Source organism: Trichosurus vulpecula, chromosome 1, assembly GCF_011100635.1.
Source record: "Trichosurus vulpecula isolate mTriVul1 chromosome 1, mTriVul1.pri, whole genome shotgun sequence".
Classification (NCBI taxonomy): Eukaryota; Metazoa; Chordata; class Mammalia; order Diprotodontia; family Phalangeridae; genus Trichosurus; species Trichosurus vulpecula.
The window spans coordinates 311,932,450-312,004,538 of record NC_050573.1 but is presented as its reverse complement, the minus strand read 5'-3'; the positions used below and the strand labels follow the sequence as shown (position 1 = coordinate 312,004,538).

The 72,089-nt window shown below is 35.0% G+C and overlaps 1 protein-coding gene across 1 annotated transcript; it reads left to right on the top strand.

The window, feature by feature from the left end:
* Positions 1-13,308: 13,308 nt before the first annotated feature.
* Positions 13,309-62,616, top strand: LOC118829274 (glutamate decarboxylase 1-like). Its single transcript, XM_036736281.1, has 16 exons — positions 13,309-13,345; positions 13,918-14,004; positions 21,003-21,131; positions 22,090-22,332; positions 24,391-24,481; positions 37,212-37,324; positions 38,780-38,895; positions 41,380-41,459; positions 45,227-45,281; positions 45,724-45,840; positions 46,648-46,712; positions 47,744-47,822; positions 51,348-51,497; positions 56,964-57,071; positions 58,107-58,196; positions 62,443-62,616. The coding sequence occupies exons 1-16, from the start codon at positions 13,309-13,311 to the stop codon at positions 62,614-62,616; spliced, it is 1,734 nt and encodes a 577-aa protein (XP_036592176.1).
* Positions 62,617-72,089: the final 9,473 nt, after the last annotated feature.

Here is a 72,089-nt window from a genome sequence, read left to right as displayed (position 1 = left end):
AAGGTCTAGAATCTCAGGTAAAGTATATGAAAAAAATATGAATGAAAGGAACATGAATTCATCAGGCATCAAACTATTTTACAAAGCATTTGTGATTTTTTCTGGTCACAAAAACAGATTCAGAGAAAGGACTAGATAAGCAATAAACTAAAGCGATTTCTAAAAAAATAGTAGCTGGTTTTTATAAACACAGTCGTAAAATTACTGGGAAGCTGAGGAGGAGGTTAGATTCCTATTGTAATTAAACCTCATGGGAAATCTAAAAATCAGAGTGACAGACAGTAGGATTAGAAAAAAATTTTTTATGCCATAAACTACCATAAGCTCAATATGGATATATATGAATAATATTAATTCTGAATATGAAGTCAAATTATTAAAAGAAAATAAAAAGTGACAAAAAACACAAGGAGTAAATAAGATCAGGTATTTTTTGAAACTAGGTTAAATAGAGAAGTCTTAATTAAACAATGAATAGAATTGATTTTAAGAAAACAAAAGACAAATACTATTACATAGAATGAAAATACTTAGCATCAAAAATCAATCATGTCAAAACAAGAATTTCTAGCATGGGGAAATATTTGTATCATTAACAAGATATCCAAGATAACTAAGACAAAACACTGAGATTCATTTCCTAGTAGATGAAATATACTTTCAAAAGAAGATTTACCAGCTATAATTTATAATATGTATGTATGTTCCAAATCACCAGTATTAAGAGAAAGGAAAATTAAAATTGTTCTTAAGTCTTGCCTATGGAAATTCGCAAAGATGACAAAAGATGAGACTTCTCATTCTTGGAAGGGCTATATAAAGACAGATAAACTGATGAACTGCTGGTTAAGTTGTAAGGTAGTCTATTCATTCTTAATATCAATTTCAAGTTTTGCAAGAATAGTTACTATCATACACTTTGACCCAGGGATTCAACTACTGGGCTTTTATCTCAAGGAAGTAAAAGACAGAAACAAAGGTCTAAAATATGGCAATATGTTAATAGCAACACTTTTTCTGCCAGCAAAGAACTAGAAATGAAGTGGGCGTCCATTGATAGAGGAATTGCTGAAAACATATGTGAGTGTAAAGGAATTTTATTCTGTTGTAATAAATCATGAATATGAGAAATTCACAGAAGCATAGACAAGGTGGATGAACTGAAACAGAACAAAATAAGTAGAAGCAAAAGAAAATTATATTTTGATTCACAGCCATAAAATATAACCTTTATTACCAATATTTGGTAATACCAAATATTAGTATTAAAAAGGGCATTTTTTATTTGGTTTAGATTAGTTTAAGAAAAAGATTGAGGTTTTTGAAAGCATCGCAAAATTTCCCTAATGCCGTGTAGCCTGGGTCCAGTTATTTGCCCATCTGTGGAATCTATCAGAGATACCAATGGACTAACTATGTGGAATATCCATTCAGAGGCACCTCATAATTTAGGCAATAAGAATTCTTCATCTATTTAATTTTTCCTATGTAGTTAATTAGATTCAACACTCCTGAGTGATTTTTTTTGTACTTATAGATCTCTTCAAGAAAGGACTGTGATGTTCTGGTCTCTTATATAATTGGTAGAACATCAGCTGCTAATATCTGGAGAACCTTACAGTATCTAAGGAATTCTTCTTCACTTTGGCTTCTGTACTGGACTTTATCATTGTTAGTGATAAATGTCTTTGGCAATTAACATCCCTATCTTATGTTTCACTTTATACTCATAATCATAATGTCATTAAACAAAGTTATTTCTATTATATGATACAAGGAATTTTATATAAGTTTAATATTTCATTTTTGAATTTGCAACCCCAGTACTTAACAGCTTATTACATAGTAAGTGCTTAATAAATGTTATTCCCTTTCTTTTCCCTCTCTCATCTTTTCTTTTTTCCTTCCTTCTTTCTTCCTTTCCTTCCTTTAGAATAGGGAGTCTGTATGCTCTATTTTCTAGATATTGGGGATTGCAAAAGATTGATTGCCATCTATACCAAACCCTGTACTTGCAGGTGAAGAAAAGAGTGGTCAAGAATAACATTGATCCTCATGAAACATATTCATGAAGTGAAAGCAGAATGACTTGCCAAAAGCTCCTGGCTGACCAGGATGAGGTTCATAGGCCCTCAGAGGGCATGAACATAGAATAAGAAAAGTTATCAACAACGATCTGTCCAAGGAGGAGACTGAGAAATGATTCTCCCCCATCATCACCTTTACATACAGTTCTCTTCTACAAACCTCATTCAATAAAACTTGCATACACACCCACCCACACCCACACACCCACACCAACACCCACACCCACACACCCACATATATATATATACATATACATATACATATATATATATATATATACATATACAAATTTAGCACAGCACTTTTTGACCTATTTGATCTTTCCTGCTTTTGTTTGGTACCTGCTTAATCCTCCCTTTCTTTACAGACCTCCCAAATTACAGACTCCGTTTTCCATATCCTTAATCTTAGCTCATTCGATGTCTACATCTGTGCTAACTGCTAGATCTATGTTATTTATACTTGTAAATAATTGGTCTTCTCTTTCACACTGTTTCTCTCACTTCAGTGTAACGGGGAGGGATTTCTTTTTCTTATACTTTAACTAAAGAGTGGAAACTTGGTTAGCTCAGTGTTACTAGAGTTCTTTAGAAGCAGAAGTAGTAGGTTCCCTGTAATCAGAAAGCTTCAGTTAGAGACTGGGTGATCATGTCTCCTGGAGGATGTTAAAGGGATTGCTGATCTCATATGGGTGGTCAGTTTAGTTATGATTGGATTGATTTATTCAGTGGAAGTGTTCAGGCCTTGTTCATACATAGTAGATAATCAAAATATATATTTATCTTATCTGGTTAAGGTATCAGGGTGTAGCATCTTGTCACCTTCTCCAGGTTGGTGGGATAATTGTCTAAGGTGACACTCCACACCCACACCCAGACACTCATATTCTGTGAGTTTCTTCAGGTACTCTTTTGACCTTCCTATATCTATCCTCCCCTCCATGACAGACATAGCCACAATGTCCTGAATCCTACCCTAAATATTAGAACAGGATTCTAGATCCTAGTTTTCTGAATAATTCCATACCCTAATGGGATCAATAAAAACATTTTCTTAGGCTCCATTATGGAATTATTCAATCAATTAACAAACATTTATTAAACAGCTACTATGAGCCAGTCCTTAGGATTGTGAAGAATGGAAGTATATCTACTCTAAAAGCAATCACATGTGGGAAGAGAAAGACATTAAATAGTTCTTAAATAAATTATTGTATTGTTTCAAATATAAGCCACAAACAAATATAGGCCATACTTTTAAACTGAGGTATCTTGTATGGGGAATATATGTGTGTTAGGGGGTATGTGCGTATGTGTGTATATAATAGATGTATATATTACATATTAAATATATACATATGCATATATGTATGCGTGCATATGTATGTATATATACATACATATACAAATATGTTACATACACAAGTGGTATGGCTGTCTCTATGTGACTTGCAGGGAGGCAAGAATAGCCATCTCTAGCATTTTCTCCTTTTACCCTTCTTCAAGGGAAACATTAATACCTGCTAGAAGGGGAAGCAGGTGGCTGGGACCTGAAATTTGGTTAGTCTGTTGCAGAGAGAAAGAATACCAGGCTAGAATTACATGTCTACCTCTGAAAATATTGTACGGCTAGGAGATGTAGTTTTTAGGTTCAATATTAAATTCTGATTTATCTTTCTTACAAAAGGAAGGCTTCAAGGTTAATATTGAAAGTTTGGTGCCTCCCCTCCCCTGCCATCCCACCAAGTTGATAGAGATCAGAAAATCAGAGAAAGTATACCTACAAAAATATACATTGGGAAATACAGAGTGAAGGAGCTTCTTTGGGAGCTAAGTAATGAACTCAACCAAGAGTCCTAGATGTAACAACATTGCTACTTGCTGCTACTGTGGCTGTGTAAGAACAACAACACCAGCACACAGGAGGGCTACTAGCACAGGTTCTTTGATCTGCTTTTCTAAGGAAAGCAACTTGAAGGGGTTTAATTAAACATACATATATCATTCACTTAGTCCAGGGGGAAAAGTCAGCACCCTGAACTTCAGAGCAAATGCAAACAGAAATTACAAGCAGAAATGATATAAACAGAGTAAATAACACAAATCAAAACACAGGTTTCTATCTGTCTCACCACAGCATTACATACACAGTAACCAAAAAGACAAGCACCAACATCCGGGTTCTCAAAACTGGGGGGCTCCTTAACAGCTATCTGGAGTCTCCACACCAACACTTTTCCAATGAGTGTGCCACAAACAAAATGCTAACCTCAGAATGTATACACATTGCGCACACACACACACATATATGTACATATTTATATATATATATATATATATATATATACACATACACACACATGAAAATACACACACACACACACACACACACATGTATATATATTAACAAAAGGGTGTGGGCCTTCCTACAGACAAAGCCAAGGCTCAATCAAAGGCACTCTGTTGCCTTAGTGCTAAGAAACACTCCAAAAGAAAAAAAGAACAGTAAAAAGTCCTACTTTGCTTACCCTTACATTAGATCTCACCCAAAGGAATAATTCCTCAGATTCTCTAGTGTAGCAAGCTATGCACAAGGCCATGTTATAGATTGCGAGCTCCTTTCATGTTGTTCCTTTTTTTTTTTCCCTCAGAGTCACTTCAGTGACTTGAGGGGTTGGCATCACATTTCTTTCTTGAGTCTGGAAACTAGAAGATCCCAGAGGATACTAGAGAGATTAGCTCTCTTTTCTCTCTTACTCTTGCCAACTCTATTTCTCACCTATATATGAAGCTTTCATCCTCACCAATGAAGAAAGAGTTCTGTACAATTGGGTTTTAAGACTCAAGTTACATACATACATGCAAACACACATACAAATGCATATACACACATATTTAAGGCTATCACAATTTTCTTAGGGGTTAGGAGGTATTTACAAAGAACCAGCAACACCACTGATATATAAATGATAATTTTGTTATGGCACACTTTAACTAGAATAATGAAATATGAAGGTATAAAATGGAACACTAGGGAGCAGAGCAACAACAGTAGAGGATTCAATAGAGCAATACCAAAGGAAGAGGATTTTGAGGCCAAGAATGCCACAAGTGTCAGTCACCAGAATTTTGGATGAAATATTCTGCTTATGGTAGAAAAAAAGATAAGGTCAGCTATTTTCCATTGGAGGAACTAGCCTTGGATTTTTGATATCCAGGTTCTAGCATGTTCTCCATATCTCTTACTCTTAAATAAGTTAAAGGTGTATGAGTCCTTTGTCTCTCCCACAAGAGGCAGCTACTCCCTCTCTAGTGGTCAGGCCTTTTGGTAGAAATAGAAAACCAACTCTATTTCCTCAGATAACACAAGCAGGGGATCTAACCAGTGGTGAAAAAGTATTCCATTCTCATTTCCAGCTTCAAAAACAGAGAACAGTTTCTAATAGGTTAGTATAAATTTTTAGAAGAAATTATTTCCAAACAGTGTGGCGAGCAAGGCATTTAATGCAAATTAACAAATGTTACAAAAGTGAACAAAGAAAAAGAATATATATATATATATATATATATATATACACATATATATGTATATATGTGTGTGTGTATGTGTGTGTGTGTGTGTGTGTGTGTGTGTGTGTATATATATATATAGATACATATACATATATATGAAGATGGCATTCCATCCCTGGAGAGCACAATCTAATTAAAAGGTATACAAATATTCAGAAGTGACACCAATGATAGACTATTCCAATTCCATTTGAAGTTGTTTATTCTTATATTTGTCCCATCATAGTAGTCTGTTAGTTCATTACAGATTTCATTTTTTATGAGTACCATGAGAAAAATAAGGTAATGTTGTTTTTCTCAGAAAAATCATTTGTGAAATAAGGTTTTAGTGAAGGGATTTGAGAAAGGAATAAGGTAGATTTTTTAAAAAAAATAAGAAACTGCATCATGAGTCACTTAATTGAAAGTACAGAGAATAGGATATTTTGCTCTGTTTATTGTCTGTTGAGTACCAAAAAAACCCATATTTGAATTGCTAGAGCAAAACATAAATTTACTGGCTCCCTTCTCAAAATGATTCTCCCATCACAGAATCCAATGCTTGGGTTAAGACCTCAACTCTATTCAGCCACCGTCTGGCTACACAGATCAAAGCATAAAACAACATATATCATTATCAAAGTGTTTGTCACTATCATGCAGGATGTGCTAGACAAGACCCAGATGGAAAAAATAACAAAATCATAGATTTATATTTGAAGAGGCCTAAGAGTTCATCTAATCCAGCCCCTTTATTTTATAGATGAATTAATTTTGTTAGAAAATGGAAAAAGGTGAATTGATAGTAAGTAGGCCATAACATATTTGCAATCATGATCAATATTAAATATGTACTGTAAGTGCCTCCCACTTCCACAAAAGAATATCCATATGTTTAATTTGTTTCTGTATTTGTATCTACCTATAAGTATACACACTATTTCTTCCAATGTAATATAAGTGACAGAACAGAAATCATTTCAGTTTTATGCTTGTTTCCAAGGATTTGGCACACAAATAAAATGCCTGATAAATGCTTATTGATTTATTGAGAGATTTCACAGAAGAAATCTATGAAAACAAAAGGAAGCAGCTTAGTTTGTGACAAGTGACTGATAATAAATGAATAGGCCAAGTTTTGCCCTGGTACCCTGGAAATATACAGCAACACAGAGGAAAGATTCCAACATGTTCAGTAGATTACCTATGAAGGAAATATAGAAAAACATGGAAAAGAATTGGCCAGAGTGAAAAGATACGGACAGATTTGCAGACTTCACTGATGTAGGTAATACCCAGACTGATCAATTAATAGATCGATAGAAACATCAACATGTAACTCTTTGTTTAGCATTCATTCCACAAATGGAATATTTATTTTTCTATATAGTTGAAACATTTCTTCAAAAATAAAATTCCCTGTGTTGCTAATAACTGATATTTTTAGATATGAAGCAAATTGACTTTTTAGATATGATCCAAAAAACTCAGATAGTTAAAGATGAGAAGCAAAGAATCTCTACACCTAATAGTCTTTCAGCTTTGTGTTAAATCACAGTATTTTTGCCTGGGAAGAGTTTGAAAATAAGCATTTGGCAAGTGTCTATAATATTGAGAAGAAGGAATAGAAGCAAAGGCCAAAGCTGCTTTAAAATGAGACAAAACGTTTTAGATTGAAAAACCTTCAGAGAATCATATTATAAGCTAGAAATGTAATCAGTGAGATATCCTCATATTTTATAATGAGAATTATTGAGGCTATTACTAAACACAAGGAGATGGACAGTCAATAAGAAGTTTAAATTGACATTATCTGTATTGTTTGGAAGACAAAAATGGGGTTGCAGAATGGCTTATTTATTGACAGCAAACCAAAGAAAAATTAAGATCCACAAATTCAAGGATTGTCTGGAACATGCTTCTAACAAAAATGGATCTTTGTCTCCAGCTGGAGTTTTTGTCCCTGAATGACATAATAATAGCAGCAGTAAATAGCAATGACAACAAACAAAAATGGATATCTTTTGAGGTGCCTCCAACTTTCTCATGGAAAAATTAATCAAAAAGCAAATACTTTTTTGTTGTTGTTTTAAAGACAAGTCTTTTCTACAGAATATGAGAAGCTTTCATAAGTACTATAGAAAATATCATATTACATGACATTCAAAGTAACATACAGAAAGATGAAAGGAGAAGTACACAAAAGAGAGTGTTCTGTAAGGAAAAGCACTGAAGCCACACCCTGAACTTTCAAAACATTTTTCAAAATAATGTAAATCTCAAAGAACTTGTGGTCATCTCTTGTGTATAATACTTAGAAGTACATGTTTTATATTTATACTTCATTCAGCTCTATGTTAAATCACAGTATTTTTCCCTGAGAAGAGTTTGAAAATAAGCATTTGGCAAGTGTCTATAATATTGAGAAGGAATAGAAGCAAAGGCAAAAGCTGCTTTAAAATCAGACAAAAACTTCTTAAATTGAAAAGCCTTCAGAGAATCATATTATAAGCTGTTCTTCTGTTCTCTGGGATAAGTTATGAGCCTTTGTAGGAACTGTGCAGCTCACAAGGTTACTATGGATGAGTTAAATCAGAACTAACCTGATTATATCTTTGGGTTTAAAGGGTGTGGAAAATAAAGTTTCCTTGATTATCTTTAGGAGCTTTTACACGGTCCAGGACCATGTATAGAGGAATGGAGGATGGGGGAAGAAGAAATGATACAAGTGTTACCATTCATCGGTACTATAATTACCACAATCTGGTCACCTGTAAAATATGGCAGCTAGGTAGCACAGTGGATAGAATGCCAGACCTCAGTTCAGGAAGACTCATGTTTATGAGTTCAAATACGGTCTCAAACTCTTACTAGTTGTGTGACCATAAATAAATCACTTAACCCTGTCTGCCTCAATTTCTTCATCTGTAGAATTAGCTGGAGAAGGAAATGGAAAACTACTCCAATACCTTTGCCCGAGAAAATCCCAAATGGGGTCACAAAGAGTCAGACTCTACTCAAATCACTGAACAATAAAAATAGGGATAATAATACTTAACAACATTTAACCCAGGGGTTGCTGTGAAGCTCAAATCAGAAAATGTTTGAAAAGCACCCTTAGGAAAAATCTCAGAATCATTTATAGTACCATCACCACCAGCATCATCATTCTTGTCTGGGCATATGAAAGCCTGACATTCCCAAATCAAATTTAAAAAGGCATGGGGGTATCAAACACTGCCAGGTTTAGGAAAAAAAAATCTGTAAGTATAGTACACTTGTTTTAGTACCCTGTGCCCCTACTGGTTCTCATTTCTCTCAAACACCCATTATCTGTCTGCAATGGAAAGTCCTCTAAAATTTTCCTTCATATTTTAAAATTGTTGCTACCTATTCAGATTCTACCACAATGCAATTCCCACCACCATTTCCATTCGATTAAAATTCTCATTTCCTTAGTTCCTTAGTTCTTTGATTTGGGTTAGCTGTTTAGTAGAAATCAATCTATTTATGTACTTATATCTCTCCATGAGATAGAGTCATATTTTATATAGTATATTTGGAAAAGAATCATCTCAACCCAAAGGAGTGAATTTTTAATAATAAAACTTAAGAAATTGTATTAGACAAGTGATGGTGGTGGTGGTGATGATGGCATTTGGGAAGGGTACAGTACAGTGCTTCATAAATTATACTCTATGGGCTTAATCCACTTAAATAATCTCCTGATTAATTTTCCAACCTTCAAACTTTATACAATACTCAAACATCCTCCTCACCCTAAAATAATGCATCCTGATAGATTAAGCTTTTTAAAACACTGATTTAATTTATTTCACTTCCATAATCAAGTTCTATAAGTCCTCTGCCTATATGACAAGTTTCTTATAGTCATATTTAAAGTCATTCATAGACTTGTCTTAATCTGCCTTTCTGACTTTATCTTTTTATTCCACCCTCATGAACTGTCAAATCTACGCAAACTGCTTTATTGGATCTGTCCTGACCACACTCATCTTTTCCCATGCATTTTCTCTTGTTATATTCCACCTATCTTTCTTCTTTCTCTCTACCTTTGGAAGTCATAGACAAAACTGAATTTCTATTTTTTTTCATCATACCACCTTCCCTTTACCCCTGAGTTGAACGTGATTTTTTGATCCTCTAAATTCCTAACTCAGTTGTTATCTTTTCAGTTTACGCTACTATCATGTAACAACTATTATTTCATTGAATAGTTATTTAAGTCATTTGGTATTCAGGTTGCCATTTGCTTTTCTTTCTATCATCTAGTTTCTGCTACCAGGTAGTGAGTTTTCTAGGGACTGGGACTATGTTGCAACATTTGTATCCTCATCATCTAGCCTTTAGTATATTTCGCACCAGTGAGCACTTAATGATTTTATTTGATTTGAAATACATTATGTAGTTGTCTTAGGTGTGTCCAACATAACTAAAATGCATGAACAATAAATATGTCATTGTGACTTATGGATACGTCTCATTAAGCTATAGTCAAGTCTTGTCTATATTTTAATATTGGCATTTCAAAATAAAGGAAGGAAGAAAACTGGAGAATGATATGGGGGTCTAATAGCAACATAACCCCTTGGCTCCCAAGCTTCTCCCTGAATAACATTGCCAAAGGGGTATTAGACTCCAGAATAGATGGTCCCAGTGTTCATCCATTTAGGGACAGCTTTCTGAAGTTGCCTGTGGGAACATGTGGGCAGAAGAGATTTACTATCTTGTGTGTGTGTGGAAAAAGGGCTCAAGACAAGGTTTAAGAATGTGTATCTGAGGTCTGAAAGCCTAATCTTTAGCTTCTTTTCTTCCAGGACTCTGGTAGACTTCTGTTGCAAGATGGCAACAATGGGAACTAATGGGACTCTTGCTATTGGCTCCAGTTACCTGAAGGAGAGACAGGAAGAGACACCAAGAGACTTTCTTGTCTTCTAGCCAAAAGTGATCAGTCCTTCACTTATATTGCTTACTTCCCAGCTATATTTATGCACTCTGTCTCTCTCTGTCTCTGTCTTTCTGTCTGTCTCTGTCTCTCTCCAAGAATACACACACACAAACACATAACACACACACACACATGTGTGTGTGTATGACAAAAAAATCCACCAAAATAAAACAATGGGGTGCTAAGTTTTTCTAAGTGAATTTAAGACTTGGTGTGGATAGATTTTTTGGGGGAAATCCTTTGATTCTATAAACTTTAAATTTCAAAGGAAGGGATACATAGGTGGAACAGTGGATACAGCACCAGCCCTGGAGTCAAAAGGACCTAAGTTTAAATCTGGCATCAGACACTTAATAACTGTGTGAACCTGAGCAAGTCACTTATCCCCATTGCCTTCCCCCAGAATAAAATATCAATGGAATAGAACATACTAAACCTCCTTTAACATGAGCTGAGGCTTGAAGAAGAGCCTTCTGTTGGATATCCCACAACCTATCTGACAAGCAATCATATAGCTAATGCCTGACGACCTTCTGTGAGATGCCCCACTACGTACTCTACAATGAGGAAACCCATTCCACTTTAAGAGAGCTCCAGTTATTAGAAAGCTTATCCTTATAATGAACTAAAATTTGTATTTTGCTTCTCCCACCCTTTGCTTCTAGTTTTGAGCTCTGAGACAAAGCAGACTGTTCCTAAACCCTCTTTCATGGTAACCTTCAAATACTTGAAGATAGGCATAATCTCTTCTAATTTTTTCTCTTTTCCAGACCAAATGCTCTGTTACCTTCATTAGATATCCATATGCAAAAAGGCAATTTCCTCCTTATCAACAGCCTTCCTAAAATGCAGCTCCCATGACTGAACATTATGTTTCATGCATGGTCTACCTGGAACAAATAAGGCATTAATCTCAGCTCCCTAGTCTGGGACACAATGCCACCATTGATGTACCCTGAAATCCCTCACTTCCTTGGCTGCCACAGAGCACTATTTCTTATGCATAGGGAAAGACTTCCATGGGAAAGGAGAGGATGAAGTCTCAGGTGATGCAGAGGGGACCCTGGGCTGTGGGAATCTCTGCCAACTGTATGGAAATTAAGGCAATTCCAACCAAGTAAGGTGAAAAGGCTTTAGCTATATGCTTAGAAATATCAAAATGTTAAATAGAAAGACTATTTTGTTCAGAGCATTGCCACATTCCATAACTGGAGACAGACACTCTGTATTTGAATATCATTTATGATTCATGCCAACTGGGTGACCTTGGACATGTTAGTTAATTTATGTCTTGAGCTGTAATAACTTTCTAATCCATCTACTAAGATGAAGATGTTAGAAATCAGTGCAGGGGCTGTCCATACAGGTGAAAGTGTATATATACACATGAAAGCCTTCTGCAGTATTGAAGACATGGGACGATCTTTCATAAGAGACAAGAGAACTAGTAACGAAAGAGGTTTCAGAATCAGAGATAACAGAGCTAGGAAGTAATCCCCCCCATAACCCCAGGCCTGGACATCATGTTGCCATTAATGCAAAGCAAGATCATATTAACTTTTTTTGGAAAGTCATTTTGGTTATCTTCAAAAAAACTGCCAACTCTTTTGGTCTTTTTTTTTTCCTGGATATTGCTATACATTTGACTGTCTTCAGCTTACTGCGAATCTCCCCTGTTGGAGACCATGAGGGAAACTAAAAGTGATGGAATTAGAATTATTGCTTATTTTTCCTTGTTAAAAATTGTGATCAAACCTTTGTTTGGAAGAGGTGGTTGAAATTATTGACATAAATAACATTTGGGATTTGTTTTGGGATTTTGATTATCCATGAGATCTCTTTCTCCCATTACTATTATATAATTCACAGTAACAAAATCTGCATACAAATAGTTTTCTGGTGATCTGGGAGAGAGTCTAATTTACTCCCAGAAACTATCTTAAAAATTGAAAGAATCCATTTCATTATATGAATTTATAATGACTAGACCATGCTTTCTTTTAGTAACAGAGTTGAGGAGCCAGTCTTTGCATGCTCTCAAGTTGACCCAGTTTAAGAATCAGCATATATTATTTCAACATATTCAATAAACAATATACTTCCAAATTGCCAAATAGTGTCTAAATCCCGAAAGATGAGGTGACAACAGTACTATGAGGAATTGTATTGCTGGTCAAGAGGTTGAGAAGTGTGGCATCAACAACAATACAGAAATGCATAGTGCAACATTCAATATTTAAATGTAAGGGGTATTGCTTCACCAGCAAAAAGGGTCTTTCTCAGGCTTCTTTTGTTACTATTGCCATTAGAGTGTACAATGAATTTTCTTACTTGTCTTCCTTATACTTTTCAAATATTTGATGGTGTCACTTATATCGGAGATAATTAAGAGCTGTGAAAGAAGTAGCAGCTAATATGTGTGATTAAAATATAAGCTTATTTTTGAAAGTATTTACACAAGTAGAATTGTTTTAAATTATTTGATCATTTCCCATAGAAAATTTTCCATCTCCACCCATTTGATTCAGCAAATAGAAACGCCCTAAAGCCTCTTTATGCCTCAAATAAAGAGGTTTAAAATTGCCTGCTATATAAATCATACCCATTGAAATGTAGAGAACCATAATTATTTTGTATTTGTAAGAGTGAATTCTGGATCTTCAGGTGTGTCATTTTTATTTTAGATTCTTTTCAGAGGACATGGATTTCAGAGGGCATGGATTTGTTAGTCCTCCTAGTAAGTAAAAGTCATACAGAAAAATTGTGCTTATTCATTTTTATTTACAGGTTGTCTTTAAAACGGTGGGGTTAGTGTTGGTGTGATAGAGTAAGACAACAAAGTGTTTTTATACAATGTACTACAATTTTCAACTTCATTCAGATGCAGAGGTAGAGAAAAATAATCACTTTCTACTTTGTACAATTTGTTATTAATTGAAACCTGACAAAGAAAGTAGATTTTTAATTATGATCAAGAGTTATTGCTTAACTATTAATGTGTGTGTGAGAATTTTTCTGTTCATGTGCATATACACATACATGTATACATATATGTGATGTAGAATTTTCTTCAAATATGTGTGACTATATATATATATATATGTATATACATGTATGTTGGAGAAAAGTTTTGGCTGCAAATATTTCCTGAATAATTTGTCATTCATTCTTTTTTCCTTGTCTAGCAAAATAGTAGCTATGTAAGACAAATATTTAAAAAAAAGTTGTTTCTAGAATGTTACCTTCCAACAATTTTTAAAAATTGCTGAACTTTAAGGTTCTGAGTTATTTTATTCATTTTTTTTCTAGTTGTGAAACCCAAGAAAACCAATTTTGTTTCCCAAACAGTTACTGGATATCACATAGGCATGAGAAATTTATCAACAAGGTCCAAAGGTAAGACAAATTATTTGAAAATGCACTTCATGCTTTAAATTTGGTCATCTTAAGAATTTTCATCATAATCAATAATACATATTAAGTTAAGAATAAAAGAACTTTTAGTTTTAAGAACTAATGATGAAACACTACCTGTTCTTTACCCTGATGCATAGTAAGGGAGATGAACTCCACAAATGGGATCAAGTATTCAATCATCTTTACAATAGAACAAAATGAATCTTACTGAAGATCAAAGAATTATAGATACCATGAAAAATAAGGAAAGAGACAAACTTATATCATTATAATAAAGCATACTAAAAGTGGAACAGAGCAAGTCCAGTATAAAAAAAGGCCAATCAACTATCAACTGCCTTAACAAATGATTATTTCATTCTTTTATTTGGCAAAATAATGAACAGTGATTTCAGTAGAACTTTTACATCACTTGCCTTTGATAAAATATTTCAGTTATGGATAAATAATGGATTCCAAAATCATGAGTGATAACAATTGCATATAGTATTATATTATAAAATATTTGATAAACAAAGAACAATCATACTACTATTATGTTATATAGTTTAGGTCAATTTAAATCACTTTAAATAACTGAACTGTGAGATATTCCTTCACAAGAGGCTTTATTAGCAGACACATTGATCCTCCAGTTCTTAGTGAATTGGCACCTGAAATGAGTCCCCTATAGATGTTAGAGTTAAAATTGGAGGGTCAAGATAATTATGGTAAGTAAATTTAATGGAAATATTAATAACTCACAATTATATAAGACTGAAAGGACTACAATTTTTTCCCTTACAAATCCCCAGTGAGATAGGCAATGGAAGTCTTATTAGCTCTGTTTTGTATAAGAAAAAATTGAGATTCGGAGAGATCATGATATTTCTGAGGTCCCACAAATTGTAAGTGTGGATTGGAGTGTATTTAAAAATAACATAATTTTCACCTTAACAATAAAATCAGAGTCACATAATGACAGCTTTTCAGTATTAAAAGGGATTCAGGAAGCTTTAAGTGTAGTACATACCTAAAAAGGAATCCTGTTACAGATTATCCAGCAAGTGAGGGAGACCCTCATGGAGCAACCTGTTTTTATTTAGGCAGTTTTAAATGTTAGGAAGTTTTAGTTTACATTGCCTAAATCTGGAACCTTTCAACTTTTACGCTTTCCTCTTAGATTTTCCATCCAAAGGCAAGCTCAAATGGAATATTACATGGAAAGTGTTTAATAAACCTTATGGCACAGGATAAGTGGTAAGAAGAAAGAGCAATTCTCAAGAATCAAAATTGATGTGCAAGGAGAAATAATTTTGCTCATTTTGACAGATAGTTCCAGAAGATGTCAAGATACTTAAAGTCCTTCATTACTGTTCTGTGTTAGGCTCCTGATCTGTTTCCCAAACTCCTCATCTATTTCCTTTTTTTCTTGTCTGTAGTATATTGTGATGATAATATTATTTCTCTTTCTGCCTCCATTGGTTATTCTTCAAATGTTTTCCACTGTGATTTTCTCACAGAAGTATATCTTCTTAATACATAATTCTGTTCTATCTCCCTTTTTATTTGTTGCTTCTGAAGTCCTTCATCTCTGTCCTTCAAACAATGAAATTACAGCTGTTGATCAAACAAACAAATGAATAAAACAAAACAAACAACCTCTTCCAGAGCTCGAGTCATATTCAAGTCCTGAGAGGCATTTTAGAAAGTCTTCATAATAAACAGGTTAAATTCATTGCTTTGCATTAAGCACTATAATTCCCCTTTGTGGTTACTTCCTTCCTTCTTTCCTAGTCTTCCTACATGTTAGCTATTGTGTATGATTGGATACATATAGACTGGTGCGTACATATAAACTGGATTCTCCTTCTCCCTTTCTTATCAATTGATATTTCTCTCTGATACACTAAAAATAATAATTTTGAAACCACAGATACGAGGATTAATAAATTAAATTTAACTTAAATATGTTTAACCTCCTGGGAAGAGATTTCTTTATAAATATGAAATCATCCTCTCATCACAACTCATTTATTCCTTTTATTTAAAAGAAAGTCAATATAACATGGTCTGCTTGAAGAAAAAAAAAGAACATGACAAAGCAAATTCAGGTCAAAGTATGAGGCTTTTAAGGCTCTGTTTTAATTTACCTTGTAGTTGTGAAATTTTCATTTAAAGAAACCAACAACACTTTTCATTTAGATAGGCAACATGCTACTGTGGAAAACTGGCTGTACCTAGAGTCAGAAACAACCTTGATTGAAACCAGTGTGTTGACCTTACTAGTTGTGTGGTTAGTGGCAAATCTCTGAACCTCCAGGAACCTCAATTTCCTTGTCTCTAAAATGCAGATGATGATGATGGTGGTGGTGGTAGTGGTGGTGGTGGCTGCTGCTTATGTTTATATAGTGCTTTACTTTTTGTTCAGCATGTTGACTTCACAGTTTTCTTACTTCTTATAACCTCCACCCCAGCCCCATCTCTGTATCTACTCTTTGATCCAGTCACAATGGACTGCTTTCTCTTCTTCCCATATGACACACCATCTCCCGACTCAGGGCATTTTTAGAGGCTGTCCCCCATTCCTGGAATATTCTTCCTTCTCATTAATGCCTCCTGACCTCCCTGGCTTTCTTCAACTCCCACCCAAAATCTCTCCTTTACATGTTAGCTACACAATAGATTGGGAACTCCTTTAAGGAATATCTTTTGCTTTTCTTTGCATCCCAAGTACTTAGCATTATGCATGATACATAATAGACACATAAAAATGTTTATTTTCTGATGGCAACTATTAATTTATTGTCTCATTTTTCTATAGTCACAATGGACCTAATTTCTATCAAATGAGAGAGTTTGGTTTTCAAAATTCAGTGCTTTTTATAAATGTCACTTTTTATTATTTGGTTTGTTAGTTATCATTTAATGAGTGGTCACAACTCAGTAAGTATAACATATAGAATATCAATGAGATGGTCCCTGACTTAGGACATATCTAGGGAAAGCATGTCTTTGAGTATTATCTAGGTTGAGGTGACAAAAGCATCATGTCAGATCTTACTGGCTCTAAAATATTACTTTTTGCAGATGATCATGTTTGCACAGATAGCTGCAAAATGGTTATATCTTTGAGTTTAGAGGGCAGAAGTCTCCAATTGAAGAAACCCCAATCTCTGAGTCTATGCAAAGCTCTTAAACTTCGTACTTTTGTAAAATGATGTTCTTCAGCCACTTCATTTCATGTATTTGCAGTGCAATCTTAGAATCATCATTGTGTAGGGATTATCTAGGACCTGCCTATGATGAATTTAAATTAAGATTCCTCTTAACAGTGCTTATTATCTCTGATTCTGAATTACTTTTCTCATTGCTGATACTCTTTTCCTATGTACTTATATGTTCATATGTCATTCTCTACTTCCCAGTACAATATAAGCTTATTGAGTACAATGGCTGTTTTTCTTTTTATTCTTTTTTCTTTTTGTAGTTGTATCCCAAATGTAGGGCCCTACCCATAAATTTCTGTTCCTCCTGACCATCCTTGATTAGTATTGAAAGAGTTGCAGCTTGGTACAGTAGAAAGAGAACTGGCCTTAGAGCCAGAAAGACTTGAGGCCAAGTCTTAATTCCAACACAAATAGCTCTTCAGCCTTGCACAAACTGCTTAACTTCTTTTGCTTTAGGCAAATCTCTAAGGCTATAAATTACAGACAGGATGCTGACCTGCTTCAATGGAGGGAGTTTTCTTTACCAGAGAATTCCTTATACCAATGAAAGGACAAGTCTAGTTCATGTCCCTATCCCTTATATAACTAAAGGATAAGATTAGATATGAAATCAAAAAGCCTAAACCATAAAACCCTGAAAAGCTTATTATTACAAAAAGCCTTCCATCTTGTATTTATCTTTTCCACTTGAATACAATTGGATGGGAAGAAAAACTGCATTGTTTATCTGTATATTTATAGGTATATATTATATAATATTTACATATAGAAATATATACATAGACCATATATAATATTATAGTATAATTATATGATAAATATCTAAATATATTGAATATTTCGTATTTATATAAATGTTCTATACATTTATATAATATTTATATATTATATATTCTTGTTTTTTATAGGTATAACTAATAATAATAGACTTTAAGGTTTGTAAAATACTTTACAGAATATAATGACATTCTCAAGTATAAGAATTTCCCCATAGCTACCCTGAGAAGTACGTGCATTTTATAGATGAGGAGACAGGCTGAGAGGAGTCAAGTGACTTTTCCAGGACTACACAGGTAGTAAGCATTTGAAGCAAGATTTGAATTTAGGTTTTCCTGACTCCAAGTCAAATAGTCCACTGAACCACCTACTTGCCTAGCTTGTTTTGCTATGGACTTTATCACTTAAGCCCTATGTTCTCTAAAATTTTAAAATATTTTAAATTCAACATAGCCAAATCTACAGTATTATGTTTTTTTGCCTTTTAAAGTAAGGGCAAGGATTGTGAAACAATAGGAAAAAACAGTAGAGCTGTATTTTGGGTATTTCAAAGAACAGAAATTCAAAATTTTCCAATATATAATTTATTTGTGAGATGGATGAAAATTGGAAAGAAAGAGTTTCTGGGTAATTAATGACAAATTTAGTCATTAGGCTAGCTTATAATCAATAAATTGATGGTCAGTGTTTCTCTTGGTAACCAAAGACACCTAATAGAGATGCTGAATGCCTTGAATATTATTTTGAAAGGGAATTCCCCTGACAGGAGAAATCAACCCTGGTGAACAATTAATTAGAGGAAGGGCATATAAATGAGGAAGTGGGCTAAAATCTTTAGCTCCTCCTGCTGAGAACTTGGCTTGATCATGAGACTCAACCACCTCTAGCAATCTGGACAAAGGAATCCATCCCTAACAGACCACTCAGGTTGATTTTCTCCTTCATGAGCTGGGTTACCCTAATTTTCAAGGGAGGGGTACAGGGGCATGGGCTTAATTCTTTGGGGCTGAATTCATTTAGATTAGGTTTTGTTTATACTATTAACAGAAGTAAGGTGTCCTAGTTGTGTGGGGGTCACCCAAGACTGAGGATGATGTTCCTGGAAGATATGGGCAATCTCATCTGTCAACCTTATTCTTCAGAGACTGGCTGACTGACCTACAGGGACTAGTCCCTGAATAAGGGAGTAAAAGTCTGCATATTAATTAATAATGGGTTATTAATATAATAGAAAATAATTTCTCTCATTTGAAATATTCAAAGTATATTGATTATTCAAAATATTCAACAAAATTCAACAAATATTCAAACTATTAAATAAAATCCCTGAAATCTGAAAGGAAGACAAATTTAGGAATACTAGAGACACTAGAACTTATAGCCAGTATAACTTTGATTCCAATTTTCATATAGCCAACTGCCGAGTGAATTAAATTGTTTCTAAGGCAGGCCCTCTGACTTTACAATCTAAAGGTAGAAAGATTGATTTGTTTCTCATTCTCCAGTATTAAAGCCAAAGAAGATGTTCTAGTCTTCTAGCTCCTTCCCTTCTCTAGATACATTCATTATTCTTATAGCAGTCAAATGTTAGAACAGGCCCAAATCCTAGAGATCACCTATTTCCTCAACTTCATTTCATAGATGAGCAAACTTTGACCCAGTGAGGTCAAGTGACACAGTATTCAGGGGATCAAGATTTATCTTTATTCAAATAAAAATAAAACAGAAAAAAAGTTATTTGGGGCAGTGATGGCAATTCAAACTATACCAAAGTTGTAATTATAATTTTAATTATTCAATATCAGTGCAACACCAAGATTCTTCATTAGCAGAGGGAATCATATACATTGTTTTTTCCAAAGTCAGACCTGATTAGTACTCATTGTACTTTGAGATGTGAACATTATGGAAACCTCTGCTGTCTATGTCTAGGACTCATTGCCAGAGAAAGGAGCGGTAAATAGATAGAGAGAGAAGAGGAGGGGAATGGGGGGAGAGGAGGGGAGAGAAGAAGATTGTTGGGTGGGAAGGGGATGGGAGAGATGGACAGGAAAAGGGAGAAGGTGAGAGAGACAGAGAAAGACACAGAGAGCTACAGAGACAGAGACAGAGAGACAGAGAGAGACAGAGACAAAGAGAAATAGAGATAGAAGGGATGGTTTGTTGGTTAGAGGGTGCCTTGACAACACAGAGATATGGGTTTAAGTATTGCATTTGATAGATGCTGGCTGTGTGACCCTGGGCAGACGATTTAACCTCTATGTTCTAGGTAACTAAATTAGAACTATAAGTTGCGGGGAAGGTGTCAACTTTCATTTGTAGAGGGAATTTTCTTACATGGAAGTTCCCTACCAGAATGATGTAGCAGTTCTAGTTTCCGACATTAACTTTTCAAAACTGTCCACAAGGCAAGTATCCATTAATGTTAATTGATTTTTGATGCCAAAATCAGACTCCAATGATCATTGATTAGCTGATAGAATTTTTTTAAAGAAAAAAACATGTTTTTTTCTTTAAATAAGGGGTAAATTCATATAAGGTGAACTCTTTCATAGCCTTTATTATTATATTATTATATCTGTGTTTTGTATTATGTATACAGTGCTTATATACTATGTAATATTGCATCTTTTAGTTCAGATTTATTATATGCAAATTTTACACATAGTACTGGATGCCATGGGGGAGAATGGGTGTAGGACACAATCTTGCCTTTAAGGAGCTTCCAATTTAGTGGGAGAGACAAAAGACAGATACGTGGAAAGTTAAATCATAGTGAAGAACTAATTCATAGGCCAAGATAAACATAGCATGCAATAAGTTAAGAAGTGGATTTTACTGAAAATAATGTGGTGAAGTTTTAAAAGGATTATTACCATTATAGTTTTCTTTTATGAGATTTATGAGATTTTCAAAATAACCCCACATAAGTGACATCTGAAATTTTTTCACAATCACAGAACAAGCTTCTCTCAAAATGTTTTTGTCCAGGTGTACAGGTGCATGAAGTACAGAGGAGAAAAAAATACATTTATGGTGTTCAAGGTGATGAAGAAGACAAGGGAAAATTTGATAATATTGAAAGTTTCATGCCTGATTTTTCAAATGTTTATGCCTCAGGTAAGAATGAAGGGCTCACATACCTTTCCCCTTTGTCATTTTTTGTGTTATAAAAGAATCTCAATGTTTTGATGTATACTGCTAAGAAAAAAAGAATATATTTCATGTAAAATCACAGGGTGCTCCATCCATTCCTTGCAGAGGGGAGGGGGAACTATGGGTATAGTGCATTGCATCATACTGTCAGATTTAATTGCTGTGTTTTTTTTTTTATCTTCTCTCTCTCTCTCTCTCTCTCTCTCTCTCTCTCTCTCTCTCTCCTCATTTTTTCTCTTTTTTCTTTCTCTCTTCACTTCTTCTCTCCTTCCTTTCTTCCTCTTCCTTCCTGCTTGTCTTCCTTCCATCTTGCTTTTCTTTTCTTTTTATAGGAGATGGCTCTCTGAATAGGGAAGGAAGCATTGATATATTTGGAAATTGAAAAAATCTGAAAAAGTTATCCATAAAGATTTTTTAATTTAAAAATCATGGTTTGCAAATTATTTTAAAAAGAAAATCAACAAAAGTTTCTTGGAAAGTCAATGAAGAGATAATCTGTTCTCATATTCACCTTTTCACATGTTGATCATGAAGAGCCAATAATCCCTGACTCACATTCAATTACTAAATAAGCATCTATTAAGTATCTACCATGTGCCAGGCATTTGGATGGGTCAATTATTCCAACTGCATGGAGTAGACAGAACACAATGGATGGGCTGCTCGAATGTTGGTCTCAGACTAGTTCTAGAATTCTTCTGTTACAGTATGCTGACAAGATCAGACTGCAACAACGAATGTTACAATCCAGAATTTCCCTAAACTTTTGGTCTCCACTTGATAGTTGATTTCCACATTATCATAAACTATGTTTACTAGTACAATTTCAAGGAATCCCTGATGGATTTTTCTTGGAAACTATTGTTTACCTAAGTCTGAAATAAAATCTTGATTCTTCTTTGAGTTTTTTTTCTTTTCTTAGATTTATTACCATCTCAACATGGAGGTGAATTCACAGAATGCTTTCTGCTAGAGGTGGTCGACATTCTCCTGTGTTATATCAGAAAAACTTTTGATGAGAAAAGTAAAATACTCGACTTTCACCATCCTCACCAACTTCTTGAAGGTTTGGATGGGTTCAACTTAGAACTGTCTGAAGAACCTGAACCACTGGAACAGCTACTTGTTGATTGCAGAGATACATTAAAATATGGAGTTAAAACAGGTGATATGTAAAACAGGAAGGTACATTTTCATATTGAGAAGTGCTTTTTGAGAGTAGAGTATACCTAAAATGGCATACTACCACTGTAAAGCTTATTACCAAATGTACATTTTCAGGAAATCTGAGTACGGATGTATAGGCATATGTAAATATATGTGTGGATATACATGTTTGTATATAATTTCATGTAGCAAGGAAAGAATATTACTTGAGTATTTTGATGGAACCATGGTTTTATCAATATATTTACTTACTCCACCATATCTACTTATTCCATTATAGACCTTTCTAACCTGTATTTTTGTTTAGAAGATCATAACGATGACTTTTCTGATTCTTTATGATTATTATTCATCATTTTTCATAAATCTTTTATAGTGAATCTACCCAATATTCTGAGTTTTTTTAAATGTATATTAATAGTTTACAGAAGAAATGAAGTACATGAGCTGTGTGTTTTTTTAATACCCCAGCTATCTCTGCTTTCATCATTGTAAAATACTTCCAACATGGGGACTACCTACTTAAATACTTGTTGCAATCTCTTTACCACTTGTTAGCTAAATCTTGTTGAGTTGAAAGAGAACCACAGAGGCTAAGTAACCCAATAGCTAGTCAATGTCAGAAATCAGACTTTTATTCAATTTGGTTTTTAAAATGGAAAGCTAAATTATATATAAACCCCTCAGTTAATAATGGTGCCATAATGGAATGTTCTCATTAAATGAATTTATATATTTATATAATGGGACCTCCTAGAGAAAAGGGCTCTTCTAAATCCTCTCTCAATTCTGTCAAATGTACAGTGTTATTGATAAAAGTCTCAATAATCTGATTTTTTCCAGTGAGATAGCACTTTCCAAAAAAAATTTCAATGAATAATTTTTATTTGCTCTCCTTTCTGCTTCCTGCCCTCTTATCCTCCTACCCCTAAAAGGGAAAGAAAAAGAAATGTAAAGCACTTATAACATATGCAAAAAAACCTTCTAATATATAACATATGCGTAATCAAACAAAACAAATTCTCATGTTTTCCACATCTAAAAATGTATATTTAACTTTCCATCTTGAGTCTATTACCTGTCTCTTAGCATGTGAATTTTAATTTATTGATTTAATCTGTTGGTTTAGTTTGAATGGTTTTTATCCAGTTTTTCATTGAATTTGTCTATACTCACCCATGCTTCTTTTCTTCCCTCTTAGCTGTGTTTAATTAAAAATTTTTCCACCTCTACACTGTATTTTGTTAGATTTTTGCTTTTTCTGCACCTTCACAAGGATTTCTTTTCCTTTTCCTGTTTTTTAATTCTCCTTCTCCTCCTCCTCCTTCTTCTTTTTCTTCTCTCTCTCCTTCTCTCTCTCTCTCTCTCTCTCTCTCTCTCTCTCTCTCTCTCTCTCTCTCACTCTCTCTCTGTCTCTCTCTCTCTCTCTGTTTCTCTCTTCCACCCCCCCCATCAATTCTAAATATTTATTCTTGGACTCATAGTCTGGATACATATTTATATGGACCTTTCTCACAATAATGTTTTAAATGCATAGAATTACAAAGAAAATGATTATTTTAAGTTCCAGTTAAGATATTTTAAAAACTGCACAAAACAAACAACCAATAATTCATTGGTGAAGAAAAAGGTTCTGAAAGAGGAAAAACCCCTGATCTGAAATAACATTCTAGCCTTTTCTCCATGTCTTTGCACTGGCTATACCTCAAGCTGGAGTGCCTTCCTTTTCACTTCGACCTTAGTTTCTTGAGCTTCATTCAAGTCTCAGATCAAATTGCAACTTCTAGAGGAAGCATTTCCCATGTCCTTAGCTGTTGTGCCTTTCTTTCTCAGAATACCTTTCATTTGCTCTGTATATATCTTGTATATGTCTAGTTTTAACATATCTTCATTAGAATTTAAAATCCTTAAGTTCAGGGATTATCTTTGTATCCCTTGCAGTTAGTCTAGTATATAGTGAGCATTTAATAATGAATTCTTTGGGTTTAGTGACCAAGTTTTTATGCTTTGCCTCTTGATAACATGTGTAACGCCTCTGTTCATTGTTTCTTCTTAGGACACCCTCGCTTTTTTAATCAGCTCTCCAGTGGGCTTGATATGATTGGATTGGCTGGTGAGTGGTTGACAGCGACTGCAAATACCAACATGTAAGTGGGTTTTCCCTACCCTCAGATGCCTTACTAATCAGCTCATTGAACTGATTTCTCTTGAGGAAGTATTTTCCTGTGCCCAAAGTAGCCCCAAATTCTGAGAGGCCCCTCCCCTGGTGTTATTGGTAGTATCAAGAATCACAGTTATGATACTTGAGACACTGAAGCCCAGGAAACATGCCTCACTCCTTTTTTATTGTGGTATTATTAGAGTCACCCTATAATCTGGAAATTCTCACCATCTATTCCATAACATTCTCATCTGTCTTCTCCACAGTTTGTACAATCCATTCAGATAGCTGAGATATTCATGTGAAGTCACTGAGCCACTCAGTCACAAGATTTTCAGGGATCAGAACTCCCAGAACACAAAGTACATCTCCAGAATTGTTTAACTTGAACTTCAGTACCCAAATAACATGAATGAAAGATATTAAGTCAATTTATAGTGGTAGAAGCCAGGTGGTCAGTGTATCCTTGTCAAATGAATGAAGAATTGCTGAGTGAGTGAGTAAGTGAATGAATGAATCAATGAATGTATAGGAACAGACCATAAACATAAATCCCTTGTAATTTTGCTATTTTAAATAATCAACAGTGGTGGTATATCTCCTTTTGCTCTGAAAGTCACCATCATCGTGATTCTCCATTAAATTCAGGCTAATTTTCTACCTAAGGGAAAAATAATGCTTTATCAATAAAAACTTTTCAAAACATTGATAAATAGTTGCATGAGCTACCTGCAGAGTAAGTTCATCCATATGTACATATAAGACAGATGCTATACATGGACATTGCCATGTGTACAGGACTGAACAGAAGGAATCAAGTGAGATGGATTGCCTTTTGGAAATTGTAAGTTTTTTTTTAATGACTTCTCACTTCTCCCTGGAATAAATACCAATCTTCTTAACATAAATATTCCTTTAGAGATGGTGTATGGCTTCAAGTCATAGGTACAAAAGTCTCCAAAACTGAATTTTGAGGGGTAGCTAAAAGGCAATGGAAAGAGTGGGAGAGAGTATGCTATAACATTACCAAAAAAGAAATGCACAAGAGAAGCAGTGTGAAGGGTATCAACAGAGGGAGATATGGCTAGAAAAAAATTAGGCCAGTCATGTAGCAAAAGCAAAGAAAAACCAATTGAAAGACTGAAAGCTCTATCAGTAGCCACATAGTATTTTTAAAATTATTATTTTTTTAGATATTTTTTTTTTACTTTTAGTTTACAACATTCAGTTCCACAAATTTTTGAGTTCCAAATTTTCTTCTCCTCCCTTCCCTCTCCCATCCCCCCAAGATGGCATAGAATATGATATATGTTCTACATATACATTCACTGTAAACATGTTTACACAATAGTCAAGTCATAAAGAAGAACCATGATCAATGGAGTGAATCATGAGAAAGAAGAAACAAAACCAAAAAGCCACATAATATTAACAGGCCTAGAAGAAGACCCCTGTAATAATGAATGGTTTTCTTCTGGAGTATAAGTGAACATAGGCAAAAATCACATGGGGTGACAAGGAAGGGATGGATTGTAACTTGCATTGCTGGAGAGAATGTCCTCATACATAAGATCACAGGTCTATAAATAAATCCAGGCATACAGTAAGCCTAACTCTATGACAGTTGCATCAGAAACAATTAACAAGGAAAAGCAACTGCTGTGTTGAAGTCATTTGTAGGAAAGGGAGTCATGGGGAGTGAGTGGATAGAGACCTGGCCTTAAAACCACGAAGGCCTAGGTTCAAGTTTTGTCTGTGGCTGTATGATCTTGTGTGAGTTGTCTAACTTTTCACTGCTCTAGCAGTTCGCAAAAACAAAAAGTTTCAGAGAAAACATCTACCTGAAATGGTAGAGGGATTTTCATTACCTAGATTGTACAGCTGATAGGCTCCTGAGACTAGATTCAAGAAGACCTAAGTTCAAAACTGATCTCAGATATTTACTAGCTTTGTGACCTTGGATAAGTCACAATCTCTACCTCAATTTCTTCATCTGTATAAAGGGGTGTTTCAATAATCTGGCTAGCAGCTGTTGTGGGGGTGAAGAGACCAACACAAGCCCAACAACGAGCACACTACCAGCATGTTGCAAAAGCCCAGATTCTTTTGATCTCCTTTAGTAAGGAAAGCAATGTTAAGGGGTTAATGAGCTTACTTTAATTCAGCATACAAATACACTTATTCAGGGGAAAAAGCCAGTACTCTCAACTTTGGAATAAATACAGACAAGTTACAAACATTGACAGATAGACCCAATACAATTCATAGTTACCAACACCTAGGTTCAGCCCGGGAGCTCATAACAAGGGCTGGCCCAGAGTCACTCATGCCACCACTGCTCTGGGTAAGAGCTCTGAAAAAGAGAAAGCCAACCTCTCATTTCATATCTTTTTCAGGGTCAAGGGTGAGTCACACATGCCACTCACCCATGTGACCTAGAATCCTCACAAAGAGGCGACTTAAACCCACATGGTCTAAAAGCCTCTGATGTCCCAAACATGTCACTCAAACTCATGTATAAACTAGGCCCTCCCCTGAGGCAAGGAGGTCACAAGGACTCCCAAATATAATCAAGGAAACAAAGGCCAAACTCTTCAAGGGCACTTGGTTGAACTGAGTGCTAAGAGCCCATTTTGTTTACCAACACAAGGGGATAATACAACCTACTGCCCAGGGTAGATCTGAGATCAAATGAGATATTTGTAAAGTGCTTAGCACAGTCCTGGCACTTAGAATGTCCTCCCTTTCTCCTCCTCCCTCCCTCCCTTCCTTCTCTCCTTTTTCTCCCTTTTCTCTATTCCTCCCTCCCTCCCTTCCTTTTTGCAATATACTGCTGTAATATTCTTCCGGGCATTTTATTTATGTTATATAACCAAATTCAAAAGCTCCCAGGTCAAGGAGAAAGTATTGCAGGAAGCCAGAAAGAGACAATTCAAATATCATGGAGCCAAAGTCAGAACAAACACAGGATTCAGCAGCTTCTACATTAAAGGATCAGAGGGCTTGGAATATGATATTGCAGAAGACAAAGTAGCTAGGAGTACAATCAAGAATAATATATCCAAAATAACATCCATATTCTTTAGAGAAATTGGTCAAAGGTTTTCTTTCTTTGTTTTTGCACTTCCTAGTTTAGGTATCAGCACCATATTTGTATCATAAAAAGAATTTGGCATGATTGCTTTACCTATTTTTCTAAACAGTTTATATAATATTAAAAATATTTGTTCTTAAATGTTTGGTAGAATTTGCTTTTGAATCTATCTTGTCCTGATGAATTTTTTTTTTCATTATAGCGATGATTTATGTCCTGTTCTATTACTTTTTCTAATATGACTTTAAGTATTCTATTTTCTCTTCTATTAATCTAAGCAATTTATATTTCTGTAAATATTCATTCATTTCGCTTATATTGTTAGATTCATTGGCATGTAACTGAGAAAAATAGTTCCTAATAATTGCTTTAATTTGATTTCCATTGGTAGTAAATTTTTTTTTATATTTTTGATACTGATACTTTTGTTTTCTATCTTTTGAAGAAAATTAACCAATGGTTTATATATTTTATTGTTTTTTCCTAGTAAAACAAGATCATACATCTTTTATTTATTAGTTCAATGATTTTCTTACTTTCTTTTTTTCTCTTTTTTTATTTAATATATTTAGTTTTCAGCATTGATTTTCACAAGAGTTTGAATTACAAATTTTCTCCCCATTTCTACCCTCCCCCCACTCCAAGATGGCGTATATTCTGGTTGCCCTGTTCCCCAGTCAGCCCTCCCCTCTATCACCCCCCTCCCCTCCCATCCCCTTTTCCCTTCCTTTCTTGTAGGGCAAGATAAATTTCTATGCCCCATTGCCTGTGTATCTTATTTTCTAGTTGCATGCAAAAACTTTTTTTTGTTGTTTTTGAACATCTGTTTGTAAAACTTTGATTTCCAAATTCTCTCCCCTCTTCTCTTCCCACCCACCCTCCCTAAGAAGTCAAGCAATTCAACATAGGCCACGTGTGTATCATTATGTAAAATCCTTCCACAATACTCACGTTGTGAAAGACTAACTATATTTCACTCCTTCCTAACCTACCCCCCTTTGTTGAATTTTCTCCATTGACCCTGTCCCCTTTTGAAAGTTTTTGATTGCCTCCACCCCCATCTGCCCTTCCTTCTATCACCACTCCCCTCTTTTGATCTTCTTCCTCCTTTTTTCCTGTGGGGTAAGATACCCAACTGAGTATATATAGAATTCCCTCCTCAGGTCAAATCTGATGAGAGCAAAATTCACTCACTCCCCCTCACCTGCCTTCTCTTCTCTTCCTACAGAACTGATTTTTCTTGCCACTTTTATGCGAGATAATTTACCCCATTCTATCTCTCCCTATTTCCCTCTCTCAATATATTCCTCTCTCATCCCTTAATTTGATTTTATTTTTTTAGATATCTTCCCTTCATCTTCAACTCACCCTGTGTCCTCACTCTCTCTCTCTCTCTCTCTCTCTCTCCATATACATATATACAATATACATACATACACACTCACATATACATATATATACATAAACATATATATATATATATATAAGATATATAGATATAGATATACATATACATATTCCCTTCAGCTACCCTAATACTGAGGTCTCATGAATCATACACATCCTCTTTCTGTGTAGGAATGTAAACAAAACAGTTCAACTTTAGTAAGTCCCTTGCAATTTATTTTGCTTGTTCTTTTTTCTTGATTACCTTTTCATGCTTCTCTTGATTCTTGTATTTGAAAGTAAAATTTTCTATTCAGTTCTGGTCTTTTCAGTGAGAAACTTTGAAAGTTCTCTATTTTATTGAAAATCCGTATTTTGCCTTGGAGCATGATACTCAATTTTGCTGGGTAGGTGATTCTTGGTTTTAATCCTAGCTCCATTAACCTCTGGAATGTTGTATTCCAACCACTTTGATCCCTTAATGTAGAAGCTGCCAGATCTTGTATTATTTTGATTGTGTTTCCACAATACTCAAATTGTTTCTTTCTGGCTGCTTGCAGGATTTTCTCCTTGATCTGGGAGCTCTGGAATTTGGCAACAATATTCCTAGGAGATTACTTTTTGGGAACTATTCAAGGAGGCAATCTGTGGATTCTTTCAATTTCTATTTTGCCCTGTGGCTCTAGAATATCAGGGCAGTTCTCCTTGATAATTTCTTGAAAGATGATGTCTAGGCCCTTTTTATGATCATGGCTTTCAGGTAGTCCAATAATTTTTAAATTATCTCTCTTGGATCTATTTTCCAGGTCAGTGGTTTTTCCAATGAGATATTTTGACATTGTCTTCCATTTTTTAATTCCTTTGGTCCTGTTTTTATAATATCTTGATTTCTAATAAAGTCACATCCTCCAATCTAATTTTTAAGGTACTATTTTCTTCAGTAGTCTTTTGGACTTTTTTTCCATTTGGTTAATTCTGCCTTTCAAGGCATTTTTCTCCTCATTGGCTTTTTGGAGCTCTTTTACCATTTGAGTTAATCTATTCCTTAAGGTGTTGTTTTCTTCAGTATATTTTTCTGCATTTTTTGGGGTCTCCTTTAGCAAGTCATTGACTTGTTTTTCATGGTTTTCTTGCATCCTCATTTCTCTTCCCAATTTTTCCTCTACTTCTTTCACTTGCTTTTCCAAATCCTTTTTGAGCTCTTCCATGACCTGAGACCAGTTCATGTTTGTCTTGGAGGCTTTTGTTGTAGGCTCTTCGACTTTGTTGACTTCTTCTGTCTGTATGTTTTGTTCTTCTTTGTCACCAAAGAAAGAATCCAAAGTCTGAGACTGAATCTGAGAGCATTTTTGCTGCCTGGCCATATTCCCAGCCAACTAACTTGACCCTTGAATGTTTCAGTGGGGTATGACTGCTTGTAGAGTTAAGAGAACTATGTTCCAAGCTTGGGGGGATGTGCCAGCTCTGCCACACTAGCACTCCTCCTTCCCCAAGAACCCCCAACCTGGACTGGACTTAGATCTTCAGCAGGCTGTGCACTCCTGCTCTGATCCACCACTTAATTCCTCCCACCAGGTGGTCCTGGGGCCAGAAGCAACTGCAGCTGAAGTTCTGTAGTTGCCCCACCTCCGCTGCCCCTGGGCCATGGCCAAACTGTGAACTCCTTTCTTTTCACTCTGTCCCCAGCAGCTTTTCCCGCTATCCTTCTCTGTTGTTTTTGGTGTTTGTGGGTTGAGAAGTCTGGTAACTGCTGCAGCTCACTGATTCAGGGTGATAGGGCATGATCCCCCTGGCTCCTGGTCTGGTTGGTCCATGCTGCCCATGCTGGGCTCTGCTCCACTCCCCTCAGCTGGGTGCATGATAGACCTCACCCAGAGACCATCCAGGCTGTCCTGGGCTGGAGCTCTGCTTCCCTCTGCTATCTTGTGGGTTCTGCAGTTCTAGAATTGGTTCAGAGCCATTTTGTATAGGTTTTTGGAGGGACTCGGCGGGGAGCTCACGCTAGTCCCTGCTCTCCAGCCACCATCTTGGCCCCGCCCCCCTCTTACTTTCAATTTTATTAATTTCTCCTTTGATTTTTCAGGATTTCCAATTTCATGTTTAATTGAGAATTTTGAATTGGTCTCTTTTCTCATTTTCTTTTTAATTGTGTCCCGAATTCATTGCTCTACTCTCTTTATTTTATTGATTTAAACATTTAGAGATATAAATTTCCCCCTAACCTCTGCTTTGACAGCATCTCACAAATTTTTGTATGTTGTCTCATTGTTGTTATTCTCTTTAGTGAGATTAGTTATTGCTTCTATGATTTGTTTTGGACCCACTGATTTTTAGGATTAGATTATTTAATTTCCAATTAATTTTTAATCTGTGTCTCTGTGGCCCTTTATAAAATGTAAATTTTATTCCATCATGATCTGAAAATGATGCATTTCATATTTCTACTTTTCTGTACTTGTTTGTGAGATTTTTATGCCTTAACACATGGTCAATTTTTGTAAACATACTTTCTACAGCTGAGCAAAAGGAATAATCCTTTTTATTCCCATTCAATTTTCTCCAGAGGTCTATCAAACCTTTTTTAAAAATCAATCTATTTTTTAACTTCTTTGTTGTTTAATTTTTTATTAGATTTTTCTGGTTCTGAGAAGGGAAAGTTGAGGTCCTCCACTAATATAGTTTTACTCTTTATTTCTTCTCCTAACTCACTTAACTTTTCCTTTAAGAATTTGGATGTTAGATTATTGCTGCATTAGTATTGATATTACTTAGTTGTCTATGGTACTTTTAGCATGATGTAGTTTTTCTGGCTGTCTCTTTTAATTAGATCTATTTTTCCTTTTATTTTGTCTGAGACCCTGATTGTAACCCCTGTTCATTTTCTGTTTGTTTTTGTTTTACTTCAGCTGAAGCATAATAGATTCCACTTCACCTACTTATTTTCATTCTGTTTGTGTGTCTTTCTGTTTCAAGTGTGCATCTTGTAAATAACATTTTGTCAGATTTTGGTTTTTAATCCGTTTTACTATCAGCTTCCAATTTTGGTTGTTCATCCCATTCATATTCACAGTTATCTATATTGTGTGATTCTCCCTATCTTATTTTTCTCCCTGTTTATCCTTTTTCCTCTCTTTTTACCTTGCCCCTCCCTCAAAAGTATTTTGCTTTTGACCACTGCCTCCTTTAATCCTCCTTCCTTTCTGTCAGCTGTCCCTTTCTTTTGTCCCCTTTTCTTCCTACTTCTCTGTAAAGATTGAATTCTATATCCAACTGACTGTGTGTGTGTGTGTGTGTGTGTGTGTGTGAGAAAGAGAGAGAGAGAGAGAGAGAGAGAGAGAGAGACAGAGAGAGAGAGAGAGAGAGAGAGAGAGAGAGAGAGAGAGAGTGTATGTGTCTCTTCTTTGAACCAATTCTGATCAGATTAAGGTTCCAGTGTTGTCAACCACACTCCCATTTTCTGCTTCACTCTAAAAGAGCTTCCTTTTGCACATCTTTTATGTTAGATAATTTCCCCCATTCTTCCCCCTTTCCCCTTCTCCCAGTGCATCCTTCTTTCTTGTTCCTTAATTTTATTTATTTTTGGAAACCATCCCATCATCATCAACTCACACCCATGTCATCTGTCTATGTAGACCCCTTTTAGCTTCCCTACTAGTAAGAGCGTTCTTAGGGCTTACTAGTATCATCTTCCCATTGAATAATATAAACAGTTAAACTATATTTAATCCCTTATGATTTCTCTTTCCTGTTTACCTTTTTATGTTTCTCTTGGGTCTTCTATTTGAAAGTCAGATTTTCTATTTAGCTCTACCCTTTTCATCAGGAATGCTTGAAAGTCCTCTATTTTATTACTTTTTTCCTCTGAAGAACTATATTTCATTTTTCTGGGCATATTATTCTCAGCTGTATTCTTATTTCCTTTGTATCCCGGAATATCATATTCCAAACTCTCTGATTCTTTAGTGTAGAAGCTGCTAAATCTTGTGTGATCATGACTGTGGCTCCACAATATTTTTATTGTTTGTTTTTCTGGTTGCTTGAAGTGTTTTCTCTTTCACCTGGGAACCTGGGAATTTAACCATAATATTTGTGAGAGTTTTCTTTTGGGGATCTCTTTCAGGAGATCAGTGGATTTTTCAATACCTATTTTGCTCTCTGGTTTTACAATATCATGGCAGTTTTCCTTGATAATTTCTTGAAATATGATGTCTAGGTTTTTTTTTTAATCACAGTCTTCAAATAGTCCAATAATTTCTATTTATTTATTCATTACTTATGGAATAAAAAAGCATTTCCATAACATAGCAAGATAGAAAAGATCATTGCACATGAAACTGCAAATCTACTATGCAGAACTTGCTTTTCCTTTTGAATATACAACAAAATTGTCATGTTAATTTCTCCCAAAGTCCTCCCCACCCCAAGATGGTGAATACTTATCTCTATCTGTCTATGTAGATATCCATAATTAAAATTATTCTATCCATTTATTTATCAGTTCTTTCTCTGGATAGAGATAGCATCTTTCTTCATATGTCCTTTATGGCTAATTTGGGTATTTATAACAATAATTCATAAAATTAATAAATATTAAATAAATATTAAAATAATAATTCTTAATCTCTCTTCAATCTATTTTCCAAGTCAGTAGTTTTTTAATGAGATATTTCATGTTTTTCTTCTGTTTTTCTTCTTTTGATTTTGTTTGTTTCTCAGTGCCTCATAGTGTCAACTTTTATTTGCCAAGTTTTCATTTTTGAGGAATTATTTTCTTCAGTGAAGAAAACTAATTTTTGTGCTTCTCTTTCCATTTTGCCAATTTTCCTTCCTAAGGAGTTCTTTTCTTCAGTGGATTTTTGTGCCTCTTTTACTATTTGGTCCATTCTGTTTTCAAGGCATTATTTTCTTCAGTATTCTTTGTGCCTCTTTTACCAAACTGTTGACTCTATTTTCATAATTTTGTCACATCACTGTCATTTCTTTTCCCATTTTCCCCCATACCTCTCTTTTGATTTTTAAAATCCTTTTTGAACTTTTCCAGGATTTTTTTGGGGGAAATATGTCCAATTCACATTTTTTTTTTTCTTTGAGGCTTTGGATGTGTGTTTTGATTTTTTTTGTTTTTTTTTTCTAAGTTCATATTTTGATCTTCCATGTCACCACAGTAATTTTCTTTGGTCCAATTATTTTGTTGTTCCTTGCTTGTTTTTCCAGCCTATTTCTTCCCTTTCAAATTTATGTTAAGGTGGAGCTTTGTTCTCATGGTGGAGAAGGCATTGTTCCAAGTTTCAGATTTTTCATGCTGCTGTTTTCAGAGATAGTTATGGAGGTCTTCAAGTTTTCAACTCCTTGTGGGTGGGATGATCTAAGGAGATGTATTATCACTGCTCTCCTTGCCTGTGTTCTGATCTGTGATCAACCACAAGAACTATTCTCCACATTGGAACTGTGACCAAAGTCCCTACTACCCTGGGGCCAGAAATGGTAGTGTACTAGTGTTCCTCTTTACCCTAGGCCTATGACCTGAAACTCCGTTTGGGCAATGTGACAGAGTACTATATCCATTACCAACAAAAGGTGCCCTGTAATCTTTGTTTGGACAATTGTCTGAGCGCCTTACCATCTATGGGCTGAGTACTCTGAAAGTTGTTGCTGTCACTGATGCAGCTGCCTGCAAGGTCTGCTGCTGGCTTGCCAAGGTGGCCCATGCTCTATTGCACTATAGGCCTGACCACCACCCCAGTGAGACAGACCTTTCTTGCTGACATAAGTTGCCTTAGTCTGGAAAACTTTTTAACCCTAATTTTTTGTTGATCCTGCAACTCCGCAATTTGATTTGAGGTGTTATTTTAATGTTGTTTGGAGGGGAATTTGGGAGAGTTTAGGTGAATTCCTGCTTTTACTCCACCATCTTGGCTCTGGTTCTATTCAGCTGCTTCTGAGTGAAGAAAGGCACCTTTAGGTGTAGAGCATATTAGGGGCCACTAAGACCACTCTCTAGAGAATCCTCCTTCTTTGTCTCAATATTGTGTCTATGAAGATCATAAGAGGCTCTCCTGTGATTTTATAATGGTGCAATTTTCAGTTAGGTGGCCATCATTCTGAGGCAGCCTGTTATGCCTAATGGCTATCTATCTTTCATAGTTGAAATTCAAAAAGAACTTAAGTCATAAATCTATTCATTTGTTTCCTGTGCAAAGATCTGGTACTTGATTTTTACATATCTTTATATAAAGACCATTCACTTCTTATAGTCTGAGGTTTGTGTTAATTTTTTGTTGTTGTTCAGTCATTTTAGTCATATTTTCCTCACTGTATTTAGGCTTTTCTTGCCAAAGGTACTGGAAGGGGTTGTCATTTCCTTCTCCAGCTCATTTTACAGATGAGGAAACTGAGGCAAGCAGCCTTAAGTGATTTGCTAAGGGTCCTACACCTATAGTAAGTGTGTTAGGCCAGATTTGAACACAGGAATATGAGTCTTCCTGACTTCAGGCCCAGAGCACTCTATCCACTGCACCACCTAGCTGCCTGCTTTTGGATGGGTTACAATATGCAGAATTTCTGCTTCCTTACAAGCTAATATAAAGTGAAAAGGACATAAAAAGCAATTAGTGTAGTTGATAGATTCTGTACTTTGAGTTGGGAATATTGAGTTCAAGTCCACCTCAGACTGTTACTAGCTTTGAAGATGTTACTAAAATTCAGCCTCAGTGTTCTCATTTATAAAATGGGGATAATAGCATTTAGTTCTCAGGTTTGTTCTGAGCACCAGGTAAGACTAACTTTTTAAAGTACTGAATTCACATTCACTGTGAATTTCTTTTACTATGTCCCTTTGCCAAAACAAAACTTTTGATAATCAGAAAATTAATCTCCTGACTCATGGGCTCTGCTGCCAAGTTGTTTTGAATCAAATCATAATTTTTTTTAGGACAGTGCCTTTGGCAATTAGGAAATGCGAGGTGATGAGTTAGACAAAAATGAAAGTAATATGTGCTGTCAGAGTTCAGGAATATATAGGTAGCAATAAAAAGAAATATCTCACAGAAATGAATCTTAAAAATAAAACTGAAACAAGTAAGCTAGACACTCATTTACAATTTTCTCACATAGCAAAAAGAAATTTCTTTTTCTCTTGAATATTTTTAATACCTTTGGAAAGCTTATTTTTCTTCTTGACATTCCATAAGCAGTTAACTAAAAATAAGTAGGACTAAAACTATCATGAATTCAAAAAATATGATTAAAATCAACTAGACTAATGACTGCTACTTATTTTTTTTCCTCTTGAGAGGCAGTGCAGTGTTGTGGAAATGACAGTAAACTTAGCATCAGGTGATGCCGTTTTGAATTTTCTTTCTGCTCTTTGCTGTGTAAGAGTAGGCAACTCACAAGAACTATTTAAATGTTCACTTCCTTATCTATTAAAGGAAGTATGATAATGCCTATAGAACTACCTCACATAGCTGCCATGAGCTTCAAATGGGATAATGTATTTAAAATACGTTGTAAAACTTAAAATATTCTATAAACAAGGCATTATTACTACTTTGTCAGTGCTAATTTTGTGGTGTTTCTTCTATGATCATTTTAATGCCTCTTTTAAGATAGTAGGAAGCATTTTAAGATTGAAGCACAAGACATTTGACAAGACTAATTCTGTAATTATACTCATAAATCTGATGTAGGAAGCATACTTAGTAGTTTAGAAAATTACTGTTCTTAAAACCAGCAATTTTGTTTACACATGTAGTAGGAAAAGAAAAGAGACAGATTATTGGGTGATGCAGTAATGACAGGACTTATACATTCAAAGAAGCTTCATAGCCTTTTAAATATGAGATAATGTGATATTATTATCATTATTTGATATGTCAAACCATTCGTTGTGTAATCCTGCACAGTCAATGCAAGAGGCAGTATGGTATAGAGTAAATAATATTGGACTTGTAGTCAGGAAGACATAGGTTCAAGTCCTATCTCAGACACTTATTAAATGTCTAATCCTGACCAAGTCCCTTCACCTCTTTCATCCTCAATTTCCTCACATGTAAAATGTAGTTAAAAATAAGACCAACTTTACACATTGCTGTGAAGATTGAATATTATAATTAATGTAAAATACCTTGTGAATGTTTAAGTGTTATGCAAATATTAGCCATTACTATAGACAGTACTTATTTTATGTGTGTACAGCTTTTAATGCTACCTGCAATTCAATTTATATCATATGCAGGTTTACATATGAAATATCCCCTGTGTTTATTGTCATGGAAATGATCCTCCTCAAGAAAATGCATGAAATAATTGGCTGGGGAGAAACTGAAGCTGATGGAATATTTTCTCCTGGTAAGCAGAATTTTTAGGGGCCAGATTAAATCATGTGTAATGAGATATAAAAAAGAAAGACTTGATTTTTATATTTAAAGAGTGAAATTTAGATATAGCTTTCTTTTAATTTTAATAGTGCTTGTCAAGTTTCAATTTATTTCACTGGGCTGTTTTCTCTTCTTACTTTTCTTTCTTTTCTTTGCATTGGAAAATTATAATTCATTTGTATTGATTACAATATATTGATTATTTTTTGCTGACTTTTCTCTTCTTATTTAAAAATTAAATTGTCTTCAAAAGAATGACTCTCAAGGAGCAGAGAAAGGAAAATATACATATGAAATTCTAGGCAATGGAAAACCATAAAGTATAAGAAAAAATTGCTTCAAAAAAGAATAAGGGGAATGCTTAGCTGTTCTAAATAAATCCAAGTCTCTACATTTGAATGATTACATTCTCCAATAACAATAACTCTAAATCTATGATCCTACTTAGAATCCTATAAGTTTTGGCAGATGGGATTTTTGAACCTCTGTTGATCATCTCAAATATTGTGGTGAGTAGTTGTGAAAGCAGAGATGGGAAAATGACTTGATTTTCAAAAACAAAACAAAAAGTAAAAATAGATTTTAAAATTATCACCCAGTAAATTTTTCATTAATATCCTGAAACATTCTAGAATTAATTAGTACACTAATGGCCTGTGTGCACTTAAGGAAGTAACGGTCAGTAAAGAATCTGTATGGTTTCAACTTAAAATGTTATACAGATTAGCTTAATTTTCTATTTTTATCAGAGTTTCTAGACTGATAAGCCTAGACACTGTTATAGACTTAGAGTCATTTAATTTAAGAAAACATCGTGGGTTAGATACTTGACTAAAACTCATGAATTCCAGCTTTGGGTGCCTTTTCTATTTTAGCTTTACTCTTTGGCATCAGAACTTCACTTGACATGCCTAGGTTTCAGTATCCTTATCTGTAAACTGATGGTGTTGGACTAAATGATTGCTAATGATCTTTCTAGTTATGATAGCCTATGAAGCTACATTTACCTGCCATTTCATGATTTTGCAGTCTGTCAAGTTATTTTCATGTATGTATATTCAATGATAGCTTCAGGTCAAGTGTTCTTTGGAGGGGATTCCTATTCAGGTACCAGTCAGAAGAGATGAACTCAGCTCTTCTCCAATAAATTAAATGATTCCATGAAAGTAGATAACATTAAAATAATTTTTACATTTCTCCCACAGGGATTTACTTATATTTTATTAGAGAACTTCAAAAAACTAACTTATGGTATTAAATCTTTCTCTTAAAACTTTCTGTGAGAATATTTTCAAAATAATATCAAATGACAATAGATGACTTTATTTTCAGTTGGGTGGATTTCTCAATTTAACAATATTTTCTTTCTCCATTCCAATTTATTGGAAATTGGATTATTGATGTCCTGTTTCTCCCCTTTCCTTAGGTGGGAGCATATCAAATCTATATGGCATATTGGTAGCTCGTTACAAAAAATTTCCAGAGGTTAAAACCAAAGGGATGGCTGCACTTCCACAGATTGCATTATTTGTATCCGAACATGTAAGTAAAGTTTTAAATGAATAAAGTCTAAAATGTATAGCTTAAAAATAACAATAAACATTGATAAGACCCTGAAAAGACTGCTGCCACTCCATGTAGCAGATAGATGCACATTTTTCTGGGGCAGGTCTATGTAGTCATACCATAAAGTGCTATATGTGGGGGAATGTCAGTTTTTGGTGATTTGGAACTGGGAAGATAGCTGACACAAATAATTCAGTATGGAAAATATCCATTTTAGCTGGTTAACATAAAGATGCAAAAGGAAAGAAAGACATAGTATTCCATTTGCCTCAAAAAAATAGAGACATGTAATATGTTTAAAGCAAGCTCATTTTGTCTCTTTTTAAATGAAATAAACAACTGTGAAGTCAATAATAGTAGCAGTATCTTAGTTTCTGATTTAGGGACAATGACATTAATTGGGAAGAAAATTTTGATTGAAAAGCTAGTCTGTGAAAAGATAATGCATCACAACAATCCTATTGCAGTTTTTTTCAAAAAAACTTAAAAGGATGCATTGACTTTTAGGACATTGTGTGTGGATGTATTTGCACACAGAGTTGATATGATATAATATGATAAGACATGATATGACATGACATGATTAACTTTGTTGTTGTTCACTCCTTTCATTCATGTCCTACTCTTTGTGATCCCATTTGGGGTTTTATTTGCAAAGATACTGGAATAGTTTCCCATTTCCTTCTCCAGCTCATTTTACAGATGAAGATACTAAGGTAAAAAAGATTAAGGGGTTTGCCCAGGGTCATGCAGCTAGTATATGTCTGAGGCCAGATTTAAATTCAGGAAAAAGAGTCTTCCTTCCTAACTTCAGGCCCAGAACTTTATGTGCTTCCCAAAATGATTGGTATAAAATAATACATATTTAAAATAACCACTGAAATATATTTTAGTCTTAATTTCCTGAGTGAGTACATTACATTAATTTCACTTTCTACTTTTGCTTTCTTTCATTCTTTTTTTAATAAATGAATTATTCTAATTGCCCTGGTTTTCCTGTACTTCTCTACTGCCACATCATTTGAAACCAAGTGCCCTCATATTGCTAACTTTCAAGTTCAACCTATACAAATTGTGTTTCCTTTGGGATACCCAATTTGAGGAATGGTTTGTGTTTTCTAAAGCTGGAGAGCTAAATCTAATGGGCTACAGTTGGTTAATTTAAATGGACATTTTATCATTTTACTTTAATTGACACATGTTGAAACTGTTCTGTTTCATTTATTTTCCCCAGATGGTTAATATTCTTCCATCTAGATGTAATTTTGGCACCAAAGGTGTAATATAAAAATGTTAAATAAATGAGAATTCTGTTATTCTGATTGACTATATATCCCTTGCTATTTAATCACTCTACAGAAACACTTTTTATTTCATTCTTTCTCATTCTAGCAGGGGGAAAAAGAGTTCTCCAACCTTTGGGAAGTGCTATGTTGGTGTAATAAAAGCTCTGCTGACAATTACAGTAGAATTTAGGCTAGTAGGTTTTTACTATCACCTGTTACTACCACCTCAGTGACCTTCATGAGATGAGAGAGCATGTGCTAGTTGACAAAATGTAGACTGGGGGGTTGGAATATGTGTTCTAGTCCTGACTCTGTTCCTGTTTAAGTTACCTTAAATGAGTCACTTATTCTCATTCTCTCATGTATAATATGAGAAGAGATTGGGAAAGATATTAAGAAGGACCTGAGTTGTGTGGCATGGGCATATCAGAGGTCGACAAGCACAAAAGAACATAGGACAGAACCGCAATCTTACCCTCAGAGTCAGAGGTGAAGATATGAAAATGAAGGTTACCAGTGTAAATACAGAGGAATATCCATAATCCTAGAAAAAAACAACTATGTAGGTAATAAACATATTTTATTATAATAAATACTTTCTATACATATAAATATAATAACCAGAAATATATTATCAATCCCTGCCATATATATGGATGTGTGTATGTCTGCACACACACACACACACACACACACACACACATAAAGCTGAGAGTATACTTCCTTTTCCCCTTTTATTCAAACCAGTGAGATCATCAGTACAGGAAGGACCCTGTGGAGAACTTCTTCCACTGCTGATGATCTACAATTACTCTAAAATTAATAATATTAAGGATTTATCAGGAGGACAGAGAGGTTAAGTGTATTTTTAGTGTTATTTAGCCAGTATGTATCATAAGCAAGATTTGAACACAGATCTTAATGACTTCAAGTCACTTCTCTAATCATAACACCATTCTCTCTGCCTCTCTATCTCTTTGTCTGTGTCTCTTTTTTTCTCTCCCCTACTTATATGGTTCTTTCACAGTGTGGAGTAGTATACAGAACATTAAAGAAGTATAAGATACCATGTCTGTTCTAAAGGAAAGACATGTGTAAATTCCTGATTGTCTGTCTTTCCACTAGGCTGTGCTACCACTCATATATCTATACATCTATATCTTTTTTTGTCAAGAGTCATTATTCCATAAGGAAAACAGCAGCAGTCCTTGGCCTTGGAACTGATAATGTGATTGAGGTAAAATGTGACGAAAGGTAAGATTTAACTCTCCTCTTCAAAATCTATAATTAACCTGACTTGGTTTCCCTCAGGGTTCTTAGGAAGACAACTAGTTCAAACCAGCTTAGGCATCCTATCAATTTCTTTCTTTTCCTATTGTCTTTAAAGATACATAAGTTTCCACGATCCTTAAGAAAACTCATGCAGTAGATCTTACCATTCATTCTCACTACTGTCCTGTATCTCACTTCCCTTTCTCAACTCCTTGAAAAGTGTCATACACTCAATGCCTATACTTTTTTCACTCCTCGGCTCTTTGAAAACTGCTTTCTGACCTCATTACTCAATTGAAACTTCTCTCTACAAAGTTTCCAATAATATCTTCACTGTAAAATCTGATGTTCTTTTCTTTTTCCTAATCCCTTTTGATATACCTGATACATTTGAGCCTACTGAAGACCCTCTCCTCCTGAATACTCTCTCTTCTTTGGATTTTCTTTTTATTATTGATTTGCCTCCTGCCTGTCTTCCTGCATCTTCTCAGGCCCATTTACTGCTTCATCATTCATTTCACATCTCTTAATTGTGTGTGTTTGCCAAGGTTACGACCCAGGCCATTTCCTCCTCCTCCTCCTTCCTCTTTGTCTTCACCTTCATCTTTGTCTTCATGTTCTTCTTCCTCATTTTCTCTTCTCATTGAATCCTGTAAGTTCTAGTGTCATCTCTATGTAAATGTTCCATACATTTAGCCTGACTATCCTAAGCTTCAATCCCAGTTGCCCATTGGACATTTCTTACTGGATGTCCTGAAGATATCTTAACTGGTCTAAAACTGAACTCATTTTCTTTCCATCTAAACACTTTCATTAAGTATTCTCATATATCATATACAATTTTCCCAAAGTAAATTTCCATAAATAGAGGTATAATCATTTGATTCCCCTACTCATCCAACTCTAGTGGCTTCCTGTTAACTCTAAAATGAAATTTCACTCCTCTACTTAGTTTTTAAGGCCCTATGTAACCTGTCTCCAACCAATACATCTAGTAAAATTGGAAATTACTTCCTCTTCCCTATTCTGTAATCCAGGCAGACTGGCCTTGTCTCTAGTCTTCACACAGGATTCTCTATCTCCCATCTCCTTGACTTTGCACTGGTTGTCCCTCTTACTCTGAATGCACTTCTCCTTTATCTCTACTTCATATAGTCCTTTTTCCCCCCTGCAGCTCAAATGCCATCTTTGGCATGAAGTCGACTATGATCTCCCTAATTTCTCACATCTCCTTTCCAAACTACCTTCATCTCAACTAATTTGAATATGCTTCCATTTTTTGCCTTTGTATTTAAGTTACATATATTTTATAGGCACTTGCTATTTCTGCCATTAGGATATAAGGTCGCTAAGAACTGGGATTGTCTCAGTCTTTGTACTAGTATATACTCATGTATTGTAATATCTGACATATAGGTATGCTGATTGTTGATTCTTTTGATTAGGCTTAGTAAAAAAATAGAGTTAATTAAGTACTTTAGGTTGGGTGCAATGCATGGAGTACTAAATTGTAATATTTGTATTGCACAAAATAGCTGCTGTAAGGAAAGAATTGTGGTTTAATGAGAAAAAATACCAAAAAAATTTGGACAGAGTCAAGATGCCTGTATTCAGGTACCAGCTTTGCTATTGACAAGCTCTGTTACTTTGGGCAACTCATTTCTTGGGCAACTTATCTTTAGGCCTCAATTTTCTCATAAGTAAAATGGGGATAAAATGGTGTGCTCTACTTACCCACCTTCTGGGATTGCTATTCAAATCAACTACATGTGAATGACTCTATAAACCTAAGGCACTATGGGGCTATAAAATAATAGTGTTGATGCTGAATATAATTATCAAGACATTATCGTGATTACCTTTGGGTAACTATTACGTACAGGGCACTGTGCTAGGTTCAGTGGGAGATACAGAAGAGTTATATTGAAAGGTGTCATATCTTTAAGAAGAGTAACATCTTCTTGGGAATATAAACCTTAAATATTTAAAAGTAAATAATACAAGAGGTAAATAAGTTTAATACAATAAATACGGAATGGTTTACTTTCCCAATTCTAGAGAGCCCCCAGGCTCAAGGTCAAGAATACATCTTTTCAATTTGATATGGAATCATTAACAACATGCTACAATATACCATTCTCTCTTATTTCATATTCTTTATTTATAAACTTATTACACTTCCATACCTCATGTGAATAATTGTGAGATTAACTATACAATGAGGGCCATGTGAATGAAAAAGAAGGAAATATCATTGTGGGCTCATATCTTCTAAAAAGTGATAGAGAAGGAAGGCATTGAGACTCCCTGCCTGTCCAAATGCTTTAAGTTTGTCAAGGTGATTCAACATATAGAGTACATGGTACTTGCTGTTAAAAATCTAGACTTATAGTGGTTGTATCAGGTGATATATATGAAACTTTAATTAAAAATTTCTTCATAGTACTATTAAAATTATTATTGCAATTCTAATTTCCTAGATTGCAGGCAACACATCCTTCCTGCAACATTAGTACTCACAGAAGTTTGGAACTGGTGTTACTTGATATTGAGCCACAGGGAGTTAGTGAATTCTTCTCAGAAAGCAAGCATATTCAGAGTTCTGAGCTATTTTTAAGAAATAGTGAGCTCAAATGATGGCCAGTTTGATTGATTTTGTTTTTGAATAATATGTTCTTGGATATCCAAGTAGGCTAGTGTCAAAGAGAAAAAAAAAGAACCAAAGCAAACCAAGAACAATCAATCCACAAGCATTTCTGAGTACCTACTATGTGCCTTTTATTAAAAACTTAGAAGACATAGTTACTGTACTATGCCTTGTGACTTAATATACTAATAGTTCCACCCTTAAAGAAGTTAACATTTTGTTGAGGAACAAGTGGAAAAATTACTGCAAAATAAAAGGTTCTCAGAGAAACCTGATCCCCACTTTTCTCAAAGCATTGTATATCATGGAGCTATAGATTTGTGACATTGGATAGGTTACTTACTCTCACTTGGCCTCAGTTTCCTCAAGTGTTATATAAGGAAGTTTGAATAGAAGTCCCCTGAGATTCCATTCAGCTCAAGATCTATTAATCTATAATCACAGTCTTGAAAGTTGAGTGGCTCACACTTTCAGAGGATTGCGAAATTGAATTTCTTTGCCCTATTTTCCTCTGCTTTCGTTGTTGTGGTAATCCTGGGATATCTGAATGAGTAAAGCAGCAGTTTGGCATTACAGGTAGTGTACAAGACTTGGAGTCAGGAAGACTTTGGCTTAAATCCTGCCTCACATACTTGCTAACTGAGTGACTCTGAACAAGTCACTGAAGGCTCCCTGGAATCTCAGATTTTTATGTATAAAAGGGGAAAATTATAATACCAGTGCCACGAGATTGTCCTGCGGAAGAAATGAGATAATTTATGTAAAGTACTTTATAAACATCAAAGCTCTATTTTAATGTAAGATGTTAGATGATTATGAAAGAATAGCAATGTCATTAACTAAAAAATGCTAAATATTTCCAAATACGTATATGTGTAACACAGTTGATTAAAAAGAGCAGTTGATAATCAGAGAGACAATTTTGAGCACCCACTGTGCATAGGTCAATTTGCTATATAGTTAAGATATTTCTCTTAAAATTGATATCCTTTGGCAAATGCCATACAAAGAATCTGACCTTCAAAGTTTATATGAATTCTTTACCTTTTATGTGTTCCCCAAAACTAACTGTGTGTCTTTCCTGAAAAATTGCATTTTTAAGGGGGAAGATGATTCCATTAGAATTAGAGGAAAATGTACTACGAGCCAAGAGAATGGTATGTTTTAAAATGTCTGTGCATAGAATATTAAGTGATTCAAAAGTATGGCATTTTCAACACTGTATAATTGAAAAAGAAACATAAGAAGCAAAATTATGCCCATAAGACCACCCCAAATAGAGCCACACTGTAACACATGAAAGCTTCTCCACTGGCTTTTTCCTGGCAAAGGTCAAAAAGACAATCAGCAAATCGTCAGCCTGTATCCTATTCTGTGGTAATCTTTGTTCATATGGTAGCTGTTATTTTCGGTCATACAGATGGAAGGTTAAAAAAAACAACAAAAACTTGATACTTTAAGGGACACATAATAATTATATGAAAATTTTGAGTAGGAAAATAAGTGTTTGGAAAAGACTATCAAGTCAAAGTTTGAGCTTAAAGGGTATAAGAATCTTACTTCCTCACACTTGTGCCAGTGACCTTATATTCTTGACAGGGACTTACTCCCTTCTGTGTCAGTGCCACAGCGGGTACAACAGTGTATGGTGCCTTCGATCCTCTGGACAACATTGCTGATGTTTGTGAGCGGCACAGCCTCTGGATGCACGTGGATGTAAGGCATACACTTGTGTCTGACTTATACATTTCCTTAAGAAAAAAAAAAACCTGAATATAAGAAACAATCATCAATGATTCTTTGTGTGCCCCAAAGGCAAGGCAAGCAATTTCCTTCAAACCTCATTTACTTAAATGAATGCATGTGAGCATGGAGTTAAATTGGCCTACATTGCACAAAAACAGATGGAAGTGCAATTTTGAAAAATGCTTTTAAAATGATAATGTAGATAGCTGCCATTTTGTTGATTGGTAGATATCATGCTCTAACTTTCCTCTTGGTCTTAAAAGTCCAAATCCAAAGTGTTCATAATTTTGTGTCTGTCTGCTTCATTGGCGATCTCATTAATAATATCAAGAAGTAGTTTACACTCCTTTAATTCAAAATGATGCAGTAATCAAGAGTCATTTAAGAGGATCTAAACACTTGGAAACTAGAAATTCAGAAAACTGTTCTTTAGCAGTGTTCCTCCAGTCTTTCAGTGAGAGTTTTGCTGAAATAAAAACTAACAGAGCAGAATTTGGGTTGTTGGGTATTATTGCCAAATTCCATAGCAAAATAATTATTTCATCTCTCTCTGTTCATTGCCCTCAAGAATTCATTTTTATTAATTGAAAAACTTTAATTTGTCATACAATAGAAGTGTACCCAGAGCAATGTAAGGAATTAGGGTTACGCTTTTGAAAAAACGGATTATTCTACCCCAGTTTAAAACTGATATGCTAGATAGAGCTGATAAATAAGACATAAATGGAAGATTTAAACAACTAATGAGAATTTATATTTTTCCCAAATTTGTTTTAGGCAGCATGGGGAGGTGGATTATTGATGTCCAAAAAGCATTCTTATAAGCTTCGTGGCATTGAAAGGTGAATAGACTCTATTAATGTTGTTTTGGGAAAAAATATCTTGGCCATGAAAGAGTAGTAGGTATTAATCAAACAAAAAATAATTAGCTTTTATTGTATGTAAAGCATGGTACCAAACTCTGGATATATACTAAAGGGCCAAAATGTAGGGGAGATGATACAACATTTACATGTATAGTCATATACAAGATGCATACAAAGTTGACTGAAGGTAAGCAGAGAAGGGGAAGAATCTAGTAGCTGGGTTAACTGGTGGCATTTGAGCTGAGTCTAGCAAGAAGATATGGATTTTAAGAGATGACAGTTTGGAATGAGAATGTTCTAGGCATGTTGAATAGCCAGTGCAAAGGCATAGACGTGGGAGATAATGCTTGGTATGTGATAATCAGCAAATAAACCACCATCATCATCAATAAGCAATTATTAATCAGTTACTATGTGTCAGGCATTGTACTAAGTTCTGCTAATACAAAGAAAAAACAAAAATTGAGCCTGCCTTCAAGGATCTTACATTCTACTCAATAAAAATAGCATAGACATGCTTGGTATATACAAGATACATGCTAATACAAGGTAATTTTAGAGGAGAAGGTATTAGCACATGGAGTGGTGGGGTAAGAAAGGCCTCTTTACAGAAGCTATCACTTTTGAAATAAACCAGAGTTTCTAAGAGGCAGTAGTGAGGAGGAGTAATATTCCAGGTATGAGAAATAACTAGTGGAAAGGCATTGAGATAGGAGATACAGCATTATATCTTAAGTTCAGCAAGTTATCCATTAAGGCTGGGCCATATAGTACATGGAGGGAAGAAAATTAAAAGAAGATTGAAATGGCAAGAAGGTGTGAAGTTATGAAAAACTTTGAATACCAAAAAGGAGAGTTTATATTTTAACCTAGAGATAATAGGGGGCTGCTAAGTAAGGGGTATGGAGTGCGTGTGACATGGTCATATCTGTGCTTTAGAAATGTGCTAATATTCTTTTTGGGCTTAATGTTAGTTCTATCCAGTTCACAACTGATTTGTCACCTAGGGCCAACTCTGTGACCTGGAATCCGCACAAACTGATGGGAGTTCCTCTTCAGTGTTCTGTTGTCCTGATTCGAGAAAAGGTAAGTTGTTTACATTGCTATATTATGAACTTCCTTACATTGTGTTACAAGGCTCTCAATGTGTAGTAAATGTCCGGGTTATAAAAGTGTACATGCAGAATCACAATCTTTGGGAACCTTGTTTTGATTATCTAAAACAAAATGATGATAAAAGGGACAAAGTTAGCTCCTTATGAGTGAATGATTCCCATACCTGACCATAATTTAGTTGTGAGCTGATGAATAGTAGTTCCATAACTGTGGAGGTTGATGTTATTTCAGGCATGGATTATTGACAGTGCTGGAAATATAAGCAATCTGCCGATTACTACTAACAAGAATGCTTATCTGTATTGGTAAAGGAATTTCAGAAATCATGGATTTTTATAAATATCAGTGATATCACTGGGCTTGTCTTGATCCCTATGAATGAATAATTATTTATATTTCTATCTGATGGTAAGAGGTTACACATGTTTTTGGACGCTTTCTTCATTTTTCCACCTCAGTTTTTTTCTTAACATATGAAAATGAACTCTATAGAGCAATTTTATTTCCCCCTGTTTGCCCTGTTGCTTCTAAAAGAAGTTAAGAGAGTTTATCTTAAGATAATCATTCTTACAATCATAAACAGAGAGAGCTCTGTTGCTCAATAAGTATTTAGGAGGAGTGAGAAAAGACTCTGCAAAGTAGGAGATAGGTACCCATAGATGGAAGTGGTTGGGATTCTCAAGCTAATTGAATATATTACAGATTTTGCATAGCTTTTAATCTCTGAAATAACCAAGAGGATAGGGAAAGCCTTGTGGTTCTATTGCTCAATTCTTTTAGTTCTCAAAGTGCCAACATTTTCACTATGTATACATTGGCAATATGTAACATTGTGTATTGATAACATATGGTATGTAATAATATATGTAAGGCACTTTGCAAATATTAAGGTATTATATACTCATTAGCTATTATTCTCCCACAAATATCATTGTAGAAATTCACTAAGAATGAAATATATCTTTGGATTATCTCAGTTCAGATGACATATAAGTGGGGTAATGTAACAAGGTAGGTAGTTTATAAGATCTTCTAGTAATATTTTGATCAATGGCATTTAAAGAGCTAACATACACATTTTGCTCTTTTAATTTTGAAGATGAATTTGTTAATGATTGTTTTTATTTTAAATTTGGAAAATGATGGGAAAGATGTTAAGGAAAACAATTACATTCAACATAGTGCATTTTATTAGTATCTTTCAGATGGTTTTAGATCATTGTCAGACCATAGGTTATAATTCATACATTTAATACTTGATTTGTTTGTCAATTGTGTGTGGGGGGGGTTGTGGCATGAGTGATAGCTATTTAACATTAAAGGAATAAAGCTTATTAGGCTGATCATAAGAGCAAAAATTTCTCCTGTGCCAACTAGTAAACTGAAGATATGGGTATGTGGGAGAGAAGGTATAAGGAAAGAAGTGATTCTTCATTTCTCATGCACCCTTCCCAAACCTGAGCTCTTTCTGGTCAGACAACTTAATAGTACAAAGAAATAGCTGATACTGGAAGTGGTGGTTCATACTAGAGAACATGATGTTCTTTGTAAATGTTTTACTTGTCTTTTGTGTGGTGATGGAGACCAATGAATGGGTCTAAGTAAAAGTCTCCCTGCTCTGTTGATGGGTGAATGTGCAAGATTTTGTTATTGAATAACATTTTCCTGAACCAGCTTGAGCTGACTCATTCACTGACCTTTTAATGTGGAGAGGAATGTATTTAGTAATGTTTTGGATGGGAAGATCAAGTTTGATTTTGAATTCTGGGCAAAAATAAAATATAGAACCACAATGTTTTTATCAGTGGAGGAGCCTTAGGTCTTATTGACCTTCTCTATGTATACCAGTTTACGTGATTGGTATTTATACTGTGATTCATTGTTGTTTTCACTAGTCACAGGAAGTAATATTTCACCTGCCATTAAATATATTCCAAATACAATGTTTCTGTATTCTAAACCTAATTGGAAAGGGACAATCCTTTTATTGTGCTTTTAAGTTTGAGGTAGCTGTTTTTAAGTCATTAGTGAAGTATTATCCCAGTGAAACCATCTGCTTCAAGTTCCATCTAAATATTTCACATTTTTCTAAATGAGTTAGATTTCTTTGGATTCCAAAGTCAAAATTATTTAAATTACATATTCACTATTATTGTTATCTATTTACCGTTATATATTGTTATTACTATAAATGACATTAGGGAGAGGGACCTGGAATATGAATGCACTTGTGATTTCGTTGGTATAGGGTACTTCATGGTAGCAAATTCTATGTCAGTGCAAGTTGTCACCTTCTCTACATCTAATAGTCTTAAAAGTGAGCTAGACCTGTGAGGTTAAGCGACTTTCCCAGGGTTCTACAGATATTAGGGATAACAATTACAATCAGAAAAGGAAGGGGGTCTGTCAGTTATCAAGACCAAGTAACAATACATAGAGAGTTCAAGTGCTGCTAACCTTCTAGCATGTTGGTTTTTTCCTCTATGGAGGATTTTGAGAGAATTGTATCACCCACCCATGCCTTTGCTTTGAATGACACTCCTCCAATTTCTTGAACATGCCATTGAATCTTAAAATTACTTGAAGTGCATTTCAGATACTACCTTCTACAAAGAGCCACTCCAATTACTCCATTTATTAAAGCTCCCTGCTGTGTGAAATTGCAAATCATATGCAGTTGATCCTTGTCATTTGCAGTAGTTATATTCTGAGAATCCACCATTGAAACTGAATTAATGAATCTTGAACTATTGATCCTAGTGGAAGTATTGGATTAGGTTCACTCAAGACTCTGGTCAGAGCAGTTACTTGATGCAGATCAGCAAACTTCCTCTCCCTTTTTCTGGATGCATGGTATTGTTCCTTCATTAATGATGGATTCAGGGCCAACAACATTATAACTCATGTCAGAATGAAACTTATCTAACAGAAAAGTTATCTAACTCAACTAATTTCTCCATAAGGCATACCACAGCCTTCTTGTATTTAGGAACACTAGACAGAACTTTAGCACTATATTTGGAGGATACTTTAAACAGGAAAATCACCAAAAAAAAAGCTAAAAATGAAAAATTACAACAAATAGAATAGGAAAAAGGCATTCGCTTACAATATAAGAGCTAAAACAAGGAAGTAGAGCTTTACCTTGTTTGACCTCGGCTGGGAACATGCATGTTGAGTGACTATAATTTTTCCACTTTCCACATGTCCATTAATTATTGGAAAAGTTCTACAAGTGTTGCTTTTAATGTTACAAATAAGTTTTAGGCAAATTTTCCAATTTCGAATACGTGAATAGTGAAGACCAACAGTATGTTTTATATTTATCTGTGAAGGTACATATTGCTAATGATCTGTACCTGTGAACATACTCACACAAGTGAAACTGAGTTCATTGAAACATCAAACAATTTTGTGCAAATATTAAATCAATAGAAAACAATGAATTTTAAGATAGTTACAGTTTATTTACTAAATATATAATTCTTTTTCCAGGGTCTTCTTGAATCATGTAACCAGATGTGTGCTGAGTATTTGTTCCAGCCTGATAAACACTATGATGTAGGCTATGACACTGGAGACAAGACAATTCAATGTGGCCGACATGTTGATATCTTCAAACTCTGGTTAATGTGGAAAGCAAAGGTAGGACTTCACTATCTATATTGCTTGGACTTTGAGTTATTTGGCAAAATGGTTATGTCAGCTTATCACAACTTCTCAGACACCACTATCACTTTCAGACTCCCAGAATATATGTTCTAAAAAAAAAGGAGCTCCATGGATCAACACTTAAACAAACCAATGTTCATGAACTAGCAGTAATGTCTTTACTTTTACTATCCAGTTGAAAGAAACATTCATTTAAACAAATGATACTCCATTAAATAACATAGCAAATAAAATAACTAAAGATTTTTCCATATACATGTTGGATATACTCTACCATTCTCTACCATATTACTAGTAGAGAAGGGCATATAATCAGAGGACAACTATATTCAAAGAACATGCATGTAAGGGACACACACATCCAAGGAACATGACAAGAACCCATATAAACAGAAAACATATGTGGAGAACACACACAGTGGGAGGGATGGAAAGGGCATATGACCAGGGCAACTCATACCTCTGATGTTGAAGAGCAAGCAATGTTCCCTGGTAATTCTACCACACTGTTCTCTACTAATATATACTGGGGACACTGTCTTTTCTTGACATGCCATTTCTGTTCTAGATAGTGCATGATGGTGTCATATTATCTCAGTTGAACACCCCACCAACCCAGCTACTCTCTGCCATCAAGTACTTTAGCTTTAAGTTCCATTTAATGCCTTTTCTCACTACCACCTACTAAAGCATGGTGAGGAGAAAACTCTTCCTAAACAAGAGTGGATTGAAATCTTTTTAGTGTGTAGCCACTAGGATGATGGGACAACACGTCTACCAGGCAGCTAACAAAACTGAGCCACAAAGACTACCGGCTTATAGAAAATCTATTCTTTTTGGCCGCCCATGTCTAATGCTAAATAAGTTTCCAGTCTGAGACAACTACCTGATTTAAGGTTTGAAAATAATTATAACTCACCACTCCAACCCATCTTCCACTCAGTGACCATTTACAATTTGACGAATGCATTAATTTAGCTACTTATCCTCTGTGAAGTCAACACTACATGTTGAGGTTCTACTGTTCTGGGACACTTAAAGTAGTAGAATAATGTGAAACTTAAAATAAGTTATAAAGAACAAAACCAGAATTTCTGAAGGAAATGTAGAATTTTTCGGATTTTGTAACAGGAGTCAGTGCTTCAAAAATCTATGCAATGAAATATTAAAGCTCTTTATTTAAAGCAAAATTTCTTTGTGAAAGCCCATGCCTATTCTGTTTCAAGGTTTTCCAAGGCTTTCATGCTATATTTACATATATGTATATATGTATATGAGTATAATTACACTATATAATTATGTATAACATCTATGATCTATATATATTTAATTGCAATGTCATTACAAATAGTTATATTGTAGCTTTAGTAATAGTTTACTTTTCTCCATAATTTTAGATCATTTCAAGGATAGAGTTACGGATGGAACCTGTGTTTTGGCAGTAGAGAGAACCACACAGTGAGGGAAGTCCTCCTTCTACCGTTTCATGTTTACACCTTCTTGTCTTAGATACTTTCTTGGAGGGGGGAAGGGCCACTAAGATGTTAGTAACTTGCCAGGAGCCACAGAGCCAGAATATGCCAGAGGAGAGATTTGAACCTAGTTGTGGATTTGCATTACTGACTATTGTACTGCTGCCTCTTTTATTTCAAATCAAAATGAAATAGTTATTATGTAGAATTCAAAAAATGGGGGCAGTGAGGTGGCGCAGTGAGTAGAGCACCGGCCCTGGAGTCAGGAGGACCTGAGTTCAAGTCCGGCCTCAGACACTTGACACTTGTACTAGCTGTGTGACCTTGGGCAAGTCACTTAACCCCAATTGGCCTGCCAAAAAGCAAAAAAAAAGAGATTTCAAAAAATACTCATCTAAAATATGTTTGAAAAAACATCATTTTGTGATAATTTGAAGGATTAGATTTGAATACACATCTTTCTGACATGACATCTGGCACTAGCTGCTATGAAAAGTCATCATTTGTTATGTGCTGTAGCCTGCTTATTACATCTGTGCATTCTTTGTTGCCCTTTTTGCAACCCTTGACACCTTGATTGTTTTGAAAGTGAGATCATATAAATGGTTGGAGAAATTGAGCATCGGAGTTTTAAATTCACATACAAAATTAGTTCACAAAGCCATGGCATTGAAAATACCATGTGACTCTTTACTGTGTTCTTTGCCTTAATTGACTAGAACTTATTGTTTATTGGGACAAACTCATGAGTTTACAGGGAGCTTTCAATAATAAGACTTCTTCCATAGTCACAAACTCACCCTTAACTCATTCTTACAAAGGCCTATTATTAGTGAAAAGAGAACCTAAAAAGAGTAAGAAAGTTTTATTGCCCCTCCGGAGAAAACACATGTGGAAGGAAGAAGTCCACAGACAGAGAGCTAGCTAAATTTGTGAGAGTATAGTTGAAGAGTTTGAGCAAACAAAAAGTTCTTCTTCATTGAGGTAGAATGAGCTACAAGGTGACAAGAAATGACATCTAAGTCCTATAAAAGTGTACACAGAGACATTGTGTGCAGGACTAGATTTCTGAGTGGAAGAGAAGACTGTATCCTAGTGCCCCTCCTATAGCACTATATATCAAAGAATACCATATATCAGAACAAATATTGACACTGAAAGAAGGCTGACTAGGTGTATAACACTTATCTGAAAGGTTTACTTTCTGAATACTTCTAGTTCTATCTTGGGAAAAGCTCCAGGGTGGAGAGGGAGGTGTCACAGAGACATTCATGACTGTAAGCGACAAGTTCATGACACCTGCAATGTGGGCATCTGAAAGAAAAATAATTTATAACCATTAAGTATGACTTCTTTCACTTGAATCAAAAAAAATTAGGTGGGATAGAGCTATGTGGGATAAATTAAACTTCACAAAATCAATCAATCAGCAAGCATTTATTAAAATCTTACTATGTCAGCCAGGACTGGGATAAGCTCTTTAGATACAAAGAAATACAAAAATATGTTCCATGCTGTTCCATGCCATTCTACTAGGAAGGAAAATATGCAAAAATTTGATAAACAAGATATATACAGAGTAGAAGCAAGATAATCTCAGAAAAAAAGAAGGGTCTAGCCCCTGGGGGTGTGGACAGGAAAAACTTCCTACAAAAGGAGATTTCAATTGAGTCTTGAAGGAAGGGAGGGAAAGCAAGAGGTAGGAGTAAGGTTCTAAGTATGAGAGACAGCCAGAGGAAGTGTAGTGATAAGACAGCATATGTTATGTGTGTGGGAAGACAAGCAGACCAGTGCATCTGGATTGTAGGATATACAGAGGAGAATAAAGTTTAAGAGACTAAAAAGATATGAAAGTTCCAGAGTGTGAAGCACTTTAAATGTCAAACAATATTTGATATTTGAGCCTGGAGACAATGAAGTGGTGAGGTGGGTAACTGGGCCTTACTTAGTAGGCGTTAATGGTTCAGATGCACTTCAGGAAAATCTTTGGTAGCTGAGGGGATGGATTGGACTGTCAAGTGACTTGATGTAGTGATACCCACTAGAAAGCTATTGTAATAGCTTGTGTGAGGAGGCTGTACTAGTTTACTAAATGTGTGAGAAGGGGACATATGAGAGATGTAGGGAATATACAAATCACAAGATATCATGACAAATTAGATATGTAGAGAGAATAGAATGAGGAGTCAAGGATGATGCTAAGAAACTAGGTGACTAGAAGAATGATGATGTCCTTGCTAGTCATAAAACGACTTGGAAGGGAAGTGGATTTTTAGAGAAAGAAACTAAATGCTGTTTTTTGGATTTGCTGAGTTTGAGATGCCTTCTGGATATTCAGTTTTAGATGTCCAAGTGCCATTGGTTGAGTAAGACTGCACAGCAAATGTTATATAAATGCTTATTCTTTTTCCTCATCTCCTTATAGGTATAAAATAAAATATATATGTTTCCAAAGGGAAACAATTATATTGAAATAAAATTGTCAAACTATTAAAAACACCAGGTTAACAGATTCCTATATAAGGGGAAAATAGAAGAGGGCCCAAGACAAAGCCTTGGGGAATACCAAGGCTTGGTGGCCAAAGCTTAGATGAAGTGAAGGAAGTTGAGAAAGAACCTCAGACAGATAGGGAAACCAGGAGAAAGCAGTGTTTCGAAAACCTAGAGATTATCCAAGAAGAGATAATGATCTATAGTATGAAAAGGTATAGAAATTTCCAGAAAGGTGAAAATTTAAGAAAGGCTTTGTCAATTATAAGATGACTTGCAACTTTGGAAAGGGCAATTTCAGTTGAATACATAGAATATAGAATATAGTACAGGTTGAAAGCCATACTGCCAGAAATTCAGAATGAGATTACAGGAAGAGGAAATAATTAGTATAGACTACTTTCTCAAGGAGTTTATTTGAAAAGAGGAGAGAGCAAAAACAATGGGATGGTAGGTAGGAGAGGATGGTCAGATCAAGTAAAGGTTTGTTTTTTTTGTAAAGAAGGGAACAAATAGGTATATATCATAGACAGACGAGAAGCTGATGGTAGGCAGGAAAAGTTTGAAGTTTAGAGAAAAATGAGGGTAAACTTCTATATATGATAAGAGGGTGAGAGATTACATGTGAATGCTAAAAGGTTTGCCTTCCCTAAAAGAACTGGCATGCTATCGCTAGATATAGGATTGTTACCGACAATAATGGGGAAGATGTCTTACTGATGTGGAAAAGATGGGAGAAGAGGGAGCTGGCCTTTTTTTGAGAATTCAACTTTTTAAGGTAAAACATGAAGTGAATTACTTAGTTGAGAAGGTTGGGGGAGGCAGTAAAGTGGGGAGTTTGAAAAGAGATTAAAAAATAACTATTACTGCTTGGAACACAGTGACCTTAGATTAGATTTTCCGGACCTAAATGCACTCAAGGCAAGAGACTAAATAGTTTGGAGAAAATGTTCTCCAACTACACATTTCAGAAATGACCTTCAGAAACCCCAGAAACAAGAAATGCATCACAATTTCTCGTTACCAAAATTTCATACCAGAGCAAAGCAATTTAATGTAACAAAAGGAATAACTCAATCAGGACAGGGAATGTTGAGTTTTCATCTTTGTTTTTTTTTTTCTGTTGATGACTATTTGAATGTTTATTTTTGGATTCTATTCCCTGTAATGTAGAGTCACAGGATTATAGCATTAAAGTGATTGTGACTTACGAGGTCTTCTTGTCTCACCCCCTTATGTCATAATTGATAAAACAAAGGTTCAGAGACTTAAATGGGCTTTTGTTCTGTTAAATGTGTTTGGGTCTTCCTTTGGCACACACTCAGGCAGTCTCTGTATTATGAAATATTTGTGTTTCAAGAATTTTAACTTATCATGTAAGCAAGGCAGAGTTCTATAGAACTTTAGAAATTACCCACCATGTATAACAGATAATATTTTAGGAATTAAAATTAAACTAAGTCAGTATTCATTACAGGGCACCTCTGGCTTTGAAGTTCAGATAAACACATTTATGGAGCTGGCAGATTATCTTTACAAGATTCTGAAGAAAAAAGAAAATTTTGAGCTTGTATTTGATGGGGAAGTAAGTGGTTTTTCCTTCCCTTCCCTTTCCCCTTATCTTTCCCTTTCCCTTTCCTTTTCCTTTTCCCTTTCCTTTTCTTTTCCTTCATTTTATTTTTATTAACCTTCTCTCCATTCTAAATCCCACCCCTTCTTCTCTCTTCTCTGTTTTCTTTCTTTTTTTAAAGAAAGAGATGGTGATAACCCTATAAAGCCAAAGAAAAATGTTTTGTTTTCTCATAGTCTATCATGTTTCTTGTTTTGTTTTTTCCACGTAACTAAAGTAGGTGCTTCTTGTATGATGCGGATTTTCAGTTTAGCTAAGTTCGCTTTAATGCAACAGTTATTGGAACTGAAGTAGTGTTTCTTAATGAGCTAAATTTCAAAAACACACAAGCTAAAAACTGTATATTTAATCTCTTTTTATTCTACTATAATTACTTATCCTATGAAAATTGCTATACCGATTTTTCTGACGTGAGATCCAGAGTAATCTAATGTTTTCTTTTTCTGTTAAGTTACAAAAAGTGTTATTTTTGTGGATAGCATGAAAAATGAACATTGTGGGTAGTAATTGAAGTCACGTAATATTTCTGTAAGAGAAATAAATGAATAAATTAAGAACACTATTTAATGGAATTATACTAATCATTCTTCACAGTCCATTCTCTCGTCCTTCTTTGGTTGACTGTGAATGTTATTCATGAAAGAATTATAGTAAAAATGAATAGTAGACATACTGGATATAGTTGCATTTTTAAAACTAAAACTTTTGGGTCTCTCTGACCAACCATATGATGGCGCCAGTTTTTCCCTGTTCATCACTATATTTTAAAATAAAACTGGAAATGAAGAATTTTATAGACTAATTAAGTTTATTTATACAGAATTTTCAATTTTTAAAGTGCTATTTTAATTTTAAAATGCTATGTGATAAGTTGTTGGCCTTTTCTAAAAATAAGTAAGATCAATTTTGAAACAATTAAGGTATATAAAAATCTAGAAGAACTTTAACAAATGTTTATTTTATTATTTATATTTTACCCTTGCTTTCAAGCCTGAACTCAGTAATGTTTGTTTCTGGTATATCCCACCAAGACTTAAAAGTATCTCAGATGAGTATGAGAGGCAACAAGAACTTCAAAAGGTCAGTTTTTGTTTTTGTTTGTTTTTTAATGCTTTGTTTTAGATTATGTGTCTAGTTTGCTCTTGTGTTCAAAAAGTAGTGCTAATGAGATCTAAGTCCTGTAAACATTTATATAGTTTTTACTGTGTGTCAGTTTATGAGGTGGTCAGGAGGACTAGCACCCCTGGTGTGTGGGCTTATCAAGCCCTTTTCAGGGTTGCTTATCAACCTCTGGTATCTAGCTGTCACCCAGCTCTCACCTGTGGCTCCAAGAATCTCAGTGAAGTTTCAAACTCTAATAAGTTAATCCCTGAGCCCTCTTAGAGATAATAACTTCTGAGGTACAGTCTCACTTGGCACTTGGACATCTTAAACTGGATATCCAGAAGGCAATATCAAGATCCAAGAGAAGACTGAAAAGGTGAAAAGGGAAAAGAAAACATAGGGGATTCAGTGGAGGTAAACTCTCTACATCCCTACATGGAAAGATGATACTTTTAATTCTTAAAAACTGCACCCCTGATAGTACAGCTAGAAGGAACACACACACACACACACACATAAAAAACATTTATACACACATACACATACCTATGTATATGCACACACCCATATATATGTAGATATGTATGTACACAGAGGGTATGGGTGTAAGGTGAATTTGAGGAAATAACATAAAAATAAGTAAGTGATGAGAAAGAGAGGAGTGCCCTGGGTGTAGAAGGAAGGGATAGGTAGAATGGGGTAAATGTTCCACCTGAAGAGATACAAAAAATCTCTTACAGTGGACAGAAAGATGGGAGGAAGGGCCTTGGGCATTGCTTGAATGTTACTCTCATCAGTTTTAGATCAAAGAGGGAAGAAGATACATGATCAGTTAAATATAAAAATCTATCTTACCCTACAGAGAAGCAGGAGTGGAAGAATTTAAATAAAAGGGAAGGGGAACTGACAGAAGAGAGAGCAGACCAGTGGAAGTGGTAGAGAAAAGCAAAACACTGGTGAGGAGGGAAAGGGTGAAAGGAAAGAGAGGACAAACAGAAGAAAAATAGGATGGAGGGAAATATACACTTAGTAATCATAACTGTGAATGTGAATGGGATGAACTCTCTCATAAAACAGAATTAGATAGTAGAGTGGATCAAAAACAAGAATCGTACAATTTGTTTACAAGAAAAACAATTGAAACAGAGACACAAACAGAATAAAGGTAAAGGACTGGGGGAGAATCTATTATGATGTAGCTAAAGTATAAAAAGCAAGGGTGGCAATCCTGATCTCAGACAAAGCAAAAACAAAAATAGACCTAATTGAAAGAAATGAAGAAGGAAACTATATCTTTCTAAAAGGTGTCATAGACACTGAAGTAATATCAATCCTAAAATAGTCTACCTGTCAAATCTATGTGGAAGGGAATAATTCATGCCCAAACAAGATAGAAAGCTTTACAAAATGTAAAATAGTTATTTTTGATTATATTAAATTAAAAAGGTTTTGTACAAAGAAAACTAATGCAACCAAGATTAGAAGGAAAGTAGAAAGCTGGGAAGCAATCTTTACAGCCAGAGTCTCTGATAAAGACCTCATTTTTTAAATAAATAGAGAACTGAGTCAAATTTATAAGAATATAAGCCATCCCCCAAGTGATAAATGGTCAAATGATATGAAGAGGCAATGTCAGACAAAGAAATTAAAGCTATAAATAGGCATATGAAGAAGGGCTCTAAATCACTTTCGATTATAGAAATGCAAATAAAAAGAACTTTTAGGTACTACATCACACCTATCAGATTGACTACCATGATGAAAAAGGTAAATGATAAATATTGGAGAAGATATGGGAAAATCAGGACATTAATGCAATGCTGGCAAAGTTGTGAACTGGTCCAACCATTCTGAAGAGCAATTTGTAACTATGCTGGAAGGGTAGACAAATTCTGCATACTCTTTGATCCAGCAATGCCACTACTTGGTTTGCATCCCCCAGAGATCATAAAAAGGGAAAAAGGGCCTACAAGTGCAAAAAATATTTATAGCAGCCTTTTTCATGGTGGAAAAATATTGGAAATTGAGTCAATGCCCATCAACTGGGGAATGACTGAACAAGTTGTGGTATATGAATGTAATTGAATACTATTGTGCAAGAAGAAACAAATAGGCAGATTTCAGAAAAACCTGGAAAGATTTACACAAACTGATGCCAAGTGAAATAAGCAGAACCAGGAAAACATTGTACACGGTATCAACAACATCATAAAGTGATCAACTATGAGTGATTCAGCTCTTCTCAGTAACAGAATGATCCAAGACAGGTACAAAGGACTCATGAAGGAAAATGCTATCCACATCTAGATATAGAACTGATGGACTCTGGATGCAGATAGAAGAATACTTTTTTCACTTTATTCTTTTTTTGTGTATTTTTCTTTCCTTTTGATGTCTTTATTTTACAACTGTGACTAACATGGAAGTATGTTTTACATGACATCACATGTATAACCTATATCAAAATTGACTACCATTTTCAGAAAAGGGGAAGGGAAAGAGGAAGGGAGAAAAATTCAGAACTCAAAATCTTGTAAAAATGAATTCTAAAAATTGTCTGGACATGTAATTGGTAAAAAAATGAAATACTATTAACAGGAAAAACAATACAAAGAAGATACATAATTAGCTAAATATAAAAATCTATCTTACCCTACAGAGAAGCAGGCATGGAGGAAATTACGTAAAGGGGAGGGGGAACTGACAGAAGAGAGAACAGACTAGAGAAGAAACTCTTATTCTTAATGGAATAGGACAAAAGCATAGGACAAATTATAAAGCAGCTTTTAAATTAGAATTTTATTGAATCCAGCATTTAAGTTGTGGATGTCTTCCTTCCTCTGGTGCAGATGAAACCCTCACCCATGTCTTGTTTTTCTTTTTTCAAGTTTTTCCATAATTACTCTAGTCTTTCAATGAACTGAAAGTCTTTTTCTTCTTTTGCATGCGTGTTGGCAGGGGAGGGTATCTTAGAAGTAATAATATACTATTCTGCTTGCCTACTTATTGTCTTTCATTCTTTGTACTTAGTTATCTTCTTTTCTTGTTGTACATATTCTTGACAATGTCTTTCTTGCCACTTCTTGTGATAAAGGGAAAATCATTAATGTCAATTTGTAATATCCCTACCACTCAATTTTCCCTTCTTTATTCAGTTAAAATTATAATTCTTTTGAGAACTTAGATCAATACCTGGAAGAGACCTCAGAGGCCATCTGGTCCTTTGAGCTTATTTTACAATTGAGAAAACTGAGGATTCTGGACTTTAAGTGCCTTAACATAAGGTACTTGGGTAGTCATTATTAGTGGCAGGTTTTGAACCCCGTTCCTCTGACTCCAATTCCACTGTACTATGCTGCCTCCTGTTTTGTAGCCATGTTGAAGCATGGAGGATTTGAGTGAAAGGTGGATATTGGATTTAAAGAAAACTGCTACGTGGTTAACTTATCTACTTATTATCTAGAATGTCCTTTGAAGCAAGGTACATGTGTCAAATCAAATAACTAGCTGCCTTGCAATGTCTCAGGAGTAAGAAAATCCAAAGAAATGGCAGTAATGAAAGATTCCTTTATGTCAGTTGAAGTTTTCCTTGCTCTGAATGTCCCCTATGTTATGACACTTCTTCCTCCAATGTTATCTGCTTGGGGCCCTAACTATAGCTTGCATAGTGGTGTTCTAAGAAACTAACCAAAGGAAATCTTGGTCCCCTTTTCATTGACATGAATAGACAAAATGTTTCACTATTTCAAAAAGTAAACTTGTTAAATAAATCTGTTCTTATTGCAGTATACATGAGGTTGCCATGTTACAATAAAATAAGCACTAAAATCTAGTATTATTTTCTCTGTTAGAAATTCTAATATGCAATACAGTATTTTATTCTAACCATTTTCCAGGTGTTTTAGTTATTTTATTTGCCAAATACATAAAATCTCTTACAGACTAAGTGTGACACATTTTATTTTGACACATCTTAGCTGCTTTAAATCTTCCTATGGAAGTTCACAATGGTAGTTTATGGACATAAAGATGCAAACACTCAGATCATAGCTCTCTTCTTCCTTCTGTTGAGTTAAATACATCTTTCTTTAAAATATGCTGAATAGCTTGTAGTTTTCCTCAAGCTAAGTGCAGGATCTCAAACCACCAGAGTGAAAGAAAATAAAATGTTCATTTGTAAGAAAAAAAGGAATTATTTTTTCTATTCATATGTTGTACACAGATTGCACCCAAGATTAAAGCACTAATGATAGAAGAAGGCACAACCATGGTCAGCTACCAGCCACATGAAGATAAAGTCAATTTTTTTCGAATGGTTTTCTCCAACCCTGCTACCAAACAATCAGATGTTGATTTTCTTATTGATGAAATTGAAAGACTTGGGAAGGCATTATGATGCTGTACTTACACTTGTCAAAATGACCCACTTTACGAATGGGTATATCTTACTAGAAGCCTTTCTTTTGAGCCCTTCTCCTGCCTCAACTAATTATTGTTTTGTTTTGTTTGCCATGTCTCAATGATGCAACGAAGGGAAAATTTGACCATTAGGAATACTGTCACTAGTACTAGAGAAGATGGAAGTTAAGTTCTATTCTGTTTATCCATACTTTTGTAATGGTTAAAGATATTTCCTCTATATTACTACCTATTCTTAATTTGTTCTGTAAATGGAAGGATTCATGAAATATTTCTCTTTCCCCCTACAATTTATCAAATATTCCATACTTTTGAAGATGAGCACAAGGACTGCAATAGGGAAAATTGATATATGTTAACAGCTAGCTAATATTTAAATAGCAGCTAAAGGTTTGTAAAGTACTTTAGAAATATTATCTCATCCTCTCAAAAACCTGTTGAGGTAGTTGTTATTCCCAATCCTGTTTTACAAATGAGGAATCTGAGCCTTAGAGAGGTTAAGAACATTTATCAGAGGCACACAGCTAGCAAGTGTCTGAGGCGGGATTTGAATTCAGATACTCCTGAGTCTATGTCCAATGCCCTATGCTCTGCACCTGCTAGCTGCCTATTTTCCTATTTCTTATCTTTTTATTATTTTAACATCACTATTCTGTATACCCTATATATACATGTAATTTTAAATTTCTTATAATTATTTCATTATTCTTCCACATCTTCTTTTCCCCTTTCTCACTGCAGTATTACATAAAATGAAATGTATGAAGAACTATACTTTTAAGATTTTTTAGTAATTCAAAAGTTAATTATTATCCTTACAAAAACATAAATGATTCAGATATAAAATTTTTAATATTTAACATTAGTAATATGACCTGTCTATTCATTACTTTTGCCATTTTGCTTTAGGTACATTTTGATTAATATTATTTCATTTGTATTGAGCAATTGAAATAGGGGGATATATTGCATAAATGCTATTAGTAAAGCCTAAAAGAACAAAAATAAATTTTAATTAGAATTCTGGAATATTGAGTTATATGACATTGTTCTGTATCACCACATAACAAGAAATCTCATTAAACGTAGTAATACTAAGTTTTAAAATATCTTGCCAACCACATTATATAAGAAAAGCATTCCTTAAACTCATTAAACTTCAGATCAACTCATTAAATTGTGAGTTTCTTGAGGACAGGAACTATTTTTGCTTTTTTTGCATGTGTCCCTAGTACTTAGCCTGGCACATAGTAGGTACTAATACATGTTTACCAACCATTATTATTGACTATGCAGACTTTGAGCTGAGGATAGTTGTGTATTTTGTGGCATTTTATGCCTCCATAAAAGATAAAACAAATAAAACATATAGCCACTTTTACTTTCTTAGATAACTGGATCAATTATTTATTATATTCTTCTATTTTCCCCAATAATTCCATAAAGTTGCATACTATATCAAATTGGAATGAGACTTTTGCATCCTGAAGGAAATATGTTATTTAGGATCACTGTTCTAATCCTCTTTAAATAAAATTGCTTTTTAATGCATTAATATGCTTATTTCCCTTCCTTTCAATGATTAAAACTTGACACTTGCACATTCATTTTGTTCTTAGGATACTGAAATTCTTATTTTTCAATCAGATACTTCTCATATCTTCAAAGTCCACAGTAGGAGAATCTTTAACATAAAGTTAAATCATTCGGCACCTCAAATTCTGAATGGGTTCATTAGAAACCAATGTATTTTTGTCACTGAGAAGACAAGGAACAGAAAGAAATAAGAAATTAATAGAGGAAAAATGTTGCCCCAATTGTTATAGCTTGGTTGTGAAAAAGTGCCCTACAGCCATACTCACCTGTGAGGTTTTCTTCGAGTACAGTTGGAAATCCAAAGAACAGAACTTAGTATTTCTGGTATACCATATTACATGACTCCAGTGGTGCTTGAAGCATCATCTGAGGAAAGTGGTGAAAAAGTTGGCAAGGAAAAAGCATCTCTGACTTAACTCTGGAATCTCCATGAATTCTGTTCTTTGCCTTTTAGCACCTACTTCATTGAATCAGAGAGTTATGAGTCAACTAGTCTAATTACCTCCCAAGAGGGAAATCATCTCAGCATCATCTCTCACTGTGATCTTCTAGTGACAAGAAACTTACTATCTTGCAAAGAAGCCAACCTCATTTCTTAAAAATAACTCATTGGAACAAAATTGTTTCTTTTACTGAGATGAAATCTTCTACTATAATTTCCACCCATTTGTCTTAGTTATTTCTTTTGGTGCTGTAATAAACAATTCCATTACATTCAATTCAGCAAATATTTAATTAAGGGCTAACTATTGAAAGTACTCTGCTAGGTACTTTTAATATAAATGCAAAAACAAGGCTATGCTGTATGGTCAGGCTTAGACTAGTAGCTGGCAGAGAGTAAGTAATTAGCATATGCTTGATGATAGAATAACTGCCTGACTCAAGGAATATATATATATATATATATATATTCTACTGGTAGTATAAAATATCTACAGAAATACATAAATACAACATGAAGAAAGAGAGAACACTAAGAAATTGAAAGGAGGAGAGATTAAGAAAGACCCTACATAGAAGGTAGCACTTGAGATGAGTCTTGAAAGAAGCTAGGGATTAAGAATTAGCGATGAAGAAGTATGTGCCAGATATGGGGGCATGCTATGTAAAAACATTGAGGCAAGAAACTGAATGCTGAGTTTAGGGAATCAGCTGATAAGTCAGTTTGGTTCATCTATAAAGAGAGTGAGGTGTGCAGGTATGATGCCAATCAGTGATTAAATATCTTTCCCATCCATTCAATAGGCCTCAGGTGGGGCCAGTTAAGGGAAGCTTGATTAGAGGTTTGTTTGTAGGCAGGCCTGCATTTTTACTTACTAGATGCTAAGCCCCAGGCCTACACTCTTTACTTACTACTAAGCCCTAAGCCTGATTGGGCGTGAAGGCCCTAAAAAGAGTATATATACCCAGAAGGTAGCCATTGTAAGTTCAGAATTCAGAATTCAGCTGAGGAGAAGGAATAAGAACTCCAAATTGACAGAGCTACGGAGAGTGCAGAATGGAGAATGGAAACCTGGGAACTCTGGAGGCCAGAGAACTGAGCAGGGAGAGAACACAGACATTTGGGATTTGTAAGTGTTTTCAGGAAGGCTCCAGCGTGGGGGAAGCTTACAGGATGACTTGTTTCCTTGCTGTAATAGTGTTATAATTTCCTTGTTGTTACATTGAGGTGGACTTACTAGTTTTGGAATAAAATTACTGCTATATAGAATTGGGATTACTGGTTCTGGGATTTGATCTTCCGATGTCTAAATAAATGTGATACTTCCTCTGCCTTTTACCTAGAGAATCTCTTACACCTGGAGATTCTGAACTATACAGGCATGTTCATGGTCATCTTCAAGGACATGAATCTTGCCTACTGATAGAGCATGCAAGGCCATAAGCATTTATTTATCATTTACTATGGGCTAGCAGATACAAAAATAAGCAAAGAGAAAGACAGTGTCTGCCCTAAAGGAGCTCATACTGAAGTGGAAGACAATGCATGAAAAGGAACTGAAAATAAGTGCCAGTGATGGGGCTTGGTGGTAAAATCCAGAGAAACACATACCGATCCAAGAAGGGAATGAAGCAAGTCAGTCTGGACCCCTCCCCAGAATTGAGGCCCTGGGAAAAACTCACCATAAATTTCATCAGATTGCTAAAGGGATTCATGACTGGAAAACCCCAAATTTAGAGCAAATAAGTGTTGTGCCAAAAAAAGCCAGCGAGACCCAGATATATATTTGGATGTGAATTTATTCAAGTGTGCCACTGTTTGGAGTAAATACTCAAATCGAACAGCTCCGAGCAGGGGTAGAGACAGGGTACTTAAAGGGAAAGAACACAATTTGATTTCTGTGGAGATGGGAACACAAACAGTGGGAGAAGCTGAGGCAGGATTATTTCTGTGGAGAAGGGAACACAAACAGTGGGGTCCGTGGAGATGGGAGTAAAAACAGTGCAGTGAGCTGGCGCAAGATGGAGAAACTGGAGGGTGGGGGCAGGACATAATATAAGCGCCTAAACTCAGGAGACAGATCTGCATATGAGGCTGTGTAAATGACTGCCAAATTAACATCTAAGTAAAATTAAATAAATTTGGAAAACTATATGGATTACACATTGTGGAAGGTGTTAAATGCCAAGATGAGAACTTTGTGTTTTAACCTAGAGTCAGATAAATGGATCACAGATCTAGAGCTATATTCTAAGAATTCTAGGCAACTCTCCTGGGATGTAAGTTGCAGATGAATCACCTTTATGCATTGGTAGAGGGAGTTTCCACACAAAGACATTAATAGACCAGCATGTTGAAATAACAAGTCCAGCTGAGACTAGATAACACAAGTTTATTGTTGATTGAGTACGCCATATGGCATGGTTTTTCCAACAGTGCTCAATAGCCAACAAATACAAATCATGAAGGTGGATGATGGACCTTACTAGTGTTGGGGTTTGGCAAGAAGGGAACAGTAAGAAAATAAGGAGACAAATCATTCAAGAGTAACATACAGTAAAACTGATTAACCATTGAGGCCAGATCCTGGGTGATGGAATTAGAAGTAGGTAGGATTAGAGAAACTAGTGAGCATGGCAAGGGTTATCTAGGAAGAACAAGGCAGATGGAGATGGGGAGATGTTATAATCAGAAAGAAAAATTTCAAAGCTAAAGATTAGAGAGGAGTGATAGATGTGAATGATGCAGATTTCTAAAATTGGTCATTCCAGTGGGCAGATAAGTGGAAAAGTAAGATGATATGGGTGACTAGGGTGTTCAAGGGCACAATCATGTGCATTTTAAGGGAAAGGGAAGGAACCAATCATTTATTAAGCACTTTTCTATATGACAGACACTCTACAAAGGGCTTTTCAAAATTATCTCATTTAGTCATCAATAATCCTGGGAGTTATGTGCTGTTATTATCACCATTTTCCACTTTAGTACATTGAGCCAGTTGGAAGTTTAAGTGACTTGCCCAAGATCACAAGTCTATTAAGTCACTGAGGTCTGGATTCAGGGTGTCTTGAGTCCATGGTCAGCTCTCTAGCTGCTGCACCACTTAGATGGATTGAATGAAATGGAAATCTTTAAGTGGATTAAAATTAATTGTTTTGGAAAATTACATTTTGATCCAGATAAAGAACTCTTGAAAATCAGAGTGAATGATTTTGGACAAGTAGATTATAGTAACAAAGATAAGAAATGGATGAAATAGGTGAATAGAATGAATTTCAAAGTACCCTTTTCTGGTGTGTTTCAACTTTGCCAATTTCCTCTCTTATGATCTAACATCTAGAACTGAATATAATACTTCAGATGTAGTCTGACTTAGATGTCCTTTCTATTTATGTAGCCTGAAACTGCATAAACATTCCACAAAATAGTTGTGTTCTATTCACTCATATTAAATTTTAAGTAATCTTTTAAAAATTCATTATCATATGAACAGTGGTTGAGAGGTGGCATGGTACAGTAGAGAGCTGACTTAATGGTCAGGAAGACATGTATTCAGGTCCTGCCTCTAATACCTTCCAATGGTGTGATTTTAAGCAAGTTTAAAATAGAATTTAAACATTTAATCTCTTAGTGGCCAGGCCAATCTTTAAGACTATAAGTTGCAATTAAAACACCTCTGAGATAGCACATCACCCCTATCAGCTTGGCTAACATGACAAAATAGGAAAATGATAAATCTTGGAGAAGATGTGAGAAAATTGGAACAGTCATCCATTTTAGTGGAGTTTTGAACTGATTCAACCATTCTGGAGAACAATATGGAACTATGCCAAAGGGCTACAAAACTATGCATATCCTTTGACCCAGCAATACCACTTCTAGGTCTGTATCCGAAGAGATCATACAAATTCTAAATGGAACCACATATACAAACATTTATAGAAGCTCTTTTTGTGGTAGACAAGAATCGGAAATTAAGAAGATGAGATGCCTATCAATTGGAGAATGACTAAACAAGTTGTGGTATGTGAATGTAACGGAATACTTTTGTTCCATAAGAAATTATGAGCAGGTGGACGTCAGAAAAACCTGTAAAGACTTATATGAAATGATGGTGAGTGAAGTGAGCAGAACCGGGAGAATATGGTACATAGTAAGAGTAACACTGTGTTATGATAGACTTAACTCTTCTCTGCAATGCAAAGATCTAAAACAATTCAAAAAGACTCATGATAGAAAATGCTATCCACATCCAGAAAAAGAAAAATAGAGTTCGAATGCAGATTAAAGCATACTATTTTTCTTTTTTCTGTTGTTGTTTTCTTTCTCATGTATTTTCTCTTTGGTTCTAATTCTTCTTTATAACATGATTTATGTGGGCCTGTGTTTAATGTGATTGTACATGTATGGCCTATATCAGATTGCATGCCATCATGGGAAGGGAAACAGGGAGGAGGGGAAGCAAATTTAAAACTCAAAATTTTATAAAAGTGAATGTGAAAAACTAACACAAAATAAATAAATAAATATTTGAAAAGAAGTGAATGTTGAAAACTAAAAACAAACAAATAAATATTCTTTTAAAGGTCTGTAAGTTTAGAAGTGAGGTACCTGCCTCTTTTGGTAATGAGTTTGTTCACTAGGGAGTTCCTTAAAGTTCCTTAAAGTTTGGGCAAAAAAAAGTATACATGTGCACATACACTTTGTGGAAATCTGCCTTTTAAAGATGCAAAGATTTCTCCCTGCCTTGGTCTGCTGTCAGCCCATGTAGAAGATGTTAGAGAATCTGCTTTTAGAAAGACATGCTGGCATGGAATGGAGGAATCTGATCCCAGATACAGAGCATTCATTGCAGGTATTCTCAGTTAGCCTTCTTCACAGTGACTCAGGGAATCTTTTACTATTTCAAAAGCATTCACACACACACACACACACACACACACACACTCCAACAACAACAACAACAATTGAAAGGCAGACAGACTCCCCTATGAAGTTATACTCTTTCTTTCCCTCTTGTTTTGACTGAGAAATTTTGCAACCCTCTAGGTGGGGAGAGATCTCTGACCTCCACCACCCAGGCCAACAAGTATCCCATGATAATAGGCCTCTGTTCTTTGTCTCTTTGTGTTTGTCCTTTCCTGCTCTTGGGTGAAAGGGTTTTGGACCATACTGTCATTTTGTGACCTTCAAAACTTTGGGAGAATGAGCAGTCAGGGGTCAGTGCTATATTTTGTAGTCAGCTGAGCTTGTTTGACTCAGAAGGAAGTGTGCCAAAGGGCTACAGGCAAAGCTGTGTTCAGAAGTTAATTTGGTCAGGTTAATGCTTTAAAGTAAATGCATTTGCGTTGAGCCCCTTCTCCTTCGGGATGAAAATGTCATTACTATAGGGGAAAGTTTGTATTTCTCTTCCTGCTGTAGCTTCTCAGTAGATATTAATTTGTTAATGCTAATTGATGGGAATTACAAGAATCATTCTGGATCACTAAATACTTGAGGATACTGGTAAGACATTAACTGTTATTGGTTGTTAATATTAGGTGAAATACACTTATATGAGTATTTGAATAACATTAATTATTGTGGAAGGGAATAGAGGAGAGATACAGATGAGGCATATTAGGAAACATTTCAGGAGGGTAAGAATATTTTCAACAGAAGGGATCAGAGAGGATAATGACAATAGAAATAAGACTTGACAGAAGAAAGGAGTTTGGTAGGCAGAGATGAAGAATTTATTCCAGACATGGAGAAAAGCCTATTAGAAATTGCAGGGACAAAATATGGAATAACAATTTTGGAATTAATCACTAGTCTAATTTATCTAGAATAAAGGCTGCTTAAGTGGGCCTACTGTGAATTAGGGCTAGAAAGGATGCTAAAAGATACCTTCAAAGAGCTTCAAATATCAAGTTAAGGTATTTATTTGTCTTACAAGCACTAAGGAGCAAAAGATGGTTTTTGAACAGGAAAATTTTATGGTCACCCCAATGCAATAGGAAAAGTTTCTCCACATGTATAATTAGAGGGATCAACCACATGATCTTCAAAGTCCTATCTAAAGCTAAGTCCTAGGGCAAATATTTGAAGAATGGATTGTCAAACAGACATGTGAAGCAAGGAGGCCAATTGGCAAGTATTAAAATAGTCTAGGAGAGAAGTGATAAGGGCCTGAAATGTCAAATTTATTATTCTGTAATGTTAGTATGTCTCCTTGAAATACAGAATGAATCTATTTAATTATCTTAATGCATTGAATTTCTTCGTATAAATTACTGCTTAAAATTTGACTGTGTAAGCTACATATGGTCTGCCTTTAGAATTGGAGGTGTAAATCACTTTCTTGTCAACGTAATATACAATAATCTTTATCATTACACAAAGGTTATCAAACAGAAGGAACACATTTATCAAATACTGATTCTATCTAAGTTTTCTGTACTTTTTCCAGTATTTGTTTCTATGGGCTTAATCACTGAAGCATGAAATCTGCAAATATCACGAAAGTCTTCTGTTACCTATATAATGCATAAATGTGATATACTTTGATCAGCGATAGAACACAAACAGAATGTGACGCAGAATTGTAACTCAATGTTCTAAGTAAGCATATTTTGTAGTAAAAGAGCAAATGATATAGAGACCTTCTAAAAAGTTTAGGAGTTTTCTGATATTGTCAGGGAATCCAAGCTCTAGTGCTTTATTCTTTGTGGTATCCAACAGTTTTTAATGATATGGAAAAAAATTATGTGTATATACTATTGAAAATAAAATAAAAATATCTGAATCATTGTAATTAAGAGCGGTGCCTCACACATAAGTTTGGGCTACAGGTTTGGTTGAAAAACAGTGAGGTACCTAAACATACACCCTTTTAAACTTGGATTATTCCTCTAGCTCATTACCTGCCAAAACAAATTTTAGCCTGAGTTTGATAAATTATATCATTTTGCATTAAATTTCAGTTTGAACATATCCCCAAAGGACACTAGTGCACTATTGCTGAAATTGTAGGCTGAGTCCAACATTCTAGAGAACAATTTGGAACTTTGCCTAAAGGGATATAAAATTGTGCACACCCTTTGACCTAGGAATGCCACTACTAGATCTGTATCCCAAAGGGATTAAAGCAAAATGAAAAGGACTTATATGTATAAAAATATTTATAGTAGCTCTTTTTACAGTGGCAAAGAAATAGAAATCTAGTGAAGGCCCATCAATGGCTGAACGTGTTATGATGTATGATTGAAATAGAATACAATTATGTTGTAAGAAATGATGAAGAGGATGGTTTCAGAAAATAAAAAAAAACCTGGGAAGGATTATATGAACTGATAAAAAATGAAGTGAGCCGAACCAGGAGAATGCTGTACACGGTAACAGCCATGTTGTACGATGTTCAACTTTGAAAG

Coding starts and splice junctions, on each gene's coding strand:
- LOC118829274 (XM_036736281.1), top strand. CDS start 13,309: ATGGATTTCAGAGGGCATGGATTTGTTAGTCCTCCTA. Junction 47,823..51,347: donor TTGTCCTGATTCGAGAAAAG/GTAAGTTGTTTA, acceptor TTCTTTTTCCAG/GGTCTTCTTGAATCATGTAA. Junction 51,498..56,963: donor GGTTAATGTGGAAAGCAAAG/GTAGGACTTCAC, acceptor TATTCATTACAG/GGCACCTCTGGCTTTGAAGT.